This window comes from Zonotrichia leucophrys, chromosome W, assembly GCF_028769735.1.
Source record: "Zonotrichia leucophrys gambelii isolate GWCS_2022_RI chromosome W, RI_Zleu_2.0, whole genome shotgun sequence".
In the NCBI taxonomy this organism is placed as follows: Eukaryota; Metazoa; Chordata; class Aves; order Passeriformes; family Passerellidae; genus Zonotrichia; species Zonotrichia leucophrys.
Genome location: NC_088199.1, coordinates 69208 through 141296, shown reverse-complemented (window position 1 = coordinate 141296; position 72089 = coordinate 69208). Strand labels below are relative to the sequence as shown.

At 46.4% G+C, this 72089-nt stretch overlaps 1 protein-coding gene across 1 annotated transcript; it reads left to right on the top strand.

Annotated features, from left to right (window-relative positions):
- Positions 1–41374: 41374 nt before the first annotated feature.
- LOC135459263 (uncharacterized) lies at positions 41375–67960 on the top strand (the record flags this gene model as incomplete). Its single annotated transcript, XM_064735036.1, is given in 7 exon segments — positions 41375–41699; positions 43523–44233; positions 44560–44714; positions 44868–45112; positions 46457–46654; positions 66160–67325; positions 67328–67960. Coding segments are annotated over 7 exon segments (3433 nt in total), but the record flags the coding sequence as incomplete, so codon positions are not given.
- Between the last annotated feature and the right edge of the window lie 4129 nt (positions 67961–72089).

Sequence of the window (72089 nt, the reverse complement as noted above, 5' to 3'; positions counted from 1 at the left end):
TCTTTAAGTCTGTAGCTTGCAAACATAGCTGTTTGGTCTGACTGCCTGTTCTCGCAAAAAAACCTATGCTCTAAGAAACTGCTTTGGCCAAAGGACAGAGATAAGGAAGGGCTCCTTGAACTCTGAAACAGACAGGCTGTAGGAGACAGGGCAGGATGACCCAGGAGTTCTTTCTGTACTTTCTGATTAAAAAAACCAAACAACTATCTGCAAGTGTAACGCAAAATCAGTAAACTGAATATTTATGAACCTGTTGCGAAATTCCATGCATATGGATTAGTAAGGAAGATAAAAAGAGACCTGAAGTTCCCAGAGGTATGCATATCATTTTAAGGAGAATGATCCTCACATGCGTCCAGTGCTGTAATAAACATACCGGCTTTACAACTTTCACAAAAGTTGTGAAGTTTGGGGTTTTTTCCGCAATTCAATAGCTGGAACTTGCAGGATGTCCTGGCTAGGCAGGGGAATGCGGGGCTCAGCAGCAGAAGAAAGGTTCCCTGCTGGGTTATGGTGGTGGCAGCAAATTCCTTTCCCCAAGCTACAGGTCTGACTGTCCTCCTCCGAAGCCCAGCTGAGAGAGAGTCTCCCCAGTTCCCCAGCCCTCGTCTTTTTACTTGCCTGTATTCTTGTGGTATCTCTGTCCCCCTGAAAGAAACTCCCAAAAAACCAGAGTTCCCCCTCCCTGCTGTCTCAAGCACACAACCATGAGCGCTTCTTAGCAACTCAATGGGAAAAAATTCCACAAGTAACAAGGAAAGAAAAAACCCAACCCCCCAACACAGCCCCACTTGAAATTGGTTTTTTTCCTTTCATGTCATGAGGTAGAGAGGACTTAAGATTGGGCTCTACTCTGGATGCGCATCCTCCAAAAACCCACGGTGCCAAGGAAAGATTGCATTTCCATCTTGCAGATCACTGGGGACATAGCAGCTATCTCTTTGTTATGGTTTAGGCCTGTGACAAAGCCAGTGCCCCCATGAGAATACCCTCTCCCTGGTGTCTGCTGTGAGATGCAACCAGGAATAAGCAAAGCAGGCTCCAGCTTAGAAATAAAGAAAACTTTATTAACTAAACTACAAGAAAAGAAGGAAAAAAAACTATAAGGGAAAAAATTGAAAACCTTACAAAAAGCACTTTCCTCCTCCCCCCATCAAATTTCCCAATGCAATACATTCCCCCAAATCACCAACTCCCAGTCCGGCACCACCCTTTAGAATGCTCAAACTTCAGTTCATGAAGAGGAGAGGAGTCCTTCTTGCACCACAGACTTCCCCTGGAAACATGTTGAAACCTTGTGTGCTCCCATGTCACTCAGCACCGCCCGGAAAGTCCTTTTGCCATGGTGACATCTTCCTTCCATGCCCAGCGCTCTCACCACTGTGCATGGACCAGAGCTGCTTCTAGGGTTGTCTTTTAAGGATGCCTTGTCTCACTCCAAAAGGCACAGTCTCTCCTTCAGGACATCTGTCCCCTCCCCCAATTTTTCATCCCCTGGGGCCGAGGGGTACTCACACTGAACCCTCCTGGTTCTGAGGCACTGTCTCCCCCTAAATGCAGTCTCTGTGTCACAGGAAAAAAATGGTTCCGTCTATGGCCACACAAGAAAAGTCCAGCCAAAAGGCCACTCCATCATCTCTCCCCCACTCAAGAGTCTTCTGCACTTCCCTTGTGGCCCATTCCCTCTTATCTCTTATCTCTCTTCTCATTCAGCTCCCGGGAGGATCAGCATTTTTCAAGGTCTTAATCATGCAAGAAAAGGGTTAAAAATTTCAGTCTCTGCCTGTCCCAGAGCTCTGGAACTCCTACCCTGCCCTCGCACTCCTCCCCTTCTCCTCCTGGGCCAGCGCCGCTATCGAATTCAGACACTGGCTCTCTCTCTCTCTCTTCCCTAGGGGGAATGCCTGATGTCTCTTGGTCTCTTCCACCCTTCCATCCTTGGGCTGGGCCTACCTCATGGCCGCGTGGCTTTTCCCCTCCCCCCGCCCAGCCGGCAGCTGGGACAGGGGGAGAGATCCAAAGCCTTTCCCAACGGAAGTCCCAAAGAGAAACTCTCAGGGGCGCAGCTCTGCTTTTAACCCCTGTGTGTTCTCAGAGGTGTGTCCAAATCCCACTGGCCACATCAGGTGCCAATATCAAAATCTGAGCACCCATTGGTTTGACCACAGCATCCCAGAATTCCCACTTCCTGGTCAAACCAGCACACTCTTATTGATCACCTCAGTTGTGTAATATATGTTATAAAGTAATTCATGCTTAAGGAGAAAATGTATATTATAAAAACGGTAAAATCCAATGAGTCTCTCACCACAAGCAGCCCAAGGACAGTAACTCCTTTGGAATTTCAAAATTCCTGAAGGCTGCAGGAGAACAATGCCCTGTTTACCCATGAATAGATGCGGCCAGTGTAATGATTGGCTTCCTCCGGGGCCATCAGGAGACACCCAAGGGTGATCATCGTTTGATAGATACTATCAATCAAGATAACCGAAGTCACCAAGAAAGATACATCTGAATAAGTGACTTCCCCTGACATGATCCACGCGTGCTACTACTCAGGAAACAGCAATTGTCCAGCCCTGCACAGTGAAAGAAACTTTCGTACATATGCGGGGTTACAAAAGAAATCGGGGCACCTCTGCCTCAGGCATAAAAAACTGTATAAAACAGCCCCACTGGAAACGGCATTCGTGAGCAGAGGGAGGTCCGATGCGATAGAGGTCAGATCTATGTACACCCAGAGCCAATCCCGGGCTTGACACTGTCTCTTTGGCTGTGGGTTTTTGAGGACTGTATTTTGGTTGAGAAAATAAAATCTTTTGCATTTATTAATTTGGATTTCTGGCTGATCATTTCTAACAATTCTGGTGACCCTGACGTGACCTGAATTTGGGATCCAGGGACCCCCTCTCCGGTCAGGAGGCACCCCACTGATTTCAGTGGCCTGACAGGATTGGGAACCGGCAGAACCAATCAGACACCGAACCAAAGCCAGAACCACAGCCAAAGAGAGGATCAAAATGGGCCCAGAGCTCTCGGGAACTTGGAGCAATCCAGAGAGGGATCTCTGGGGCCATGGTGCTTTTCACTCGAAAAATTTACATGCACGAAGAATCCACATAGGAAAAGGAACCGTGAGTACCGTGTGGTTGAGTGGGATGCGATCAAGAGTGTGTGAGTGAGACAGGATTCTATCATGAAGGGAGAGTGGACCCCAAGATCGCAGTTTCACTCTCCCGCGAGGGAAGTGGTCATTCACGGGGGAAGCGGACGCTTTTGCTTAACACACACGTGAAGCCTGAAACTCGAGGAGTTCAGGGGTTCAATCACAGGTTTGGATCAGGAGGGAAGGGACGTTCCCAAAGGGTTTGGGAGCTGGTAAACCTTCTGATCCAGAGAACCAGGTTAGAGAGCTCGTTACCAGTTGAAAAGCCCATGGGACAGATATCCGTGAGGCTAAGTAAGCTGGTAGTTTTCTCATAGATGTAAAAACCGGTACCAAACAGAGACTTGGGATTCACGTCGAGAATCCCTGACAAAAGGACTTAAGGTAAGAAAGATCAAGGAGAGGGGTTTCTGAAAGATGGGACAGAAAAAAAGCAAGTGTCAGAGAAAATCCCAAGAAAAACCCTCACAGGTTCCCGAAAAGGTTTTGCCTGAAATCCCGAGGGAAATCCGTGGGGATGGATGCTAGAACATTGGTAGGACAACCCCAGGAGGGTGGGGAGATCTAAGGAAAAGATGGTCCATTTTTGCATTGAAAAACTGGGAGGAAAAGAGATCAGGAAATACGTGGTCTGGCCAGTTTTCAGCGCCTTCGAGATGTGGACATGCCAAATTCTATACAACCATGTGGTCAACCAGTACCCACAAGACTTAGAAGAAATAGAGTATGCTGGAATGTGGAAAAATGCTTGTTCAGGATTGTACCCGATAAGAGCCCACAGATGTTCCGCAACTCGGGGCAGGGAATGGGAGCCGCTGGAGAACCTTCCACCTCCCTATTTGGTTCCTCCACCCCAGCCCGCACAAGCCCAGGTACCTCCAGTGCCCGTGCTGCTTCCAGAAGCGTCGCTGCCGCAGGGGCAGGTTTTGGTACCTTCGTTCCCACAGGAGCAGGCTTCGGCGCCTCCACTCCCACAGGAGCAGGCTTCGGTGCCTCCGCTCCCATGTGAGCCACTGCAGTCCCTGCCACCGTCCAAATCGTAAGAGAAACAAGTCCTCCCCACGAGCAGAGTCAACTCTCCCCCAGTCGGTCAAACAAGGCGAAGGACGAGGACAATGACCATGGATGATAGTGAGGATGAGGAGGAAAAGCCCAACCTCTTCTCTTTATGGGAGGTGCCAACAGCTCCAGGGATTATCGGCTTCATAAATGTGCCGATCAATGTGGGAAAGACATTCTTTGCTGTCCCTGTGAGCTAGCAAAGGCCTCCTGGAGATAAGGAGAAGCCCTATATCTCTCCTGAAGGAACGCCAAGGTCATTACCAGGGAGACCAGAGGAAGGAAAGAAAGTTGGGAGATATGGACTCTCAATGGCTCGCCGAGTGACATGGCTCTCCAGTTGTCTACTGAGAACTTTGTTTCTCTTTTATGGCCAATGGGCACTGTATATGTGTAAGATGGGTGTCAATATCTGGAAGAACTATAAAAGCTATGTTGGTTTAATAAAATCTCTCTTTCGTCCTTCTGATGGAGTTGTGTATTATTGTACTGTGTCGTGCTCTATAGTGACATCTGGTGGCCGTCCTCTGTGATTATCAATGGACTGTAAAGGAAAAAAAAATAAATTGAAGGGTACCCTAAAAAATGAGTGAAGGCAGCAGGGACGCTGCAAATGTCCGGACCTAATTTAGACGTCTGATTTAAAGTGAGTGATTAAGAAAAAAAAAATTATTTATCAAAGGAGGAAATGAATGTTTTGTCCACATGGAAAACTTTACTGAAAAGAAAAGGTGTTCAAACTTCAGATTATGCACTTCGCGGTTTACTGATATGGCGCAAATCACAGGACTTTGAAACTGATGCAGACACTGCCTTCAGTGTCCGGGCATGGAAAAAAGTTGGGAAGAGACTATGGGAAGTGATATCTAAGGGGGATAAGATTTGTTGATTTGGCTGCTACTTGGAGGCTGTTGTATGAGGCATTGAAGGAATGGAAAGTAGAACAAGATAGAGAGGAGGAATTGGAGGAGCAGGAATTGGATCAAGAAACTGAAGTAGAGGAACAGGAGGAAGATGAGGCTGAGCCTGTCGATGTATCTCCCCCTGAGGAGGCTGTTGCAGCTGCTGTGGAGCTCCCCCTCTGCTTGGTCGGCTGTTCTCCCCTTCCCCTCCCCTCGGTCAGCTGCTCCCCCCGTACCTTCCCGCGGCTCAACTGCCCCTCCCATGCCTGTCCCTCAGTCAGCTGTTCCTCCCCCACTCTCCTGTGGTTTGGCTGCCCTCCCCCTGCTTTCCCTTGAGCCATTCGTCCTGCCTCTGCCCTCCTTCGAGTCATCTGCCTCCTCATCATGTTCCCTTGAGCCAGCCACCCCCTCTCTGCCCCCCTTCGAGCAGTCTGCCTCCGCTCCAACCCCCATTGAGCTGTCTGCCTCCCTCCTTCCTAAACCAGTTGAACAAATGCAATCTTTAACATTGTGTCCTGCCCTGTCTAGTGACAGCTCTGACGATGAACTGCCGGTTATGAGTACATCTAAAAAGACACAGGAGTCTGTTTCTGTTAAACCTCATAGCAGATCCAGGTCTGCTGTTTCTTGGACTCTGCCTCCCTTCCAGGTGGCTGTGACTCCTTGTCATGGTTTGAGCCTGGCACAGAGCCAGTGCCCCCATGAAAATGCCTCACCCTGGTGTCTGCTGTGAGATGTGACCAGGAATAAGCAAAACAGGCTCCAACTTAAACATAAATAACACTTTATTACCTAAAACTACAGGAAAAAATAGGAAAGACTATAAGGAAAAGAAAAAAAAATTGAAAACCTTACAAAAACCACTTTTCCTCCTCCCCACTCCCTAACTTTCCCAATCCAATACATTCTCTCAAAACAACTGCTCAGCCTTGGCCCCACACGTTAGTATACCCAAACTGCAGTTCATGGAGAGGAAAAGGAGTCCTTCTTGTTCCATAGGCTTTTCCTGGAAACAGTGAAATCCCGGATGCTTCTTTGTCACTTTGGCACCGCCCGGAAAGTCCATTTGCCGCTTGTGACATGTTCCTTCCATGCTCAGTGCTCTCACCACCGAGACATGGCCAGAGCTGCTTTTAGGGTGGTCTTTCAAGGATGCCTTGTCTCACTCCAAAAAGGCACAGTCTCTGCTTTTGGGACAACTGTCCCCCCCATATATTTCCAACCCCCTGGGGCCGGGGGGTCCTCACAAATGAACCCTCCTGGTTTTGAGGCACTGCCTCCCCCTAAATGCAGTCTGTGTCACAGGAACAACTGAGTCCATGGCTACAAGAAAACGTCCAGCCCAAAGGCCACTCCAAATCATCTCTCCCCATCCAATCATCTCCACAAACTCCGGGCCAAGGTCCTTATCTCATATCATCTCTCATCTCCCTTCTTATTCAGCTTCGAGGAGGATTAGCATTTTCGCAAGGCCCCAATCATGCAGGAAAGGGTTAAAAGTTTTCAGTCTCTGTCTGTCCTGGGAGGAGATGATACTCCCACACTCCCACACGTGCTGCTGCTGCGGCCGGCCGGGCTCTCTCTCTCTCCCTCCCCCCTTCTCCTCCTGGCTGGCTGCCATCACATTCGGTGCCGCCGGCTCTCTCTCTCCGGGGGGGGGGGAGGGGGGGCGGGGGCTGGCTGCCCGAGGGCTCGATGTCTCTTGGGGCTCTGCCACCCTTCCATCCTTGGAGCCCCCCCCCGAAGTTCCCTCTGTTCAGGCCCCAGGCCTTACCGCATGGCTGGCCCCTCCCCCGCCCAGCAGCAGCGGGCCGGGCGGGGGAGAGAGATCTGACCTCCTCGCCCGCCGAAGTCCAAAGAGAGGAAATGCCAGGGCAGTGCCCTGCTTTTAACCCCTGTGTATTCTCGGAGGTGTGTCCAAACCCCACTGGCTACACCAGGTGTCAGTATGAAACTCAAAACCTTCATTGGTTTGACCACAGCTTCCCAGAATTCCCAACTTCTTCCTGGTCAAACCATGACACCCTGTGAATTCAAAAGCCCCCTTTCTTTCCATAACGCCCCATGTACATGGACCACACCAAAGGCATGTTTAGAATCTGTCCAGATATTAACCCTTTTGTCCTTGCTCAAGTACAGAGCTCTGGTGAGTCCAATCACCTCTGCCTTCTGGGCCGAAGTTCCAGGTAACAAAGCCTTTGCTTCTATTACCTGATCCAATGTTACCACTGCATACCCTGCATAGCGAGTCCCATTCTCGACAAAACTGGATCCATCAGTGTATAGTTCCCATTCAGGTTCTTCCAATGGTTCATCCTTTAGGTCGGGTCTGCTGGCAGACACTTGTTCAATTACCTCCACGCAATCGTGCACCAGTCCCCCAGCCTCCTGGTCACTGCGTAAAAACTCTGCTGGATTAACATGGTTAGTAGCCTTTATTTCAATATCATCCTGTTCTCTCAGGATAGCCTGGTATTGCAACATTCGACCTGATGATAGCCAGTGACCCCCCTTTTGCTCCAAAACAGCCATGACCATATGGGGAACAAACACTTTCATTTTTGCCCCCAAAGTCAATTTCCGGGCCTCTTGAATAAGGATTATTGTTGCCACCACGGCTTGTAAACACGAGGGCCACCCGGAACTTACCGAATCCAGTTGTTTAGAGAATTATCCTACTGGCCTCTTCCATGATCCCACTTTCTGGGTGAGGACCCCCAATGCCAGTTTTTGCCTCTCATTTACATACAACTGGAATTCTTTGGTCAGGTCAGGGACTCCTAGGGCTGGGGCCTCTTTTAGTGCCTGCTTCAATTCCTGGAAGGCCTTCTTTTGCTGTGTCAGCCATTCCAACCGATGCTGCTTCAAGGCCTCATACAGTGGCTTGGCTAGGAGACTGAAATTCATGATCCACAGTTGACACCATCCCACCATTCCTAGAAAAGATCTCAATTCCCGATGGTTACGAGGCAAAGGAATAGCACATATTGCCTCTATTCGGGTTACTCCCAAACGTCTCTGCCCTTGTGTGATCTCACAACCGAGATAAATAATGCTATTTTTGATTAACTGAGCCTTTTCCTTAGAGACCCTATACCCTGCTTGGCCAAGCATGTTGAGTAATTTAATTGTTAATTCCACACACATGTCCCTTTCCTTAGTGGCCAGAAAAATGTCTTCCACGTACTGCAGGACTACATACAAGGATCGGGATATTGTTACCTGGGCTGTCTTCCATTCCTCCAGCTCCTTGGCCAGCTGATTTCCAAAAATAGTAGGGCTGAGTTTAAATCCCTGTGGGAGTCTTGTCCACATAAGCTGCCTCTTTCTCCCAAAATCAGGACTCTCCCACTCAAAGGCAAAATATTTCCTACTCTCTACTGCCAGTGGGATGCAGAAGAAGGCATGTTTAAGATCAATCACTGAGAACCATTTAAACTCCTCCGATACAGATGTTAACAATGTGTAAGGATTAGCAACAACTGGATGTATGTCTTTTGTTATTTCATTAATAGCTCACAAGTCCTGTACCAAACGATATTTACCATTAGGCTTCCTCACTGGAAAAATTGGAGTAGTATACTCCGTTTCACATTCCTGTAATATTCATTGAACCAAAAATTGTTTAATTAACGGGGCTACTCCCCTCCTTGCCTCAAGTTTCAAGGGGTATTGCTTTACCCTCACTGGTTGGGCCCCTTCCTTTAGTTCCACCTTTACTGGCTGGGCAGCTTTAGATTTTCCGGGGACCCCTGACTCCCACACCCACGGTAATACAGCCTGCTCAATTTTTTCTGGAATAGGAGAGGCATCCACTTCCTTGATCACAAAAATGCCCGCTATTTGTTCCTCAGGTATCTCCCATTTCACCCTTCCCCCTTCAAATACTATTTTCACATTAAGTCAGGACAATAGGTCTCTTCCAAGAAGGGGTGTGGGGCAATTTGGCATATACAAAAATTGATGATCTAACTCCTTTAAAGTTTGTAAAAATGGTTGTTCCTCTAGCTTCCCTGTTGCCCCCACCACCTGTACCGTTGTGTCACTCAAAGGTCCCAATCGTCTATTAAGTACAGAATATGTAGCTCCAGTGTCTACCATAAATTCCTGACCTTTCCCATTTATCTCTAAAACTACCCTCAGATCCCTGTCTAGTCAGCTCTCATATTGATAGTTTCCCAAAACTAGTGCTTGAGCGGCCTCTGCTGGTCCTCCCGTAAATCCTCCCACAGGAGTATTCCCTATTAATCCCATGTTACCCCCTCTAACCGGGCATTCATTTTTCCAGCGTCCCAATTGTCGGCAAAATGCACACTGGTTTGGATCCAACCTCCCCGTGTTAGGTGCAAACCCAAATCCTCGCCGACCTCTCACCATCCTTCTCTGTCCGCGATTAGCTCCTCCCCGACCTCGACCCCTAAAGGATCTTCCTCCCGCCCCTGTCTGTTGCATTACAGCCAGAATACTAGCTTGTTGTCTTTTTGCAGTTTCTTTTTCCCTGTTGTTGTATACCTTCCACGCTACCTCCAACATCTTATCCAAATTCCGAGTGTCCTCCCCTTCTAGCTTTTGTAACTTTTTCCTAATATCCTCTTGTGATTGCCCCAAAAACAATAATGCCAATTGAAATTTCTCTGATTGATCTTCTTCATCTAAATTAGTAAACTTCCGAGCCTTGTCTTTTAGTTGTTCCAAAAAGGCAGATGGAGATTCATTCTTGTCCTGCTTGACCGAATACAACTTAGACCAATTCATAGTCTTAGGTATTGCTGTTCTAATTCCTTCCACCAACAATTCCTGATATCGTTTTACAGCCCTTATTCCTCCCGTAGAGTTTGGATCCCACCTGGGTTCCTCACTCGGTACCAACTCATCAACTGTTTCATTTAGTTGTCGCAACCGAATCTCCTCACGAGCCTTTTCTCTAGTGGCTCTAATAACCACTTCCTTTTCCGTGGAATCCATTATAGTATCTAGTAATACCTGTAAATCATTCCAGTCCGGATTCTGAGTTTTTATCACCATTTTAACCACCCTTGCTACTCTTTCAGGATCCTCCCGATAACTCCCAGCCGATTGATTCCATATTACCAAGTCCCCTGGAGAGAAAGGTACCTTTAGAAGTATCCTTTCTCCCTGTGGTCCCACAACTTCCTTTAACGGCGCAATTAACTGTGGCCCCTTCTGCCCCGCTAATGGAGTTCTTTGAACACTCTCATTCTTTTCACCATCACTATCACTCTCACTAGATCCCATTTTTATAGTTATATCAGCAGGGGGAGCAAGACGTACATTAGGAGCAACCAGAACCCTCGGGGGTGCTATACAATAGGACAAATCTTCCTCAATCGGGGGATACAAATCACGCCCCTTTCTTTCTTTTCATCCAACACACTCTGTCTCCTCATTCACCTCAAAAACCAAAATACCACACTCCTTTTGCCATTCTTCTTTCCGATATAAAACGAAAAACAAATCTAAATATGGTATTTCATCCCATTTCTCATTTCTCCTTAAAAATTGCATCAAAGATTCCATTATCCCCAATTCCAGTGTACCATTCACAGGCCATCCCGCTTCCCCAATCTCATATTCAGGCCACCAACGATTACAATAATCTATCATTTTGCTTTTATCTAATTCTTGACAATATCCTTCACCTTTCCATCATTTCAATATACAACCTAATGGCGTATTTCCAGGTATTTTACCATTGGCCTGCACTAAGGTTTTAAAAGACATCATATTACAGCCTTTAATTTTAATATCACCTTTAGTCCCAATAAACCAATATACCTTCTCGCCGTCCTTCCCCAAGAAAAACAATAGGAGGCGAGTTCCGGTCCTGCGTACTTAGACGTCTTATGGCCGGAGCCTAGGCTTTCCCATTAACCACCAAATTCAAATCCAATTGTCACCTTTTTCCAATATAAAGCACCTTTGGTCTTACCTTATGCAGTCGTCCGACAGGCGCGGGGGGTCGGGCACAACCCGATGACTCCTCCGAGAAATGCTCGGTGCCGGCTTGGAGTAGATTGAGACTTGAACCGCCCCGGCTACCCTCGGAGTCCTGCCGTGGTCGCCAGAAAAATGTTGCCCGATTGATAAAGGACACAAAACTCGGATAAGTTTTGTGCGGTGCTTTACTAAAGGGCCCGGGAGCCTGCGGACTAGCGTCCCCAAATCAGAGCCCCAAAATTCACATACAGGTGTTTTCCTTTTATATACATGCAATTCATAACAAAGTCTCCAAGAAACAGTTGCCCTTGCCAAGCGACATACTCCTTGTAATACATTCCTTAGTTCACAAGCAAAGTCATAAATCTTCTGCTTGTCTTATTGTATGCTGCCCCCAAACTGGTTAGGCTTCTTACTCTCCTACCCTGGTTTAAATGTTTATTAAGTTCCTAAGACTACCTGCTAAGTTACACACAGAACTCAACACATAATATCAATGGCTACAAAACTGTTTTTAACAAACCAATTCACACACACAACTCATAACTAAACTGTAATAAAACATTTTGCTAAATTTCATTTTTTTTTCCAACAGCCTCGTCCCCGTGTAAGTAAAGGTTTGAAGTTTTGCTGGCAGCCATCAGCTGAGTGTGGCTGGTGGCAGAGGGGGGTCCCCTGGTTGATAGGGCGACCAGGGAGGGGTTCACTGTTGATTGCACTACCGCTAGTGGCCCTGGGGGTGGTCCAAGTGAATCTCATTGCTATTTTTCCACCTACTGCTATATTGTGCTTGTAATGTCCAGACATTGCTAGTGTGCTAGTGTGTTTGTGATTGTGTGAATGAGTAGCTTAGTGGGCTCAATTATATGAAAGGGGGAGCAAGTGAGTGAGTGTACCCATGGGGGGGGGGGGGAAGAGTTCTACCTGCGTCTGAAACGGATGAGCAGGCCCGGAGAGGCAGCTAGGGTGGTCTGGCTGTTAGGCTGTGGGGGCAGATTGCCCCCTGCGGGGAGGTGGCTGGTGAGAAGTGGAGAAGTGTGGGTGAGGACACTTATTGTGTTTAGATGTGGTGATTTTTACTTTCAGTTGTGGCTAGATGAACTGAGGGGATTCCACTGCCTCAGTGGTTTAAGCTTGACCCCTGGGAGTTTGTGAATCCAGTTAATCACTGGATCCAGTTAATAATTTTACTGTGTGCTGTTATTTTGATTGTGTCAAGAGTGTGTAAAGACCAGAGGAAGCTGATGTGGGTAGATGCTGAAGTGTTGTATGCTGTGTTGTGTTGAGAAAATGGGCACTTCAAGAGAAACCCCCTTTCCCGGTGAATTTGTGTGTGAACTTTCTGGTTGCAGGGAATGGCATTCCCTGTGAGACCTGGTGTTTGAGTATAATCAGTTTCTCGTCAACGCTTTGTGTTCAGGTATTAACTGATCCTTTGCCTGCGAGACATGGGAAGCAAAGGACGGATGCTGTAACACAGTGCCTTTGTGATCCTTCTTGTGGAGTTTGCAAAGTTGCTCTGTTAGAGCTGTAATAGAGACAGCTTGCTATAGTTGACTCTCGTGAATTTGAGGTTCGGAGGGTTTGTGTGATTCTTCCTCTGCATTGTGGTAATTTGATTCTTAGGATTGTATGGTTGTGTTTGTGGAAATTTTGGATTTTGTTTGCAACAAGTACAGTATTTTACACAGAAAAACTACAGTATGGTAATTTATGTTTAACTGTGGAAAAATGAATTAAAACAATTCCAGGAATTCCCCTCCCACAGCAACTTAAGCCTTGACTCTCGTGAATTTGAGATGGGGGGGATGGGGCGGGGTTGTGTGTGTTTGTGGACATATCAGAGTTTTTGCCGTAACATTTTGCAAGGCAGCAACGTGAGTGTCAGTGGAAACAATGCTTTAATTGAAGATTGGATTGTGTGGGAAGAGACCTGGGAAAGACTGAGATTTTGTAAAGCAGAGTTTAGGTGGAAGAGACCAAGACAGGCACTTTGTAATTTCTGTTATTCTAAGGAAACAAAGGCTACTCAGAGAACTATAAGGATTTTAGTAGCAACCAGTCGTGAGAAGCAAAGAAGTAACAGGGTGTTTGAATTATTACAAAAGAGAGTGTTATAAATGATCAAATCGGTAGTCGAATTTATGAAAAATTTAACAAAGATTTATTAGATCGATAACAAAAAAATAGAAGTTTCGAAAAAAAAAAGAAAAACTACCACAGCCAAGACAGCATCAGCCCCAGGTACAGGCGCTGGGTGACCTAGGGTTCGGGCTGACAGAGAGACAGCGTTTCCCCAGAGGTACCCCCGAGTGATTCCAGTGGCCAGCTTATATACAGTTTATTCTGCCTGGGGCAGAGATGACCGCATATTTCTTTGTGTCTCTTCACATGTAGAGTTGGATCCATACAGATGTAGGAACAGATAAAGACGAATCCGGAGATGCAGAGGAATGTCTGAGTATCCAGGCAGAAGCTGCATTCACACGTAATAGAATGATACCAGTTCCTGAGTACTGCCGATGAAATAATGTCCAGGTGCAGGTCGTGTGAGCTCCTCCAGACATTCCATTCGAGGAAGGTCCAGATGCTATCTCCCAGGTGGAGGTGCCAGAGGAAATCTTCTGTAATAGCCCGGGACTCGTCCCATTCATACAGTAACAGACCTGATATTATCTTAACGCTGTCTGGGAACTGATTACAATAAGAATAGAACTCTGTTCCCAGCCAGAGTGGTCAGAGGCATAACTTTGGATCTTCATAATATTTTATACACATATATATCTACTTCTATAGCATGAATTATCTCTACCATATATTACAGTAGTTTCAAATAATTTAAGAAACCTAGCAGAAATAATTAAAGCTGAGTGTGCTCAGCCTATTTTTATACCCCAAGACTTTGAATTAAGGCAAAGAGTTGGGATGACGTAGAAAGATGGCAACTAAGAAAATGGAATTTTTAGTAGACATGGGAGCAACATACTCATTGTAAAATAAAGCCTCAATGCCTATAACAGATGATTATGTTATGGTAAGGGGGCAACTGGCCAATCTGAAAAAGCATAATTTGCAAACCATCAAAATATTCATAGGTTTTTGTATATGCCCAACTCTCCAAAGGCCCTGTTGGGTAGGGATTTGTTGGACCAGCTGGAATGCAAAGATCACATTTAAAGATGGGGACATTATTTTGGAGGTAAAGTGTTATGAACAAAAATTCAGTTAATATTTTTTTTGTGAGAGGGAGTTGCAGGGACGCCATCAGGTCGGTCTCTGCCAGGATACTTAGTGCTTTGTTATTGTAATACCGGGTCGTTGAGGCTTATCTCTTCTTTTGTATTAGTAAAAAGCCTGGCTGGGTGCGGTGGACCCTTCCCCCGAGGCTGTGCTCTCTTACAACATAGGGAAGACACCTGAGAGGGTGGGAGGAGGTTATGCAAAGTGACTCCAAAGTCCAGAATGCTTTGTGGGACCCCGACTCGAAATGCAATGAGAAAACCCCAAAAACAACGAGCCAATTACGAATTGAGAGACTAAGGTGATGTCTGGATGTGAGGAGCCAAGTGCTGAGCCTGCAGAGATGCGGAGCCCCTCTCGCCCTGACCATGGGAGTCGTCCCCAGCGGCGAGACTGAGGGGGACCGCACTGACAACGCAACATCTGAAGGGAACATCAAGCCCTAAAAAGCTCCCACGAGGACTGGATCCCCCGGCTCTGCCCCTAGTGGACGGAGCTGCGCATATCCTCCTCCTCTGAGTCGCCCTGGGAGACGCGACGGGGACTGCAGCCCTGCCGAGCCGCGCAATCCTGAGCTGATCACTTTTAATAAAGGCATTACAAAGGAGAAGAAGTCTCCTGGCCCTGTTTATTTCAAAAGGATCAAAAATATGTAGACATACTAAGCTCAATTTTAACAATTAGTGAAACCGAAATTGAAAATAAGGATGAAATTAACAAGAAAATAATGGATCAGGTGTCTCCTGGGGTACAGGCCTCTAAAATACTAGGGAGGGCAAAGAATACACCTCCTGTGCAAGTTAAGTGTGAAAAGTGCATATTATATGGCTCTACGCAGATATTTACTATATGTATTATGTTGTACTGATTAGTAGTGCTGTATTAACATTTTAATAGTATGATAAATGTAGTCTTGTAGTTAAAAGGTAACTTTTGTAGTTAAAATAGGACCTATGTATATGGGATATTTTTTTAAGAAAGGAATGAGGTACTTGCACCAGATAGCAGCCACAGGACACCTAAATCTTTCAGAGAAAAAGAATTTATTGTTCTCTTATCGGAAGAAACTTACTTCTTCCTGCCTGGCTAAGGATCGAAGGCACCTTAGGATTAGGAGGAAGAAGGTGACGATGACCAGAATGAATCCTTTGTTTGAATGGAATTTATGCATCATGTATGAGATGTATGAATATTCAACGAGCTATTGCTTTTGAGGGTTAATCCTTTGTTAATGGGTGTCCTTTTCCAGGCTTGTGGTGCCCAGAAAAAGGTACCCGAACATCCATAACTCTTTGTTTCTATTGTCTCATATTGTTCTAATTCAAATTGTCTCATATTGTCCTAATTCAAATTGTCCAAATTATTATTGCTCTAATTATATTACTATTTTTATAACCATTTTATTACTATTAAACTTTTAGAATTTTAAAAGCAAGTGATTGGCATTTTTCACATTAAGGAAAACAACGAGTTAGGGTCAGGCAGTAAAAGCGTGATCTGCACCCAGTGGTGGCAAACCCATACACCTTGCTAACATGTTTGACACCTGAATTAACCTGGTTTACCATTTTAGATTTGAAGGATGCCTTCTTTTGCCTCCCTCTCCATGAAGCCAGACAGAAATTTTTTGCCTTCTAATGGGAGAATCCTAAGAGTGGTGTAAGACTCAGCTCACATAGATAGTATTGCCCCAAGGTTTAACAACAGCCCCAGAATATTCAGAGAACAACAACCTGCAAAAGATCTAGAGTCCTGGGAAGCTCCATCAGAGGAAGGACAGCTGCTGCAGTATGTAGACAACCTCCTGATAGCTACCCAAACCCAAGAGGCATGTGTGGATCAGACAGTAAGCCTCCTGAACTTTTTTTTAGGTTTACAAGGGTGTAGAATACTTCAGAAAAGGCTCAAATAGTGGAGCCAACAGTCACCTACCTGGATTATGAGGTCAATGCTGGGCAAAGGACTCTAAGGCAAGACTGAAAAGAAGTACGCAAAGTTCACCCTAGGCCAGAAGATTACTCTGGTAGGGTCCCATAGAGTGTCTGCAGTGCTGGGAGTAAAAGGAGGACACTGTCTGTCCCCACTAAGGTTCCTGAAGTACCAAGACATAATGGTAGAACAAGATGATGTAGACATTGTAGTCACTAAACTTGTGAACCCAGCTTCTTTTCTCAGTGGGATACAGGAGAACCAGTGATTCATGATTGCCTGGAAGCTATCAAGGCCACCTACTCCAGTTGTCCAGATTAGAAGGATACCCTCCCTTGATAATGCAGAGACCTGGTTCACCAATGGGAGCAGTTATGTCATCAGCGGAAAGAGACATGCTGGGTATGCTGTCACCACTTGCAGAGAGCTCATAGAGTCTGGACTGCTACCAACAAATGCCTCTGCACAAAAAACTGAGAACTGGCAAACTCAAGGTATGCATGCACATGGAGTGATTTGGATGCACAAGAAGGAATGAAACTGTTAGAAGCTGTTCAGTTACCTGAGAATGCATATCAAGGCATACCAGAAAGTGAGCTCAGAATTGGAGGAAGGAAATGGTCTGGTGGACAGAGAGGCAAAAGAAGCGCCAAAAGGTGAGATTCCCACTGGGGGAGCCCTAATTCCAAAAGTCCCTTGAAGGTAAAACAGAATAAAGACAGAAAGTTAATCCAAGATCAGGAAGGGATATATGGCAAAGAGGGGTAGGCTACTATTAAAAAGAAGCTCATAATCCCTTCCCATTTGTTATGGTCACTAGTAAGGGAGGAACACCAGAAAACACACTGGGGAGTTGATGTCCTGAATACCTTTTTGATAGAATCGTTGCCAGGAATTTATATGCCACTATTACTCAAGTGACACGTCAGTGTGATCTTTGCCTCCAGACTAACCCCAAAAATACCCCCAGGTGAAAACTTGGTCAGACTGGGAGGGGCCATGGGCCTGCGCAGCAGTAGCAAATTGACTTTTCAGAACTCCCAAGAAAAGGGCAGTGTTGGCATTTATTGGTATTGATAGATACATTTTCAGGGTGGCCAGAAGCATTTCCCACCAGGACTGTCAAGGCTCGGGAGGTGACCAGGGTATCATTACAAGAAATATTACCATGCTTCAAAGTTGCAGCCACAATGTCCTCAGATAGAGGATCACATTTCATTTCCAGGATAGTGCAACAAATTAGCAGCCATCTAGGCATAGAGTGGGAACATCATATTCCATACCACCCCCAGTTGAGTAGCCAGGTGGAGAAATTTTAAGACTGGGGCAGGAAGTTAATTTACCCTGGCCCCAAGCTCTTCCACTGGCATTAGTGGGAATTCGAACTAAACCTAGAGCCAAAGAAAAGTTGAGCCCCTTTGAAATGCTTCATGGAAAACCATATGGAATACAAAAGGGAATGTCCACCCACATCAGAGAGGTGACATTGGCCACATACATGGTGGCTTTAAGCAAACAGCTCAGAGAAATTGAGAAACACGTGACTGGAACTCGGAGCAGGGAGTTAGATGGACCGGTACATGAAATACAGCCTGCCGAATCTGTATATGTTAACTCTCTTACAGAAAAGACTTTGAAACCACAGTAGGAAGGACCGTTCCAGGTGCTTCTCACCACCTTCACCGCAATCAAGATAAAGGAGCAGAATGCCTGGATCCACCACTCTTGAGTGAGGAAGGCCCCAGAAGCCCCTTAGAAAGTGACACCAGGAGACAATGAACTGAAACTAAAACTTACTCGGGCAAAATGAGTAAATTGCGGTTGGGAGTAGTTATTAATTTCATTTGCAGAATTATTTTGTATGTAATGACAATTGAAGTCAGAATTAGAGGGTATCTCTAGCCAAAACTATGTTGGAGTGGCCTTGGTCCCAAGCTTTTATTTGGTACACTGGATCCATGGGAAAACATTCTGATATCAGAAATATTAATGAACAAGTTGGCTTCTGTAGCAAGTGAACTAATAAAACTAAAATCTTTATTGGCATTAGGAACTAGCCAGTGGAAAATTTCAGAAGTGCTACCTAAATGGAAAAGGCCGGGGACCAAGACCACAAGTTAATAGTAGAGGCACTTAGTATAGTTCAAGATAATGTGTCTTTAACTTTCAGTTGTATACAAGCACAGTTATGGATTCAGGCAACAGCAGCTCTGATCATACGGGAAGGGGGTGAAGGTGATTTTCTAGTTGAGATCCGAAAGATTGTTTGGGATCATGTGATTGATTTTCAAATAAAGTTTCAATCTTTATGGACTATGGTAAATTTTACCTATGATCCTGCTTCTAATTTGGTCACTGCCTTTGTGCTTTCTATAAGTAAAGCCACTGTTTATGTTATTCACCCCATCATTGCACCAGGACTAAACCGTGACAAAACGGTGCTTTATCCTTTGGAACATAGAGTGTGGGCACAAAAGCAGAATAAGAAGTGGCAAACAGTAAACTTAGAATCTTGTGTTACGCGGGAACAACTAGGATTCATCTGTGAAAGCAACACTCTTGATGCTCAAGATGTGTGCCTTGACACTTGTGCTGGTTTAGGACAAATTAGGGGAAATCTCCAAAAGGGAGCCCCCCAAAACAAAACAAACCTCCAACCACCCCTCCCCCAACACCGGGTCGGGAAGGAATTTCTCAGAGGAGCAAAGTGGAAAACAAAACCTATTTATTTACAAGTAACAAAAAGAACACTCCCCAACACAAGAAAAGAAAAGGGACCAGACTGTGTTGTGAGGGCGCCGAGCTTCTCTAGCAGGCTCCGGGTGTCCTGGAGCTCTCAGGTCAGGTCCGGAGCCGGTCCAGTATCTTCAGGGGAGGGTAAGAAAGAGAGAACAAAAGAAAAGGGAAAAAAAACAGCGCAAAAAGCAGAAAGCAAGCAAACAAGCAAGCAAGCAAGCGGCTAGCCAAGCCAAGCAGCAAAAGCCAAAAGCAAAAGTGCCTGGGCACACCCCCCCCCCCTCTTCCCCATCCCGCCGCAGCAAGACGGCCGGGGCGGGGGGGGGGGGAAAGGCACAGCTGCCAGACACAACACACGATATTGGGATAAAGGCTGTCACCCCACGACAACACTGAACAAAGTATTTGCCACTTCGAGATTTATCCAGTCACTTATCAGAAAACTGTGCTTGTGTATATTGGTGAAGGTGGTGTATGCTTAAGAACTGCTTGTACTTTTGTAGAAATCGATAACTACAGTGTGGTTTTGCCTAGTAGAAATCATTCTAATTTTTGTATTTATAATTTTGTTAAGATTATTGGGTGTGATTTTTCATATTTGGCACCAGTGACATCCCACCAGCTGATCAGAAACAATTACACAATGTATCACAGACTATCACCTACTCCTATTGGAATGGACCTTACATTGTTAAGACAATTAATTAGACACCAAGACCTAATTGAAATTTTGAAGAAGATCCAGAAAAGCAGAGAAAATTCCTAATTACGGTCCATCATGATACAAAAGAAATAAGCAGAATTCTGCAAAGAATAAAACAAGATGCAGATCATCACTGATGGGATGTAGTCTTTGGATGGTCACCAACTGCAACTGGTGTTTTCAATATATTGTGCCACCATGTTTTAATTTTTTTATATTAATTAGGATGAGTTTAGGGTGATCTTTTATAGTGCCAGTTTGGAATTGGAGAATACTATAGTGAATAGTGGAGTTGACCTCCTTATCAAATGTACATGGCAAAGCATTAAGGGACACCTATTATTGTAGAAATTTGTGCTAAATAAAAGAATTGACTCATTTTCTAGAAAAGGGGGGAATGTGTCCTGGTTCAGGGCAAATTTCGGAGAGACTCCCCCAAAGGAGCTCCTCTAGGAAAGCAGATTCAATCTGCCCCTCCCCACAACCACTCTGTGAGAAAATACCTCCTTGGAGAAAAATGGAAAAAACTGTTTATTAAACAATAAAACCAAAACAATATTAAACAATAAAACCCCTTGCTGGTCCAAAAGAGATGACAAACACAGAAAGTCCCCTCCCCGGGTTGCAGTTCAGCTCACTCAGTCTCTTATCAGTCCCTCCGGTGCTGGAAATGTCGTGGCCCAGGCCCAGCCTGGTAGGCCACAGGTGCGAGCTGCCGGTGCTCTTCCGGGTGTTCAGCCCAGAGCAGGTTTAAACAGGTCCAAAGAAAAGGAAAAAAAAACACAGTCCATGGAACTTCTTTGCCTCAATTAGCTAAACTAACTAAAAGCAAAGGAGAGATCTGTCTCGCTGTCTGTCCATCCGCAGACAACACAGTCTAGGAGCTGGAATGTGGAGGAGTGAGTGCAGTGTCTCAAAACAAACTGCATGCTTCTTCTCTCCCCCCTTCACTCTCTGGAACAAGCCTTAAAGGTGCAAAAATTATTATTCAACATAAACAGAACACGACAATTGGGGATAAAAACATCATATAGTCAACCTAGGACAGAATGAAACAGGGGTTTGGAAATTTAACTCGGGGTAGAAACCAATTTTGGATTTAGCTGGAGTCTGCTTGTTTAGTCTGTTTACTTGTATGCTCACAAAAAGGCCTGCAGAGAGAACAGAGGAGATTCAAGGCTACTTAGAAAGAAATGCAAGCATCCAAACTGAAGAGAGATAAGAAGAGGTCCCACTGACCTTGAGGCTGAAACAGACTGAAAACTAAATCTGGGTTATGTGACTGAAGAACTTTGCAGGCTCAGAATTTGATAAGACAGTTTAATACATATGCATATGTCTTTTATGCATATGCAACAGGTTAGGGGATAAAGTAGACTTGGGAATTTTCAGGGGTGCACATGTCCTTGGGGAGCATGCATCCAGCACTGAAATAAATCATACCAGCTTTACAACTTTTACAAGTTGTAGAGGTTTTTTTTCTGCAAATCAGTGACATTGTCAGTTCTTGTGCTGACTGTCATGGACTTGCTGTGCCTTTACCAGCGGGGTTGAATCCCAGAGGCCTTAAAGCCTTGCAGCTTTGGCAAACAGATATCACTCATATTGCCTAATTTGGCCAACTTAAGTATGTGCATGTGTCTATTGACACCTTCTCCTCTGCTATGTGGGCATCTGCTCATACTGGAGAAAAGGGTCATGACATGATTGCCCATTGAATGATGACTTTTGCGATTTTGGGTATACTGTCTGTGAATACTGATAATGGCCCCGCCTATCGCTGTGCTGTGGGCCCTGACGAAGGAGGAATGATAATAAAAAGAAAAGGAGACTGTAATTCTTCTGCTGAGCCCTTGCAGAAGAGAGAACAAACATATCTCAAGAGGTTTATCCGTTGTCAATCAAAACCTCAATAAAGTGCTGACATAGAATGATCAAGGAGATTCTTCACCTGTAAAATATCTATTTCTATTATATCACTAAAACAAAGTTTACAATATCAGAAACCCAAACCACCATGCAAAGAATGTTCATTGTTTCAAGTCCAAACAGCTGAGCTTCAGGAGAAGGTCCAGTCACTGGAGATGTTATTCTTTGACATGCCTGAAGGTCTTTCCTGGTTCTGAAACAGACCTGCAGAATCCTGAAACAGAGAACTGCTAAAGAAAATCACTAATAACTATTAGAAATCCAAAGGTATCAAAAAATCTCTGGATACCATGGCCACAGCCTATAATTCAACCACTTGGGCCAAGGCTGACTCCTGGCTTTCCAGCACTCTTGTTATAAATGATCAAATCGATAGCCAAATTTATAAAAAATTTAACAACAATTTATTGGGTCAACTACAAAAAAAAATAGAATTTCAAGCAACCACCACAATCATGACAGCATCAGTCCTGGAAATGGGCGCTGGGTGAAACCAGAGATTCGTCCGACAGTGACAGTGTCCCCTCAAAGGTTGACACTGAGTGTTTCCAGCATCCAGTTTATATATAGTTTATTCTGCCTGAGGCAAAGATGACCACATGTTTCTATTCACTTCTTCGAATGTAAATCCATATCCATACATATGTTGAAATAGACAAAGATGGGTCCTGGTCTGCAGACAGAAGTCTAGGTACACAGGGGAGGTTTGATTTCACATGTAATAAGTTGGTATTGGTCCCTGAGTACCCAGATGCAATCAGGACCTGTCTGAATCTAGTGAAATTCTTGGGACACTGCAATTAATCATGGGCCAGGAAGGCCCCAATGTTATCTCCCAGGTGCAGGAGACAAGGAAGTGATCGTTGATTGAAATAAACAGGGCAAGGAGACTTCTTCTCCTTTTTAATGCCTTTATTAAAAAGTGATCAGCTCAGGATTGGGCAGCTCGACGGGTCTGCAGCCTCCCGTCGTCTCTCCCAGGGCGACGAGGAGGAGGAGGAGGATATGCGCAGCTTTGTCCATTAGGGGCAGGGCTGGGGGTCCAGTCCTCGTGGGAGCCTTTAGGGCCGCCTCGCTCTGTCTGCTGCCGGTTTCGGGACGACTCCCTGCTCAGGGTGAGAGGGACTCCAAAGGTGTTCAGCATCTCTGCAGGCTCAGCACTCCATTCCTGACGTCCAGACATCACTCCAATCTCTCAACTCTTAGGTGGCTTGTTGGTTTTGGGGTTCTTCCCGCATGTTTGGAGTAGGGGTCCCACACAGCATGCTGGTCCTTGGAGTTATTTTGCATATCCCCCCCCCAAGTCTCTTCTCCTTGCTGTTCGGGGTGTACCCCACCCTTCACTGTCTCAAGAGAAGGGCCATTAACTCGCCCCAGCCAGGGCTTCTACTGATACAAAAGCAACTATTAACAACAACGACCCGTAATTACCATAACACAAGCAGCAGCCCAGCAGCAACAGTGGTAACCTTTTTCTCACAGAAAAAAATTGGCAGAATTTTTGTTCATAACATTGATGGTCCAGGAAGGTCCCATTCAGACGTTAAACAGGCCTGATGCTATCTTGAGCTGTCAGGTATTAGTTACAATCTGAATAGAACTGCCCTCCTGGCTGGGGAGGTTAAAACATTATTTCTACAATATTTTATACCCACACATATCTGCTTATACAGCATGAATTAACTACATTACATATCACACTCTGAACTGACAATGAGAGGTCAGCCTTTTCCACCTGTCTTGGGGGGGAGCCAAAGCTCCCAAACCCAGCGGTGGGCCAGGAGGGGGCCCTGGGCCAGGAGGACCGGCCAAACCGACCAGACCCGGCCCGTGGGGTCTTTGTTCTCACAACCTGCCCCCATCATGCTGCGAGTTCCTTGGCAACAGGAGTGGCCAGATGCCTTCTCCCTCCTCCCCCAGAACCATCCGTGCATGCCGACGGCTGAGAAGGAGAAGCTTTCCTGGGGATGAGGCGCCCAGATCTCAGGGTCCTGTCTGCCCTGAGCAAACAAGTGCCGTCCGACCCCTGATGCGCCGTTCTCTCCCACAGAACAAATGAGTGTTGCCCAGCCCTCTGATCAGTGGCACTATCTCCATCCCCTCGGGGCTCGGGACCAGAGGCAGCACCTCCGGAAACCACTCCCCCCATGCTGCTGGTGTACGCGGGGGGAGCCAGGCTGCCCAAATCCCATTGAGAACTCCCCGACCAACCCAGACCCGGCCCGCGAAAAATGCTGTGTCCCGGAAAAACACTGATTTTCAAAGTGTTCAGCCGAAAGGGGCTGGCTGTGAGCACACGAGCTGTGCCTCCCCTGGGGGACAGGCCGGAGTCCCCTTCCTCTGTCCCAGCTCCCATCACAGGGGCAGCCTCGGGACAGCCCTAAAAACTCGGGGGGGGGGAGGGGACACTGGACTGGGACTGGTCGCAGATGCCAAGGCAGCTGCTGCCGGAGGTGGCGGGTAAAATAAACAGGGCAAGGAGACTACTTCTCCTTTTTAATGCCTTTATTATAAGTGATCAGCTCAGGATTGGGCAGCTCGACGGGGCTGCAGCTTTCTGTCGTCTCTCCCAGGGCGACCCAGAGGAGGAGGATATGCACTGCTGGGGATCCGATCCTCGTAGGAGCCTTTAGGACTTCAAGACCCTCCGATGTTGAATTGGTCTCAGTCTCGCCTCCTCCCAGACCCGGCCCAGGGGCTCTCGAAGACAGGGTGAGGAACAACGAAGGTTTTCAGCATCTCTGCAGGCCCAGCACTCCGCTCCTCACGTCCAGACATCACTCCAATCTCTCAACTCTTAGGTGGCTTGTTGTTTTTGGGGTTCTTCCCGCACGTTTGGAGTAGGCGTCCCACACAGCATGCTGGTCCTTGGAGTTATTTGCATATCCCTCCCCTCCAAAGTCTCTTCTCCTCACTGTTCGGGAGGTTACCCACCCTTCACTGTCTCAGGGAAGGGCCATTAACTCGCCCCAGCCAGGGCTTTTACTGATACAAAAGCAACTATTAACAACAACGACCCGTAATTACCATAACACAAGCAGCAGCCCAGCAGCAACAGTGGTAACCTTTTTCTCACAGAAAAAACTGGTAGAATTTTTGTTCATAATAGTCCCCCCTCTTTTTCTTTGATCGAGCTTAAATTTTAAGCTCGCATCAACTTACAATTTTTGATTCCTGGGTTTCATATTTAATTTTTTGAATTGACTATAAATTTCTTGTGCACTTTGGTAATCACGGTTACTTAACTTTGTTAATTTCCTTGGTTTCTTTAGGTTGGTCTGCACGTCAAATACTGTTTTAATGAAACAGATAAATAAGCATAGTAAAAAGAGCAATCCTGCAAGTACCCACACAGCGAGAAAAACTACCTTTTCCCATACATCCTTTTTGAAAATCTCCAGGTTCTCCCACCAGCTGGAATCAAGTGTACAAGTTTGTTCTTGATTATTTACACATGCTAATTTTTTTATTTCATTTGAAATGTTTCTAATAATTGCATTCTTTATTTTTAATACTGCCTGGAGCCGGATGACTTTGTTTAACATAGATATTGGGATCCGAACTTGGCTTTTACAATTTTGGATTTTCTCAATCTCTATTTCACTTTGCCTGTTCTGTTTAATTTCTCCCAAATCATTATATATAGGAACTCCTAAACTTGATCCAGTTTCTTTGGGCAACAAGAAGAAAATTGGTTTTATCACTCTAGCGGTACAGCTTCCAGACCAGTCTCCTAACAATTTGGTGTGTGCTGTGGTATCAGAGATCAACCCTAGAGGTTTAGAGCTCCCCTGAAATGTGTTTTCAGCTTCTGTTGGGCATTCCAAACATTTACACAGTTCTTTAATTTTCCAAAAGGGGTTCATCTCTTTTTCAGTACACTCATAACATTCATAAACTTCATGGTGAGTACACTTGTCTCATTTATTTTCAACAGACTCTAATTTGTTTGGATCTCTTGGGATCCACTGGGTGGCTGAATACTCCACTGCTAAATACTTGTTACAAAAAATTTTTCTTACCATTTTCACCATTTCCTTTCTTTTTACTAGGTCTGCTGAGCTTGTTTCAGCAGCATCACATTCAAAGCACAACCAGGCTTCCCCTATAGGGCACTCTCCTAGGAATGGCTGCTTAAAAGTGGCGGTATTGTATGCTATCCAATACACTCTCTTATTTTTCTGATAAAAGACCAATTGGGAGAGGTTAAAACAATTAGGGTTAGAATTGGTGTGGACTCTCCACAAGGAACTTACTTCTTCCTCCTCATAGAGGAATTGGTAGCACTCACTGCACGGCTCTCCTGGGCTCCCCAGAGCACAACCAGCAATTTGAGCCATCATTACTACCCTTCCCAAGAGTCAGGTATGGGTCATCTTGCACAGCCTGCCCACCCGGCCTTGCATCTTGGGGAATTTTACTGAGAAGAAGCTTCCAAGCTCTTTAGAGTCCCTTCTACCTGCTTCTCTGGTTAAACTTCTCTTGGTCTGTTCCCTACCAATTGTGGTTTCTCCTAGGGGAGTGCTCTGTAGAGGATTAACCTGGAGTCTTTAGAATTAAATTGGAGAACTTAAGCAGAATTACTTATTTACAGTCTTAAACTTTTTACCGACATAGTTTACACAGAACTGTCTTGAAACATTTTAAGCAATGTTAGAACTCTGATACCAATTTTCCCATACAGTTCAGTCTTTTTGACTCTTCCTTCTGAGAGTCAACTTTAAATCACAGTATACTCAGGTGAATTAACTTGTGATGTGGATGAATCCTTATCCAGTGCCCGGAGGTGAGTGGTGTGGACCTGGCCCAGTGCCAGAGGGAAAAACTGGGAGTCTGGCCTAATGCCAGAAGGAGAATGGGGTGGAGTCCTGTCCAATGCCAGAATGCCAGAGGGAAAAAGCTGATGTTGAATCCTGGTCCAATGCCAGGGGATGAGAGTGATTGGGTCCAAGCTTTTTCCTTTGGTCTGCACCGTTGAATTAGTAAGGAAGAGTACCTGAAACGGGCTTTCAAACACAGGCATTAATGGTCTGCTATTTTATGATTTTATCAAAACTCAGTTTAATGTTATTGGTTAATTTCTCTTTTTCCATAGCTTGCATGTTTCTCTCATCAACTTCTGCATACACTGTATTTTGCAAGGAGTTGTATTTCTGTTAGCTAACTTAACTCTCAGAGTGCTTTTATTCTCCTATTTTTTCAGTGTATTTAATTCACTGGTTTTCTGTTTTATTTTTCAACATCTTATCTACTTAACTCTTGCTTCTGTTTCTTACTTTCACTTACAGCTTAACTACTACTTTTCTTTCAACCCCTTACACTTTTTCTCACGCTATTCTTCTACACAATACACTTCCCTCTAAGGAGATGTGGTAAAACTTGTAATGCACAATCTACATTACCTCTATTCTAACTCGTCTATATTCACTCTCAAACATTCCTTCACACCCGCAAGACACAAACTGGATCATTATTGCTAGTAAATCACGGGTCCCTGTGGCTCCCCTCAACTTGGGGTTGGCCCACAGGTCTCAGCATCTCTGGGCCTCTTGGAAGGGCCCTGACTCTGGTTGCCTCTGGTGCACATTCACCTGTGAGGCTGTCTGCGTGTCACTCACGCTCTTACAGCTACGGCTCCCTCACACATCTGGGGAGCACTAGTTTCATTTGCAGGTCACACACACGCACTTCAGCCGCAGCCCCCACCCTCCCGGGGGACACAAGCCTGGTTTGCAGGTCACACGCACACACACACACACACACACACACACACACACACTTCCACTGCCCCCTTCCCAGCTGCCTGGGAAGTTGGGGCGGACTTTGCTTGTGACTCACTCTCACACGCACAACAAGACAACAATACGGTACCTTTTACTTTCACATCACTTATTACAAGTTTAGTGTTACTGGCCAGTTTTGGTGGTATTGGATATCCTTTCTACCTAGCTGTCTTTGTCTAACTTCAGATGTTTTTTTCACTATACTATACTTCTTTAATACTTTGTTGAGACAGGACTTATCTGCTCCTGTATCTACTCAAAAATTCTAATTCTTCATTTAGGGGTCCCACCTCAAAGTTTACAAAGGGGTCTTCTAGATGTTGCACCGGGTCCCCTGAAGTGTAAAGCCCCTGACCCTCTAATCTTCACCTCTAAGGATCTTCCCTAAATTATCTTGTTCCCTGGCTATTGCCACATTGAGACTGAGCTTTCTACACAACCTCCTGACATGGCCTGCCTCTCCACAGTAATAGCAATGTCATTCTCTCAAAGGGACTGGATGTCTTTCCATCCCTCTTGCACCTGACAGTACAAGAGGCCTATCCTTGCCTCCTCCTGGTGGTGGACCCGCCCACCCTGCACTTTCTCTAGCTACAGCAACCATGATCTTAGCCTTGGCCTTTGCTTTTTCTTCCTCCCGCCTTAAATACACCTTCACTGCCTCCCTTAATAACTCATTTATGTCCTTCTCTTGCCAATCTTCCATCTTTTCCAATTTCCTCCTTATATCAGGCCAAGATTTGGTAACAAATTGGACTTGTAGTAGCATTTGACCTTCTAGGGTGTCTGGGTCTATTCTTGAGTACAACTGGAAGCTCCGCTTTAGGCGGTTAAGCAAGGCAGCAGGAGCTTCATCCTTCTCTTGTGTACCCCCAAATGCCAATTGGGTATTAGTTCCTTTGGGAACTGACTCTTTAATCCCCCGTATTATCAAAGACCTATATTCCCTCATGGCCTTCCTCCCCTCCTCCTGGTTAGGGTTCCAGCTGGGATCCGTTAGTGGCAATTTATGTTCACCTGTTGGCACCTGGGGTCCTGGATGGTTCTCTTTCTCCCAAATTCTTATGCCAGCCACCCTAATCATCAGGACCTCTTCTGGGGAAAATAATATACTCAGGATGGAATTCATCTCCCCCCAAGTGTAGATATTTGGACCTAGAAATTGATCCACTTGGTTGGCTATGCCCACTGGGTCCTCAACTAAATGCTCCAACTCTTTCTTGAATCCTCTCACCTCAGAAGCAGTTAGGGGAGCATTCACAAAGCCAACACCTCCCGCTACTCCTCCCATAGGAACCTCTCTGAGGGGAAAGAGTGTCTCTGCCTTGGAGGTCTTGGATCTGGTGCTACAGTACGGCCCATCTTCAGATGCCAAACTACTTTGAGGGATATCTGGGTTACCCTGAACTTTCTGCCCATCAGCAGGTGTATTTGGTGATAGCTGTTTACTGGGCAAGGAGGCATTTGTGTCCCAACTAGGAGGAGGTAAAGGGACAGCAATTGGAGGGGGAGAAGAGCCTGAGTGGATATTAAGTGGAGCTGGAGAAGGGGTGGAGAATGCAGCAGGTGGAGTAGGCACTTGTGGTGATGCAGAAGGAACTGGAGGAGCTGAAGGTGGTGAGGGAGTGGTTACTGGAGGAGATACTGGGTTTATCATAGGGGAAGCTGAAGAGGTAGAAGGAGGAATTTGAGCAGGTGGTAATGAGATGGCAGCCAGGGGAAGAACCAGACCTGCCATTTGAGGTGCTTGAAGAAGAGGATTATAAGGTGGAGGGGCAGAAGGAGGTAAATAATCCAGGGGGTCCCATCTTTTACTAGTCCTATCATCCCCTCTTTCATTCCCCTCTTTCTTCTTCTGTACCTTACAAATTCGCACCCCTTCATCCCCAATAGCGTTCTTTAACCAGCAAGCTACATACACTAATTGCTCAGGATCAGTATCCCCTCGAGCTGTCAGATAATTATTTAGTTGTTGGCACATCCACTTGTCCTTTGTCCCACACCAAGGCCATCCTCCTTGCAACTCTAATTCTGGCCAGACTTCTACACAATAATGGATCATTTTCACTTTATCTAATCCCTCTGTGGCCTCTATAGAATCCCATTTTACTAACAGTTCTCCTAAGGGACTATTGGGATGTATATCCCTCAGTCTCTTGCCGGTCTTTTTACTATTACACCCTCCCATTTTTCAGGTCTCAACAGTAAAAAATCCCAAAGGTGCCTCTACTGACCAGTAATTTCAAAAAAACCCCCTCCTTTGAGGAGCTTCAGCCTCCTCCACTGAACTTCAAATTTCTGCCTGATGCTCAGGACTTTATACTGAAACAACTGCCCGATCTCTTGATTGCCCAACTTTCCCAATGTCAGGTCTTACATCTATCGGGACTTGAACACACGAAGCCTCGGCCTAAGAATCCGGGTCGTGCCTGACTCCCTCAGTCAGGAAAAACAACTGCCTGATTTTTAGTTTGCCTAACCTGCCAAATTTTAGGCTTCACTGTATCAGGACTTAAAAGCAAACCGCAGCCTCCTTTGCTGGGGTTTGTGCCTGACTCCTTTGTCAGGACTTACTTTGCCTGCAGGGCTTGTGAGCTTACCTGAATCCTTCTCGGGACTTACTAATCCTACCCGAATCCTTCTCGGGACTTACAAATCTGCCTGACGTCCCTCTGTCACGACTTACTTTGGGTGCGTGCCACTCATACAACTATTCCCTCCGCACGCCCGGAGGGGGTGGGGGGGCCCTTTTTTGTTTCCCCTTTAGGAGACGACTCACTCACACTAATTCCAAGCACTTTCCCCTGTTCCCGGCCGGCTTTCTCGCGAAAGGCCGAAAACGCGGTACTTAGGGGTCCGCTCTCGGGTCGAGGGTCCGGCTGCAGGCCTTGTCTCACTCACACAGACACACGCTCGTCTCCCACTCCTGCCACCGGATTTCTCACCAGTCCGGTGCTCCAGTGCTCCTCTGCGTCGCTGGTCCTGAGCCGATCCCTCTGGTCCTGGTAGCCAGCTGTCCTGGAGGTCTAAGATGGCCAGTCTTGGTGTCCTCTTTCGGCGTAGCTATCCTGGATGAGTCCCCAGCTGAAATAAACAGGGCAAGGAGACTTCTTCTCCTTTTTAATGCCTTTATTATAAGTGATCAGCTCAGGATTGGGCAGCTCGACGGGGCTGCAGCTTTCCATCGTCTCTCCCAGGGCGACCCAGAGGAGGAGGAGGACATGCACAGCTTTGTCCACTAGGGGCAGAGCTGGGGGTCCGATCCTCGTGGGAGCCTTTAGGGCTTCAAGACCCTCCAATGTTGAATTGGTCTCAGTCTCGCCTCCTCCCAGACCCTGCCCGGGGGCTCTCGAAGACAGGGTGAGGAACAACGAAGGTTTTCAGCATCTCTGCAGGCCCAGCACTCCGCTCCTCACGTCCAGACATCACTCCAATCTCTCAACTCTTAGGTGGCTTGTTGTTTTTGGGGTTCTTCCCGCACGTTTGGAGTAGGCGTCCCACACAGCATGCTGGTCCTTGGAGTTATTTGCATATCCCTCCCCTCCAAAGTCTCTTCTCCTCACTGTTCGGGAGGTTACCCACCCTTCACTGTCTCAGAGAAGGGCCATTAACTCGCCCCAGCCAGGGCTTTTACTGATACAAAAGCAACTATTAACAACAACGACCCGTAATTACCATAACACAAGCAGCAGCCCAGCAGCAACAGTGGTAACCTTTTTCTCACAGAAAAAATTGGCAGAATTTTTGTTCATAACAGCGGGGGTGGCAGGATCGACTGCGGGGGCGGCAGAAGTGCTTGTCTCTCTTGGTTCCAGACGAGGCGGTTCTGGCATGGGCTCTGCTGCTGTGGGACTGGGTGGTGGGCTGACTGTGGGTTCTGTGTCAGCCACCACCAGAGGCGGGGCGGGTCCGCAAGCTGGTCGCCGTCATCAGCATCTTCCTGAACAGGAGCCAGGCCGGCGGGAGGTGGCGGGGGTGGTTCCGCTGGCTAGTCCCTGTTCTCAGCATCACAGCAGGCATGCTGAACAGGAGCCGGGGCAGCAAGAGGCTGTGGGAATTGTTGGGGATTTTCAACAGCTTCAACATTTCCACCTGATGCGGCAGGCAAGGGCAGGGCCACCGCGATTAGACCGATGATGGGCTGTGCTGGAGGCGGTAGCGCCTGCAGGGCTGGCGGGGCATCTTCAGACTGGCAGGCAGCGTTGCAGGCACGCCCCTTCTTGAAGACAGGCTCTCGTTGATCACAGCTGCTGTCAATCACGTGTCCTGGCAACCTGGGCGACGCAGTGACAGGTGGTGCCAGAGGTGGCACTGCTGTCAGAGCTGCTGACGGCTCCTTTTGCACATGCTCCAGAGGGGCAGAAAAAAAATCTCTGCTGGCACCTTGGGCAAAGCCTGCACCCCTACTCTGCATGGGGGGGCAAGCCAGCGGCGGGGACTGTCCTTGAATAGTCTCTTCTCCCTCTGGCCGCAGCAGAGGGTCTGGTGGCCGTCCGCATGGGGGGACACTTCCCCCTACAACTCTGATGGAGGCCCCCACCGAGTCAGAAACGCCCTTCAAAAGAATGTGGTCCCCTCTCACAAATGTGAAAAGCAGCTCCCAGGTCGGCAGCTGCCGATGGACCCTCCCAGTCTGTTGGAAATGCCTTAGAAAATATGCACCCAGGGCATTCCACACTCGGGGGTCCTAGGAAGAAATTCATGCACATGGGAAGCCCATGGCATTTGGCCCAGTCAAAAAACTCGTAAAGTTCTTGCCGGGAAATGAGAACTCCAAGGTCACAAATCATGAGTTCCCAGAATTCAAAAGTGAGTCTCTCTCCCCATGAAAATTGAGTGCTCACTTCAACAGACATCTCTTTCCAAAGTCAAAGCCCACCCAATCAGGCAGTGCCTTTCAGAAGAGCTTCCCCCACTCCTGCTTCTAAGGCTTGGGGATCAAATACGGCCAGAAAAGACCAGGTCTCTACCTAGGGAGACTAAGGAAAGGGTTAATGAAATAAACGCTGGCAGGAGACTTTTCTCCTTTTTAATGCCTTTATTAAAAGTGATCAGCTCAGGGGGAGGAGAACCGAAGGGTGCACACTTACTCTGCCACTGCTCTCACTCTGCCACTGCTCCCGGAGTGACGAGGAGGAGGAGGAGGAGGAAGAGTGCAGCTTTGTCCACTGGTCTGTGGGCAGAGCTGGGGATTCTGTCCTCTCGAGAGCATGGGGAAAATCCCTTGTTCGCTTTTTCAATTTGACTCCCAGGGTCCTGCCTCTAGCTGAGGTCCTTCCTTGGCTAGGGCGAGGGGCAAAAAAGGGTCTCAGCATCTATGCAGGCTCTGGGCTTTGTTCCTCACATCCAGACATCACTTTGATCTCTTAATTCTGTGTTGACTCATTGTTTTTGGGATGTTTTGTAAAGTTTGGTGGGATGGCTTTCCCGTGGCATGCTGGCTCCGAGGTCATTTGCATGCCCTCCAATGTCCCCTCCTTTCACACTTGGAGAATGGTCATCCACGTGGCAGCAGGCAGGGTGGTACTGACAAAAGGAGGGATTCTTAACCACCAATGACCGGTAGTTAACGAAAATGACTGGTGATTACAATAACAAACAGTTAGAACTCCACCCTGGCAGCAACTGGTCCAACCTGTTCACTCTGCAACCTCTTAAAAAACATGGGTAACCTTTTTTTACTCATAACAGTTAATACCTTTCTCTCTGGAGAAAGCAGGTGGCAGCGTCCAGGATCAGGATCCCGCAGGGTCCTAGAGGCTTTTCCCATCTGTCCCATGAAGATCTCTGGACACTTTTCCTGGGAAGATCCAGCAGATTCTTCTGTGCTCAACCTTGCTGCGAACTCTGCCCAAATTCAGGGTCTTGGTTCTACAGTCCAGGCCACAGCACACGTCAGGTCACCACTTACAGCAATGCAGGGAGGTCCCCGACGAAGGAGGAATGATCAGGAGGACTCTATCTTATCAGAAAGCTAATAAATTACTTTATTATACTATATTATTTTATACTATATTACAGTATATTACATTACATTTAAACTGAATCTGCCAAGCACTCAACCCTGCACACAACTGCACTGCACTGCACTGAATCCCGTGACTGTCACCCAACAGTCCTTGCACACACACACACTTGACCCTAATAGGCCAAGGAAACAAAACACCATGACTTTGGATAAACAATCTCCATGTGGCATTCTACTTTTGCACAAACACAGGCACAGCAAATGATAAGAATTGTGTTTTCTTTCTCTGAGGTTCAGAGAATGTGAATCCCAGAAATATTCTTGGGAAGAATGGTGCCTTGCTTTTCTTTGTGAAGAGAAATGTGGGGCTACACCCGCCTACGTCTCGCAGAAGACACGGCAGTTTTTGCGCTTTTGGGGAGTATCACGTAAACTTGGTATTCCGCATTCTCCAATGGGTCAAGCCATTGTTGAATGCGCTCATGGTACTTTAAAGCATGTTCTGGAAAAACAAAAAAGGGGAATGCCTGGAGAAACCCTGCACAGTCGATTGGAAAATGTTCTATATACAATCAATCATCTTACAGTTCCACAAAATTCAAACAGTCCTATCATTCTAAACCACTTTGTCTCATTGCAATCTTCCAGTGGGACGCACCTGCCTCGAGCAAAAGTCTGGATACGGGACCTAGCCACTAATAAGTGGGAGCACCCTTGTGACCTTATCACTTGGGGTCGTGGGTATGCATGCATTTCCACAGATACTGGGGTATGGTGGATACCTGCAAGGTGTGTTTGCCCTGATTTGTGACAGCAAAAACAGGATGTAGCCAACAGGCAACCTTTGAACGATGATCAAGATGCCGACCATCAATCAGTTGGCCCCTCTACAAGTAGAGAATGAACATTCTATCTTTTTCTCTGTTTCTGGAAAAGGGTTGTTGACAAGTTAGACTGCCAGTTCTTTGAGCAGAGTAATGATATTTTGTTACTGTCTTAGAATTAGTAAGGATTTCTTGTAAGAAGGAACAAGACTTGATGTTGGTAAAAGGATGGGATTGCAGAGAATTTAATGGTATATGTTGGAGAATCTCCCTGACCATTCTAAGTCAGCGTCCGATTGAGGTTCTAATTGATAACTGGCAAATTGCTAAAGGAACCTCTGGAGCTGTGTTTGTTCTCCTTTCTGCAAGGGGCCCCAAGGAGGATTACAAACACCACCTCCTCCTTTAAACAAAAAGGGGGAATTGTGAACACTCTCAGAGAGAAACAGATAGTTTCCCAGGCATCGTTCATGGAATGCTGTGAGAAACTGAGAGAAAAGAATTAAAACAATTCTTATCTTAATCTCTGCACCTGGTGTTTGTGAACATGTGGAACGTGTCCTAAGTGATGTTTATGGAAAGATGGTGTTGTTCCTAATTAACCAATTGGGTGACAGGTGTTACTAAGAACCAATCAGGTTCTGGGTGAACGATGTTGCTTATAAAAACATGAAGTTGTAATAAAGTGAGTTTTTATGCCTTCTGAAAATGCATGGAGTTGTGTCGCCTTCAATCCCGTTTCTGACTCAACGGTGACAGCCTCCAATACTGCCACTTCTCTCAGTTGTTGGGTCCCTTCCTCAAGGGTCTTCCAGTGCATTCTATGATGGTGCTTCTGCATTCTCTCTCTGTGGACAAACCTCTCTCTTAGACTCATTAAAAGCCACTCCCAGAGGGAAAGGGGCCCTGGGTCCCTTACAAATACCTGATTCACACTGGAGTCCTGGGTCAAAGGTCCCGTTCCCTTGGTAATGACAGCTCCTGCTGTTCAAGAAAACTTTCTCCCTGAAAAAGAAACACAAGAAGCTCAGTTAAAAGACAGCCCTCCCCTGATCTTTCCTCAAAACACAGGAGAAAGGTTATAAAGGATAAAGAAGAAAAAGAGTGGGATGAAGAGATTGGTTTATTCCCACTACGAGAGGTTCCAATGGGAGAGGGAGGGACGGGGTTTATAAACGCACCTTTGGCTTCTTCTGAAGTCAGAAATTTTAAAAAATAAATAAAAGGAATATTAGATGATCCCATAGGCACAGCTGGGCAATTAGACCAATTTTTATGTCTGAACATTTCTACTTGGGAAGAGATGCAATCTATAATGAAAATAGTTTTTTCTCAGGAGGAGAGGCAAACAATCAGGGCTGCTGGAATAAAAATTTGGGAAAGGGAAAACCAGCAGGGCCCCCCAGGAGATCAGAAAATGCCAATAGCACCTCCTAATTGGGGTCAAAATGATGAGGAGGGGAGGAAACACATTAATGATTATCATAATTTGATAATCAAGGGAATAAAAGAGGCAGCACCTCGAAGGCAAAATGATAAAAAGGCTTTTGAGGCACATCAGGGGACAGAAGAAACTCCAACTGAATGATTAGACAGACTTAGAAGAAATATGAAACAATATTCTGGAATAGACCCTAAGAGTATTGTGGGACACCCTCTGTTAAGGATTAATTTTGTCACTAATGCCTGGCCAGATAGTAGGAAAAAAACTAGAAAAAAAATGGAAGACTGGCATGATAGATCACTAGATGGATTATTAAAGGAGACTCAAAAGATTTATGTCCAGAAAGATGAAGAAAAAGCTAAAGAGAAAGCAAAATTTATGGTAATCACTATGCAAGAAAGTAATTTCCAGAGGAATCTAAAACCCCCGGGCACCATTCCTAGACATGAAGGTCATAGAGACAGGGGAAAGGAAAAGAACAGAACTCCAGGACAAACCAAATCTCAGGACAATTCTCAAAATATCTGTTTTTACTGTGGAGTTGAAGGACATTATAAAAGAAATTGCCCTGATTGGATAAAAGATCTGAAAATTTTCTGAGAGATGGGCCCAGAGGAGGAATAGGGAGGTCATAGGCTCTATTTTCTGGGGGACAAATACCATCTGGAGCCTGTGATAACTTTAAAAGTGGGTTCCCAAGAAGAAAAAATAGAACTAAAAGTTAGAGTGTAAGCAAAGACACTGTAAAAGGTAACAGGAGGAAAAGGAGAGAGTTTTAGAGTTCCTGTCATTAAAGAAGTGGTAATTGAGGGAGAAACTAGAATTTGGATGGGGAACGTCTTATTGGTCCCTGGGGCAGATAGCAACTTATTAGGAAGAGACTTACAGATGTTATAAAGTGGACCAAGGAAGATTATGTTAAATTAGAAGAGCTGAATTTAAAACTAGCCTCAGTACCAGCTTTAAGCTTACCCTCATTAGAAAAAACCCCTTTGTCTGTACGTAAATATGGAAAATGGGGTATCTCATGGAGTTCTGGTTCAGGAGTGGAGAGGAGCACAAAGACCAGTAGCTTATTTATCAAAGATTTTGCACCCAGTCAGCCATGTCTGGCCACTATGTATTCAAGCTATAGCAGCTACTGCAATCCTAATAGAAGAAAGTCGTAAGCTTACTTTTGGAAGTAAACTAGTTGTGTGTGCACCTCGTGCGGTCTGAGGTGTGTTGAATCTGATAAAAGAGGAAAAGATAGGGAAAAGAAAAAAAAGTGAGAAGGGTGTTGGAGAATTTTGCTCAGACATGGCTTGAAGAAAAAAAAGGGCCATGAAAATATACAGCAGATGGAAAAGTAAGAGGCAGCTGTAAGCAGCAAATTCTCAAGCCTGATCCTGTAAACAACAAAATTCTCAGGCACGTTTCTGTAAACAGCAGAATTCTCAGGCTTGTTTTTTAATAACAAGTAAATTACCTTGTCCTTGGATAGATATGGGAAAGCAGAGTGACAAACATGGAGGTCTTGAGAACCGTTCATAACAGGATGAGAAAAACAAGTCTTGGTCTCAATAACAAACCACAGGTATTGAAAACAAAAGGAGGGGTTGGTGTATAATCTGTCACCAATGATGAGCTCGGGTTTTGCAATATGTATGAACTTAATTAACACGGTTATAAAATGTGCATGTTGGATTAATGAATCAGAGTTCGATGCTGATCAAAGGATGGGTCGTCTCTCTTCGCTTCTACAGAAGGGAAGGAAGAGAGAAGTTGTAGAAGGGGGAGGGATGGTTGGCAGACTCTGGGATGTTGGAATGTGGAGTGTTATAGGTTGTGGTGAGGAATCAATCACCAACTAGTAAGTCCAAATAAAATGTAATTTATTAATTGTTAGAGCAAGCGATAGTAGGCAAAGTCAGCGCTGGGTGAAACCAACAAAAGGCTTGCACCCACCCGGAAGCGCTGGGTGTGGCCGCGGAGTCACCGCTCCACCAACGGTTCACACCCTTGTGGTGTTTCGCGGGGTTTATATATAGTCCTGTTTTTGGTTGACGTGTCTTCAAGGTAGTACTCTGCATATGCTCCTCCTGTTGCTAGGTGGTCGTAGTCCGCCTCCCGGTGGTCTGAAGATGAAGGCCAGTATTTTTCCTTATTTGGTAGGTTTGTCTGATTCCTGGAATTTTTAGGCTCAATCTACTGAGTTCCTGGAATCTTAAGTTTACTGAGCGGATAAGCTAATACTGTGCTATCAATCATAGCAAGCCCACCACCCATGTCAACAGTTTACTAAGCAGATAAACAAATGTTGTGAAACCCATTGTCTTTGGTTTCACCTTCCTTATCTTTTTAAGTCTGGAAATTTACTAGGCAAACAAATGGATGTGGTGCAACAGTCTTACTGGAATAACTTTGTCAGCTTTGATGAACAAACTTAAAGTTTTAACCCATTACAATCCCCCCCTTTTTCTTTTATCCATTTCGTTCATCAAATCGTTTCAGTTCTTGTTTTGCTAGCTCCTTAACAGCATGAAATGTGCAGCTTCTAAGTGTCTCTTTACTATGGCAATTAATCTATGAAATGCATGGCCCAAAAGTGAGCCCGAGTAGTGTGTCTACTGCTCCCTTTTCCTCTGGGAGTTGGTTGTATTTGGTTCCTAGTAGCAAAAGATTAGTATGTCAAGGTTCTTCTATCATTCAACTGTCCCTGTTCTAAACACAATTAAAACGCAAGGCAAAATAAACAAAAGCAGTAAAAATCACATCCAATATTCTTATAACATATGTCACAAAAGTACAGGCAAGCCCACCAAGCATGTCCAAAAAGGGCTAATAACTCTTCCTAAACTCAGGCAAAACGATGATTGTTTACTTGTTTACTTTGATTAGCAAACGTTACACATATATATTTTCTTTTTGGCTGGTTAAAGCGTGTTATTCCTGTTATACCAGCTGTTACAGCGCTAAGTAATACAATAAAAATAAGTTTTATTTTTCTTTTCCCTTTTTCTTTCCCTTCCTTTTTGTATCAACCTTTAGCTTTACTCCTGGTTGTTGTAGTCTAAACTCCTGTAATTCTTTTATACATTGATCTAATACTTTATCAGGATCTCCTTTAATGGGCCCTACGATAGAACGCTGCGTTAAAGGGACCAATCTCCTACACCTTGCGGAAGCTATGTAAGACCTACTTTGAGCTTTAACCCTTTTTATAGTATGCTTTATCTCCCACCAATAGTAAGCCAAAATCTTCTGTTCAGGAGATTCGTAAAGATCTAAAGCCGAAGCTGTATCCAGCCCAGTCTGCCTCCTCAGGTCCCTTTTCTAGCTATCAAATATGTGCTTGTGCTGGCATGTGTTCCACCATAAGTGCCAGAGCAAAGACTGCTCCCCCCAAAAGGTTTTACCACAACCCCCACACTACAGTGCTACCCAAGCGGCACAATACGGGCTATAACACTCAAGGCAGTTTTTCCCCGCTGGTCCCCTTATGTAAAAAGGCGATAATGATTCAACAGTGTCAATCAATTCCTTTGCCGTTTGGTGGCGTGTCACGGCCCTGTCGACCGCTTTCGAGTGTCCCTTCAGTTGTATCAGTAGTGGCCGCAGGGTCAGGGGCAGCTTCTCCTCTAGTCGCTCTTTGTCTTTATCTGCCAGATTGTCCACCAGCCGTTGCATTGAAAGCAGACTTGGTCCACTTCACAGGTGGTTATACAGCTCCTGTAGGGGTAGAGACACAGGGATATCCCCTTCCCCAATATAAAACTCCGGCAGAATCTATCCACTCAGGTTACAAAATTTAGAAGAGAAAAACCAGAACCTGCTTGGTCAGACGGTAGATGTTGCCTCTGAATTGAAATGTTTGCCAATTCATTGCCAATTTAGTGACTATTCCCCTTTTCTTTTTAGGAGTTCATGCTCCGCCTGTTCCATAATCTTTCTCTTTGTTAGGTTAGAATCTATTCCTCCACAGGTACTTACCAGTCTGCCTTTGCTCATCAACTCGGTTGCCTCAAGCTACGAGAGAGGTATAGTCTTCTCGGCAGCAGGGGTATTTCTTCAGGAGGGTCTAACCTATCACTGTTATGCTGTTTCAGAGAGAGAGCTCATTATCAAAGGGTACGAGGGATCGGATTACAGGGGCACCGTCTATGATTTTTCCCAGAACTTGACTGCCCCCTTTTTCTCTTGTAGCTGATTCCACCGTCTATCCTGACAAATTTTACATCTACACCCTCTACTGTGGGGTTAATGAAGTCTTTTTCCATTATTTAATTGTACTGGTTTAGGGCAAATTTGTTAAAGAATCTGCAAAGGAGGGCCCCTCCAGAAAGCGAAACCCACACGGCCCCTCCCCCCAACCGGTTCGGGAAAAAATTCCTCGGAGAGAGGTGGAAAGAACCTGTTTATTTGACTGGCCCCGCACCCCCCAGCACACAAAATGAACAATACCCGATGACACCGCTCTGAGAAAGATGGCAAAATCAGAAAGTCTCTTTCGGGGGTGGTTGCTCTGTTCTCAGTCCCTCCGGCGCTGGGCCAGCCGCTGCAGCCGAACCCTTGGTGTTCCCGGGTCCCAGTCCGGAGCAGGTTCGAGATGGTCACAGGAACAGGAGAGGAGAAACAGTCCAGGAAGCAATGTGGACTGTTTAGCTAGAACTAGATAATAAGCAGAGGCAGAAAGCAGAGCAGAAGCAAGTGCAGAAAAAGAGAGCAAGCAAAAGCAGCAAGCAAAAGCAGCAAGCCCAAAGCTGGAAGTAAAAAAAAACAGCTCTGTGTACTGCTTGTCTCTGTGTCCTGATAAGAGAAACCCAAACAAAACTTCCACTCTTCAGTGCCGGTCTTAAAGGCACAGAACAGATGAATGGGGATATACAAGCATCATAACGTCACCCCAGGACAAATTAATATCCAATCACCCGGTTTAAATGTGAGAGTCCATTTTTCAGGTTTCTTCACAAGTCTTTTGATTCTGCTGGCATGAGATTCACCTTCTTTCTGTGGTGGTGTGGAGAGTCAGGGACAAGCGTGCGGAAGAATCTCGGGCTGTACGGTTAGATAGGACACCCCCCACCCTGCAGTCAGACCCGTGCTCCATGCCCGGCCGCACCCAGCCGGACGTGAGCAGAAGGAAATGACGCTGACTGCCCAAGCCATAAAAACCCTTGCGACCCCTCAATAAACGCCATTTGCTGTTCACCACATTGGTGTCAGGTGCATATGGACCGTGTGACCCTGGGCTTTGGGCCACCGTGCGGGACTTAGAACCAGGTCGCCACGCCTTGAAGGCAACATCTGGTGCCAAAAACCCGGGAGCCGATCAGCGCCTGGGGTTAGGGGATTTCGCCTGGACAGGGGACCGGCGGCTGCACAGCTGGCCTCGTGCAGTGGGGGGGGGCCGCCCCAGGACCGACGTGGACCATGGAAGCCATAGCGAAGGTCGTAAGTCAGATGCATGCACAATGGGGTATTGAGTGTAAGCTTAAAGACCTATGTCTTGCATTACCGAGACTGATTAGGCTTGGGGCTATAGAAAGCCCAGTGGATATCCTCCATCCGGGGGTTTGGGATAATTGTACAAAAGCTCTGGCCGAGGAAACTATGTCCTCAGGCTCAGGGAAAGCACTAAACTCGTGGGGCAGAGTTATCCAGGCTCTGCAAAAAGCTCGGCAAGAGCAAGAAACCTGGAAAGCCGCGCAGACTTGTTTATTAGTCACGCCGCAGTTGGGGGTGGGCGCAGCAATGCAGACCGCGGAGGACTTTGATCAGATCGGCGGCACGGAACCGCGAACGCCGGATTCCCCCGAGCAGACCGACTTACCATCAGACGGGGGGGAACACGGGCTGGCATTTTGGCAGGGGCTCGCGGAGGAGGCGACAGAAGCAGCCGGATTGTCGGACGCCATAGGGATCGATGAAAACGCCCCCCCACCGTATGCGTTTGAAAATAGCCCCGAACCGCGTGTGCAGGGTGGAAAGGAGGAGGCGGGGGGCGGAAATGCCGACGGCTTGCTTAACAACGCATGCACGGGCGAGCGGGGAGAATGGGCCGCCCCCGCAGAGGAGCGTAAGACCAATCAGAGCGCTCAGTTCATATTAGGTCCTTATAGGGCAAGGATCTCCCCCAGCAGGAGGCGGGGGGAGCCCAGGGGGAGGGAACGGCCTGACCCCTGCAAGAAGGGGCGGGGTGGGAGCCCGAGAAAACAGCAGAGCAGCCTGGAAACGTCCGGCCAGTCAACTTCCGGCTCGGACTCTGACTCGAGCTCCGAGCTCGAGGGGGGATCGGGGGGTTCCGACTCGGATTCTAGTTTTAACAGAAAGAGAGCAGTGGCATATAAGGTCACTAGCCACAGCGCTCCTGCGTGGGTGAAGGGGTTATCAGAGAAAGATCGAACCCCGCTTACACACTGGCGGAAAATAAAAATAGCATGCGCGGAGTGGGCTCCGTCTGCCACTCTGGTGTTCCCGGTCCGTGTGGGGGGGTCAGGCGGAAACCAAAGGACCTATTCCCCTGTAAACCCGAAAGACGTACAGGCAATTATTAAAGCGATTGCAGACAGGGGGATTAATTCTGCCATGGTTTCCACACTCATTGACAGCATTTTTGGAGGGGATGACATGCTACCTTTTGATATTAAGCAGACTTGCAGGATGATTTTCGATGGGGCAGGGATGATCATTTTTAAACAGGAATGGGAGGACAATTGTGTAAAGCAGCTAGCTTTGGTAACAGGAGCAGATCATCCACTACACGGCTCCGGCATACAGAGGCTAATGGGCACAGACCCTACAATGATTACCCCTCAGGCGCAGGCTGAGGGCTTGCGGGCCCATGAGGTTATGACAACAACCCGTGCTGCCCGAGAAGCCATCCGTGTTGCTTCCAAAGTAATAGCCAAACCCTCCCCATGGTCCAGTATAAAACAGAGTGAGAGTGAGAGCTTCACTCAGTTTGTGGACCGTCTTCAGGCAGCATTAGATTCCTCTGCATTACCCTCAGAGGCGAAGGGTTCTGTGCTGGCAGAGTGCCTACGCCAGCAATGCAACTCAGCAACCAAGGACATCTTAATATCACTGCCACCTGGGTCTAATATAGCTGCCATGATCAGACACGTTGCAAAGGAAGAACACCGAGCCCCCATCCAAGCAGCAGTTCATACTGCAATAACCAGTGTGATGGCATGCCTTAAGTGTGGCCAGGCAGGCCACGTGGCAGTAAACTGCCCCCAGCCAGGACGCCCGCCAGCAGCTGCTCCACCACGCCAGGGGAGACTTAGGGGACCATGCTGGGCATGTGGAAGAAATGCAGATCCAGACCTCAGGGAAACGGGAGAGGGAGGGGGCAGCCGGGCCGTATCCAGCCTCCTCCCACCTGGAACATGCAGCAGCCCAGCTAAAGCAATCCTCAATGGGGCACAGGGCTCTCATGCCCACCACCACCCCCTCAGGGAATGACCAAATTTGTCGCCCAGCCAATGGCTCAATCAAGCCCATCTGCACCTCAGGAATACCAAGAACAGCCCCCTGGGGGCGAGGCCCCTGGGTGGCTTTGGCCATGAAAGCATGGGAACGAGACCCGTGGGTGGCCTTCCCCGTGAAGGTGGGCAAGCACCCACTGATCGACCCTTGTTGGGGAGGGATGCCCTAGCCCTGCTGGACGTTAGAGTGACAAATTTATTCTAAGGGCCACTGTCGCATACCTGCCATTGCCCATCAAGCTGACTTGGAAATCAGTCGATCTAGTGTGGATCAAGCAGTGGCCCTTGTCAACGCCTCGAATGACTGCTCTCCTTGAGTTAGTTAGCCATGAATTACACAAGAATCATATAGAACTCTCCACCAGCCCATGGAATACCCCCATCTTCGTAATACCTAAACGGTCTGGTGAAGGCTTTGGTCTCCTGCACGACTTGCTGGAAGTGAACAAAAGAATCCAGCCTATGGTCCCCGTGCAAACTTCACTGCCCATGAACTCGATGATACCAAGAGGACAACCCTGTGCAGTGCTCGACATCAAAGGCTGCTTCTTTTCTATTCCCCTGCAAGAAGACGACAAGGAGCATTTTGCCTTCTCCATCGTCTTCCCAAATAGCCAGCGGCCCAACCTACGTTTCCAATGGAGGATGCTTCCACAAGGGATGGTCAACTCTGCCACCATCTGCCAGATCACAGTTGACCGAGCGCTCGCACCAGTCCAGCAGAGCAATCCGACTGTGACCATCATGCAGTACATGAACGACATCCTGATCGCCGCGCCATCAACAAGACAAGTGGACCAGTTGGTATCAACCATCTCCGAGACCTTAAAGACAAATGGCTTTGAGGTAGCGAGTGCGAAAATAAAAAAGGGACTGTGCGTGACCTTTCTAGGAGTGGGAATCACAAGCTCCTACATAACTCCTCCCCAGATGAAAATCCGCCGGGACATCAAGATGCTCCACAACGTGCAACAGCTGGTAGGGTCCGTACAGTGGCTCCGCAACATCGTCCTGATTCCTCCCAAGGTCATGGACCCTCTAAATGACCTCTTGAAAGGGAAGAACCCATGGGAGCAGAAAACCCTGATACCGGGAGCGATAAGCTCCCTCAACTTCATCGAACGTCAGATGTCAGAGAGCGTGCTCACCAGATGGGACTCAAGCGCTCCAGTCGATCTGTATGTCCACTTTACAAAAAAGGGGGGAGTGGGAGCCTTAGCCCAAGGACCCCCCCCGACAAGGCCCAACCAATACTATGGGTGGTCTTGGGGAAACCATCACGTGCCTTTTCCCTGGGAGTCGAGTGCCTCAGCAGCCTCATTATGAAAGGCAGGAAACTCGCCCTAAGACATCTGGGCATCGAACCTTCCAAGATATACCTGCCTTTCTGCAAACAGCTCTCTGCGCAGTCAACAACAACATCTGAATATCTAGCCATGGCCCTTGCAGGCTTTGGAGGAGAGATTCACTATGCAGGAAAACCCCCTTGGACTCGGCTGCTCACGGTCATCGATATCGACCTCCCACCAAAAGTAATCAACCGACCGCAGGCGGGACCAACCATCTTCACGGACGCATCATCGCAGACCTCCACCGTGGCGGCAGTATGGCAGTCAGGAGAACAGTGGCAATATGTCAAGGCAACCGACCCCACGCTTTCAGTCCAACAGCTTGAAGCAGCAGCCGTAGTGCTAGCGTGCGGACTGTTCCCAGAAGAACACCTTAACATTGTGACTGACTCCATATTTGTGGCCAAGCTCTGCCTAGCCATGTCCGGACCAGGTGTGTCAGTCTCCACAGTGGCAACGATGCTGGAGGAAGCACTCTATTCACGGAAAGGCACCATATCAGTCATCCACGTCAACAGCCATGACCCGATCAAAGGATTCTACCAAATAGGCAACGACATGGCTGACGCCGCAGCAAAGGGCATATGGACACTGAAAGAAGCTCGTCAGTTGCACGAATCCCTTCACATCGGAGCTAAAGCGCTTGCGAAAAGGTGCTGGATTTCTACGGCGGACGCAAAGCACGTCGTCGCCACGTGCCCCCACTGCCAGAAGTCGCCACTGTGGTCGAGTGGCGTCAACCCCAGAGGCCTCAAAGCCTCAGAAATATGGCAGACAGACTTTACACAATGCCAGCTGTTGTAGCTGTTGAGACCACTAGCGTGGCTCGCAGTTACCGTAGATACGTACAGCGGCATGATTGTGGCCACACAGCATCTCAAGACCGATTCCAAAGCGACCATCCAACATTGGCTAACAGCCGTGGCATGGCTTGGAGTGCCAAAACAAATCAAAACAGACAACAGCTCAAACTTCATTTCAAAGGTGGTCCAAGCATTCGTGTCGAAATGGAACATTGCCTTGGTACATGGCATCCCATACAACAGCACCGGACAAGTCATCGTTGAAAGAGCAAACCAGACTCTGAAAACTAAGCTGGAAGTACTAGCAAAGACAGAAGGCTTCACCAATGCCATTCCCCCGGGTGACCAGGCTCGCATACTGGCAACTGCGCTGCTAGCGTTAAATAAATTCCCTAGGGGGGATGAAACAAACAGTCCAGCCCAGAGACACTGGGTCACTCGAGCACTAGAGGAAGGCCCAAGGCTTGTGATCAAAAACAAACTAGGGGAGTGGGAACAGGTTTGGAGACTAGTGCTCACGGGGCGGGGGTATGCGGCCGTTAAAAAAGATGGGGACATTAAATGGTGTCCGCTCAAATCTATTAAACCAGACCTTCAAAGAGAAACTCATGAGAATTGTGAGACTTTGTTTGCAGGACTGGATCTTTGGATGCCCCCGCAACCCATATGCCCCACTACCGGGAAAGAGAGAGAGGCCATCGAGCGACCAGACATCCCCTGAGAAGCTCGCACCATCAAAATCAAAGCAGTAACGGTATCTCTGTGTGATCTTGTTTCTAGGGTTAGTAGGCGGAGGAGAGGCAGACACAAAATATTACCCTCACCAGCCATTCAGGTGGGTTCTACGCCATCTCTCAGGTGAGGGGGCCATCAAAGAAACGGTTACAGCCTACAGGGAACCCCAGATTTCAGGTCAGACAATCCACGCCAATGCAGATGGGACACCCTCCGGAGAGGCATTACCCTAAGTCAGGTTATGGGCCAAGGCAAATGCTTTGGCAATGCAACCTTGGCAAAGCAGATGGGCAACATCTGCCGGGAATTCATCAGACTTAAGGGAGGGAAGTTCCAGCGGGTGATCCCAGCTGCATCGGGAATGTGGGTCTGTCAACGATCTGGGGTAAGCCCATGTGTACTCCTTGACAAATTCGATCATTCTACTGACTTTTGTGTCCAAGTTTTAATTGTCCCCAGAGTCCTGTATCACCAGGAAGAAGAGGTGTACCGCTTGTTCGAGGAACCCAACCGGCTCCACAAACGAGAAGTGATAACAGGCGTCACCATCGCAATGCTCCTCGGTTTAGGAGCTACCGGCGCTGCCACAGGCATCTCGGCCCTTGCAACACAACATCAGGGACTGGCACAACTAAAGATGACAGTCGACGAGGACTTGTAAAGGATCGAGAAATCCATCTCTTCCCTAGAAAAATCCCTTTCCTCACTCTCAGAGGTTGTCCTCCAAAACAGGAGAGGACTGGACCTCTTGTACATGCAGCAAAGGGGCCTGTGTGCCGCCTTGAAAGAGGAATGCTGCTTTTATGCAGACCACACCGGAGTCATCAGAGACTCCATGGCCAAACTGAGAAATCGGCTAAACCTAAGAAAAGTGGATAGAGAAGCTCAACAGGGCCGGTTCGAGTTGTGGTTCAACTGGTCCCCATGGCTCACCACCTTGATTTCTACCCTAATAGGCCCAGTCACTATAATCTTACTAACTCTAATCTTTGGGCCTTGCATATTAAACAAACTGGTGCTATTCGTTAAAAGGCGTTTAGAAACGGCTAACATTTTGTTTCTCGAGTGCCGACAATTACTTCAAGGCGTGCCAGTTACTAACACACTTGGAATTGTACACTAATTCTACTAAGCCATGAAATTTTGTAACCTCTACATTTTATAGCTTTGTAAGATTTTTACTTATCATGGGGGGGGGGGGGGGGAATGTGGAGAGTCAGGGACAAGTGCGCGGAAGAATCTCGGGCTGTACGGTTAGATAGGACACCCCCCACCCTGCAATCAGACCCGTGCTCCGTGCCCGGCCGCACCCAGCCGGACGTGAGCAGAAGGAAATGACGCTGACTGCCCAAGCCATAAAAACCCTTGTGACCCCTCAATAAATGCCATTTGCTGTTCACCACATTGGTGTCAGGAGCATATGGACCGAGTGACCCTGGGCTTTGGGCCACCGTGTGGGGCTTAGAACCAGGTCGCCACGCCTTGAAGGCAACAGGTGGTCTTTGGGCTATCATGCTCTTTTCCACAGTTCTTCTCTGTATCGCATTAGGGTGGTCAAGTATGTGTTAATCTGCTGGTCCCTGAAGCTGGGGTGGTATTGGAGTGTATTTAAGTGGTAAGGCATCCCGTACAACATTTTGAAGAAGGAGACCCCCACATCCATCCTAGGCTTAGTTCTAATGTTTAATAGTGTCAATGGTAAACACTTGACCCATGACCCCATTTATCCTTTTAACTTTTTCTGAGCTTTGAGGGTGTCATGGAGTATGATGATATTTTCATTACCTCCAGAATAACTTTAGACACAAAGTGTGGTCCCCTTATCAGAGTCAATGACTTTCGTAACCCTATATCTTGGTATAATATTTTCAAACAAAATTTTAACTACTGTTTGTGCAGTTATCCTGGTAGTTGGAAAGGCTTCCACAAACCAGGACTAGCAGGTATCGATGTCTCCCTACTTTAGCCAGTTTAGTAAAATCAATCTAAATGATTTTACTGAGCGGATAAGCTAATACTGTGCTATCAATCATAGCAAGCCCACCACCCATGTCAACAGTTTACTAAGCAGATAAACAAATGTTGTGAAACCCATTGTCTTTGGTTTCACCTTCCTTATCTTTTTAAGTCTGGAAATTTACTAGGCAAACAAATGGATGTGGTGCAACAGTCTTACTGGAATAACTTTGTCAGCTTTGATGAACAAACTTAAAGTTTTAACCCATTACATGGAGTGATGATATCTTAGTGCTGGAGGACAGGAGTTTGAATGCAATTTCTGCATGAAGGGCAGGGAAGTGTCTTAACACATGGTTGTTTGGAGGTTGTTCAATACCAAACTGGAGTCCAGGAAGGTTTAGCAGAAGGGAGTCTCCTTGAAGGGAAAAGTGGATATGTTGACTAAGGAAAAAGAATGTCAGGAGCACCTGGGGAAGCCAGGTTTGGGGTTGTCAAGGTTGGGAGATGTTTTGTTGCTCTTATGCAAGTGGCGGGGTCTCAGGGGCTGCGTCAGGGGCTGATTCATGGGGGTGACCTGGAGCGGGAACTTCCAGCCTTCGTCCACCCAGTGGAGGCGGCGCGGGGTGTGGTGTGCGTGGGGTGCCACTGGGGTTTTGGGGCTGGCTTGGTTGTGCCAGGGTTTTGGAGGGTGAGGGGTTGCCGACCTGGCAGCAGTGCTGGGCACAGATTGCACGATTTTGAGGCTGAGGAGCGGGCTGGCCCAGGGGCAGAGCCGCCGGGGGTGGCTCCCAGCCTGCCGGGGTCCCGAGTCCGGGATGGCAAGGGGGTCAAGGGAGAGAGAAGAAAAAAGAGAGAGAGAGAGAAAGAGAGTGAGTGAAAGGGAACCGAAGCGTGGCCCCAGGATCCCTGTGCTGGTGGCTGTCTGTGAATACCTCCCCCTGCTCCCGCTAGGGCAGGGTCCACCCTGTCCCGGACTGCTCTTGTGCAGAGGCGGTAATGGGGGAAGGGCAAGAGGCAGCTTTGAATGCACTGCTGTGAAAAGAGGGAGAGGGGCCAGTGCTAGAAATAAGATCAAGGCAGAGATAGCCTAATCTCTCAATGACGCTCCAAACCCCACAAAGTTAGTTTATTTTTAAAGCAAGATTTCTTTTTTCTTTCTATTTGTTTCTTTTCTTTCCTTTTTTCTTGCTGTTAGATGAGGGGGCTTTTGTTCTGAGGGATAGGTTTGTCATACTAAAACAGTTAAATGTTGCCCAAAGGGTAAAAAGCAATAGATGTGATTCATCTCCTGTTAAAATTGGCCCAACCTTGTTGGGAATTTAGCTGCTAGAAAATGGAAAAGTACAAAACCATGGCTAATTCCAAGTCCTGCACCTGTGTAGATAGTGTGTCCTTGGGACTAGCTGTGGTATAATAACAAACAGTGAAAAAGACATGAGAAAAGAGAGATGTAACCCCTAAGGAATGAAGAAGAGTTCATGGTATAGTTTAACCAATAGATTGCTTAGCTTACAGAATATTCATAAGCTTATTATTTGCTGTATAGGTGTCTAATGCTCTCTTCAATAAACAGAATTTGCTTATCACTCATATTGAGTGTCTGAGTCTCCCCTCACCGACAAATGGCTTGACCCCAGCAAAGGCCTCATTCTGCGACACAACCTTTCTTGTTTAACTATTTGAGGCTCACAAAAAGAAGAATTTGCCTCTGCAGCTGTTAGCACAGCTGGATACAAGAAGAAGAGGCAGCTGTGGAAAAAAAGCTTTTTGCTGAAACCAGAAAGTTTTGGAAGAAAGCTGAAGTGGTACTGTCGTCCTTTGGTCACTGTCTCTATGCTCTTAAGAAGTCCTTTTCAGGTACTACTGAAGCAGCAATCCGAACCAGGAAAGAGGGTGAATTCATGCCAGCAAAATCAAAGGACTTGTGAAGGAACCTGAGGAATGGACTATCACGTCTAAACCGGGTGATACCAAATTGACTTTCAAACAGGGACTGGGTGATAATAGTTTGGGAAGACCCAAATGATCCAAGGAATGTACAAAGAATCACACCTAACTGAGACATAAGCCCAGGCTTACATCACTGGTTTCAAGTACTGCCTGAATAAGCCCAGAGATGCCTCCGACACCTCCTTGGAGAGGAATACTTCCACTTCAGAGAGGAGGATCGGGACTGTTTTGGACAAAGAGTTCTTATATTCTTGCCTTAGCCTGTGACTTGCACAGGGAAGAGGGGTAATTACAATTTCCATCAGTGCCATACTGTATACTTTATTTGAGTCATACAAATACTGGACACACTAGTTGGATTATAAGTAAATGTTTAAATTGTGGGAATAATTGGTATTGTAGATTACAAAGTCTATGCTCTTATTGCAAGAAGTGTTGAGTACTAAATCTATCCCCTATCCAGATAGAACTCAAACCAACTGAAATAATAACTTTGTTTTGTGGATGGAAATTATTAGTGCCTGTTCAGGTTTACCTCTGGCAGAGAAGCTTTAAGGCGAGGCAAAGGAAAAGGAGTTGGGTTCTGCTAGAGGGTTTCAATCCAGAGCTTTATTCCTGGCCCACAGGCCTCCGAATGCAGCAACAGCTCTAACAGAACTCCACAAACCGCCTGGTTGCGGTTCCTTTTAACCCCGGGGAGAGGGGGAGGGAAGGGGTAGGGATCCCACCAACCAGGTAGGGGAGGAAATCTCAGGGGACAAATGACACCTGGATGCCCAAATATCCCCCAGGACTGAAAAGCATCTTTTGAACCCTGCCAATCACTGGATGCCCTTCTTGAAATAAACAGAGCCAGGAGACTTCTTCTCTTTTTTAATGCCTTTATTAAAAGTGATCAGCTCAGGATTGGGCGGCTCGGCAGGGCTGCAGTCCCCGTCTGTCTCCCAGGGCGACTCAGAGGAGGAGGATATGCGCAGCTCTGTCCACTAGGGGCAGAGCTCGCGGATCCGGTCCTCATGGGAGCCTTTAGGGAGTGGTGTCTCCGTCAGATGTTGATTTAATCTCAGTCTCGCTTCCTCCCAGACCTGGCCCGGGGGCTCTCGAACACAGGGTGAGGATCAACGAAGGTTTCTAGTGTCTCTGCAGGCTCGGCACTCGGCTCCTCACATCCAGACATCACTCTAGTCTCTCAACTCTTATTTGGCTCGTTGTTTTTGGGGTTTTCTCTGTGCGTTTGGAGTCGGGGTCCCAAAAAGCATGCTGGTCCTGGAGTCACTTTGCATAACCCCCCCCACCCTCTCAGGTGTCTTCACTATTCTGGGAAAGGTACAACTTAGCCTCGGGCAAGGCTCTGCTAATACAAAAGGAGCGATTAACCACAACGACCCATGATTACCATGACAAAACATGCAGAACCCTGGCAGGGACAGTGATCTGGCTGCCTTTTCCGTAACTTTTTCTCACAAAAAAAATATTAACCGAATTTTTGTTCATAACACTTCTGGAATGCCAAGATTGACAGACAGCACTCAGCAGGGGGCAAGGGAGGGGGAGGGAGAGGTGGCTGGCAGACTTGGGGAAGGAACCAGGATAACTGAGACAAGCTATGACATCATATCTCAACACTACCAAAAGCATCACATAGAAAGAAACCAAAGTTCCTCTTTTCTTGGCTGAAGAAGACGGTATTTGTGGAAAGTTTAATATATCAGATTCTTGAAAATAGATGACAACGGGGATGGCATCCTGGAAAAAGCAAAAGGTATCAGAAAAGTAACCCGGGTACCCATCCAAAATAGGAAAACAATGTTAAAAACTAGCTGGTGAAGTAATGTATTTGGGATAGAATAGTGGATGAAATTAGGTTTCTTTCTTTTATATGTTACAACTGTTTTGATATTTCTTCCTTGTTTAATCCCCTGTTTTATTTGATTACCAGCATAGTCCAAAGAATGCAAATGGACAAGAAATATTGCTCAAGCCAAATGATTTATAAAACGAACGAGGGAGGATTTTGAAAAATGCATATTTTATGATTGTCTCTTTGCAAATATTAAAATGAATACTATATGTATTGAAATAAACAGGGCCAGGAGACTTCTTCTCCTTTTTAATGCCTTTATTAAAAGTGATCAGCTCAGGATTGGGCGGCTCGGCAGGGCTGCAGTCTCCCGTCGCGTCTCCCAGGGTGACTCAGAGGAGGAGGATATGCGCAGCTCTGTCCACTAGGGGCAGACCCGGGGGATCCAGTCCTCATGGGAGCTTTTAGGGCGTGATGTCCCCGTCAGATCTTACTTTTTCAGCATTCGGTCCTGCTTGGTCCCGGCGTTGGGAGGACTCTCTGCTCAGGGCGAGAGGGACTCCGCATCTCTGCAGGCTCAGCACTTGGCTCCTCATGTCCAGACATCACTTTAGTCTCTCAATTCTTATTTGGCTCGTTGTTTTTGGGGTTTTCTCTGTGCATTTTGGAGTCGAGGTCTCAAAGCATGCTGGTCTTTGGAGTCACTTTGCATAACCCCCCCCACCCTCTCAAGTGTCTTCCCTATGCTGTAAGAGAGCACTGCCTCAGGGAAGGGCCATTACCTCGCCCTAGCCAGGGCTTTTACTAATACAAAAGAGGAGATAAGCTACAAGGACCCGTGATTACAATAACAAAGCACGAAGAACCCTGGCAGAAACAGAGATCCGGCTGCCTCCCTATAACTCTTTCTCACAAAAAAAATATTAACCGAATTTTTGTTCATAACGTATTATGTTGGAAAGTTATGCTGTATTAATTTCTTTTAAGTAGTGTGGTAAATATACTTTTTGGGCTATGGCATAATATTGAAATAGAGACTATGTGATGTAGGATTCTTTTTGTAACTAGCTCAAGGAATGGATAAGATAATCAAGAAATTTTTTGCATAGAGATTACAGCAACAAGACACCAAGATCTTAAGAGAAAAATTATTGCCTCCTTATTGGGAAGGTCCAGACTTCGAGGTACCAAGAAGATTGATTTACAAGATGGGGGGGGGGAAGCTAAAAGTAAGCAGAAACACCCTAGTGTGAAAGGAATGTTTGAATCATGTATGAGATATATGAATATGCAACAGGCTACTGCTTTTAAGGGGTATTCCTTTGTTAGCAAAGGGTGCTGTGTGGCAGAGAACAAAGCACCCTGACATCCGTAATTCTTTGCTTTTTACTGTCTTTTACTGTGCTAACTTTGATTGTCCAAATTCTTATTTTCCTTATTTTTATTACTATTTTCATTACTATTAAACTTCTAAAATTTTAACACAAGTGAATGGTGTTTTTCACAGAGGGGATAATTGGTTTACAAGGGATGATAAGCTGTAGATACCAGAAGCTCTGGCCTTACAATTGTTAAAACAACTTAATGGAGGGAGTCATTGGGGCTCCTGAGGACTGGCAGAAGCCTTCCTCAAAAGGTATGCTGCTGTGGTGTGGCAGTGGGAGTTTGAAGTTGTCTCTCCCTGATTGTGGCAGTGGGGGTTTGAAGATTATATGTTTAGTCTCTGTCTAAAGTTGTTTACTACCTGTCTTCCCACCTTTTCTCCGTGGCAGTTATGATAATTCCAAATTCTTCCCTGTCTATCCTCAAAAATCCTGTCCCTGCAGGTTGTCTGTCATAATTTGTCTCACTCATTTATCCAGATGACTCGCTGTCAGTTATGAGATTTCCTTTCTGCCATTGGTATGCGACTTTCCCGCTCCTTGTTATGTTTACATTTGTCCCCCAAGATCCCTCCTATCTAGTCACTGATTCGTTAGATGATGTCCTCCCAGGAATCCACCCCTCTTTCATAAAAGCCGCTGTTTTTCTCTGTTTCCCGCTCTTTTCCATTGCCCCCTCTTTGAGCCGTGCGGCTTCCGTGCCCCGCCCACTCATGCACGGCACTGCAGTTTGCAGCCTCGGCGCAGCTCTCTGCCGCAAGAAAGAACACCCACACACTTCAGCATCAGCTGCCCCGCTTTGGCATTGCTCCTGCTGCAGGAAAGAACACCCACGCGGTGCTGCCACTGCCCGCGCAGGGCTGTAGCCTCTGCACATTGTTGCATCACCTGCTGCACTTCGGCGCCGCTCCTGCGCGGGAAAGAAATAAAGCAGCTTGGAGAAGCAAGCAAAGAGTCCTTCCTTTTCCTTTACTCTGATCCTTCAACAAGGGTCTGCATTTATCGGCCACTCCCTGGTGGTCCAGGACCCCAGCCAGTGGCCAAACCATGATCCTGCCAGTCAGCGGCTAAGGCGGGGCACGGCCACTCCTGGAGCGCATGCCAATCGTCCCTCCTGAGATCGGGATGAAACGTCGCTGTGGGTCTTTTTATTCTGGCAAAGGAGGCTATTGAGGGTTGTTTGATTTGTCCTAAAACCAATAACAGAGTTACAAAGAAACTTGCGTGGGGGGAGGCCTTGGGCTGCACATCCCTTCCAGAGATGCCAGGTGGATTTTACTGAAATGCCTCAAATGGCAAGATTCAAATATCTTCTGGTAAGAGTATGTCAGTTAACAGGGTGGCCAGAAGCATTTCCAGCCCTTTCAGCAACTACAGGATCTGTTATTAAAGTATTTTTTTAACAAATAATTCCAAGATATGAGATTGTGGAAGCAATAAACTCAGATGGGGGAATTCATTTTACAGGAAAAATTCTTCAAGGAGTTATGACTGCCTTAGGGATACAATGGAATCTCCATACCCTCTGGCACCCCCAGAGTTCAGGCTGGGTTGAGAGGATGAATGGAAAAATAAAGAAACACCTCCTAAAGCTGGTGATAAAAAAAGAAACTAAGATGCCCTGGGTTCAGCTCTTGCCACTGTCTTTGGCAAGAATAAGGGCCAAACCCAGGGGAGATACTCAATTATCTCCCTTTGAATTGATGTTTGGAATTCCTTACCCTTGTAAATCTCAGCCTAGTGGGGGGGGGGGGTGGAGATAAGTGATGTATGTTTGAAACAACATATGGCCAGGATACTGTCTCTTGTGAAATCTCTTTGAAAGGAAGCTCAGCTGGCACAGACCCTGCTTTTGGACTTTGCTGTTCACAACATCCAGCAAGGAGATTGGGTCCTAGTTAAGGAGTGGAAAGAAGCACCCCTGGTGGCAAAGCGGCAGGGACCTTTCCATGTGTTGCTGACCACAGAAACAGCCATCATGACACCTGAACACGGGTGGACCCACCACACTCGGGTCAAGGTCTCTGAGTCCCCGGAGATTTGGATGTCTCAGCTGGAGAAAAAGGATGGGAAGCCACGAGTGACACTCCTCAGGAGTGGACTGGAGCAGTAGCCAGTAGGTCGACACTGGGGGAAGCCTCATGTGCCTACCCACAGACTGCCTGTTTAAATAGTCTGTGTGGGCATCCCTCCTCTCAGATCTCCAGTCATTGGAGGCCAGTCCTTGCTGTCATTATTTTCTTTATGTTAAGCTGTTTCTGTGCCTTCTCTTGCCACAGGCGATGTGGAAGACAACGTGAAAGTGAAAATTAGGTTAGGAGATTAGATTACACTGTTAGAATGTTTCTCTTAATGATCTTACCCTTATATTGTCAGTTAGGTTGGGGCCAAAAGTGGGAAAATAGTTTTCTAAACTTTGGAGAAGTAGTAGCAAAAACCTTTAACCTTAGCAATTGTTGGGTCTGTGGAGGGCCAGGAGGATCTGAAAGCTGGCCATGGGTGGCCAGCCAAGTCAAGCCTAAATGGTGGGTTAGCAGCCTGAATGAGATCCATAAGGGAACAGGATTGTGGGATGAAGAAGGAAGTCCATGGCAGCTTCATTCTTCTGAAAGAGATATTTATTTCCTAAATAGAACAAGAAACATATATGTGGAAAAAAGCATTTGTGACTAGACTTTATCTTTGGGTTTAGATTGTTGGACCCCCAGCTGCTCTCCTTATGATTGTTCCAGGCATCAAGGTAGATGGAATCAAACATATGTTAAGCTTACTAATGGTAGCTGGGTAAGGTGCTCCTTCCATAATTACTGAAAGGATTTTGAAGGCTGTAAAGCAGTGGGGAAGGATAAGTTCTTTTGACCCCTTATTTTTAAGCTGCTCCCGAGATAATTCCACAAGTAGGACACATATTGTCCATGATTATCAGTGGAAGTGGCAACACCGGAACGGAACTCGAACCCTTTTTAATAGGTTCTGGTCTGGATCTAATAAGACAGGCCTGGGATGTATCTGCAGGTGGAAACCACAGGTGGAAGCTTGGAAATGCAAATACTGTGATTCTTATGGTGGGGCAACCATTGTCGGGGGACCACTAGGCTCAGGAAGCAAGCTGTATTTTGACCCACCCATTGATGATGAAAATTAGAAAGGTCCCTTTGCCAGCGGGACCTGGGCTTTAAAAGGGCATTACTGGATTTGAGGCCAATATGCTTACCACAGGTTACTCCCGAACTGGTCATGTTGGAAAAATAAATGAAATTTAGTGAAATGTTTAATTACAGTTTAGTTATGAGTTGTGTGCGAATTGGTTTGTTAAAAACAGTTTTGTAGCTGTTGATGATATGTGTTGGGTTTTGTGTGTAACTTAGCAGGTAGTCTTAAGAACTTAATAAATATTTAAACCAGTGTAGGAAAGTAAGAATGCTAACCTGTCTGGAGGCAGCATACAATAAGATAAGCAGAAGATTTATGATTTTGTTTGTGAACTAAGGAATGTATCACAAGGGGTCTGTCGCTAGGCAAGGGGAACTGTTTCTTGGAGACCTTGTTATGAATCGCATGTATGCAAATCATAAAAAAGGGAAGCATCTGTACGTAAAGTTGGGGCTCTGACTTGGGACGCTAGTCCACAGGCTCCCGGGCCCTTAATAAAGCACCGCACAAAACTTATCTGAGTTTGGTGTCCTTTATCAATCGGGCAACAGTTTTCTGGCGACCGCGGCAGGACTCCGAGGGTAGCCGGGGCGGTTCACGTCTCGATCCACTCCAAGCCGGCACAGAGCACTTCTCGGGGAGTCATCGGTTCGTGCCCGACCCCCGCGCCTGTCGGACAACTGCATAAGGTAAGCCCGAAGGTGCTTTATATTGGAAAAAGGTGACAATTGGATTTGGATTTGGTGGTTGATGGAAAAGCCTAGGCTCCGGCCATAAGACGTCTAAGTACGCAGGACCGGAACTCGCCTTCTGTTTTTTTTTTGGGAAGGACGGCGAGAAGGTATATTGGTTTATTGGGACTAAAGGTGGAATTAAAGGCTGTAATATGATGTCTTTTAAAACTTTTAAAACCTTAGTGCAAGCCAATGGTAAAATACCTGGAAATACGTCATTAGGTTGTATATTGAAATGATGGAAAAGTGAGAGGTACAATCAAGAATTGGATAAAAGTAAAATGATAGATTATTGTAATCATTGGTGGCCTAAATATGAGATGGGGGAAGCGGGATGGCTGGTGAATGGTACACTGGAATTGGGGATAATGGAATCTTTGATGCAATTTTTAAGGAGAAATGAGAAATGGGATGAAATACAGTATTTAGATTTGTTTTTCGTTTTATACCGGAAAGAAGAATGGCAAAAGGAGTGTGGTATTTTGGTTTTAGAAGTAAATGATGAGAGGGAGTGTGTTGGATGTAAAGAAAGAAAGGAGCGTGATTTGTATCCTCCGATCGAGGAAGATTTGCCCTATTGTATAGCACCCCCAAGGGTTCCGGTTGCTCCGAATGTGTCCCCTGCTCCGCCTGCTGATATATCTATAAAAATGGGATCTAGTGAGAGTGATAGTGATGGTGATGGTGAAAGGAATGAGAGTGTTAAAAGAACTCCATTAGCGGGGTGGACTCGCCAAGGAAGGAAGGGGCAGAAGGGGCCACAGTTAATTGCGCCGTTAAGGGAAGCTGTGGGACCACAGGGAGAAAGGATACTTAAAAAGGTGTTTTTGTCCCCAGGGGATTTGGTAATATGGAAGCAATCAGCGGGGAGTTATCGGGAGGATCTGGAAAGGGTAGAAAGGGTGGTTAAAATGGTAATAAAGACTCAGAATCTGGACTGGAATGATTTACAGGTATTACTAGATACTATAATGGATTCCACGGAAAAGGAAGTGGTTATTAGAGCCACTAGAGAAAAGGCTCGTGAGGAGATTCGGTTGCGACAACTAAATGAAACAGTTGATGAGTTAGTACCGAGTGAGGAACCCAGGTGGGATCCAAACTCTACGGGAGGAATAAGGGCTGTAAAACGATATCAGGAATTGTTGGTGGAAGGAATTAGAACAGCAATACCTAAGACTATGAATTGGTCTAAGTTGTGTTAGGTCAAGCAGGACAAGAATGAGTCTCCGTCTGCCTTTTTGGAACGATTAAAAGACATGGCTCGGAAGTTTACTAATTTAGATGTAGAGGATCAATCAGGAAAACTTCAATTGGCATTATTGTTTTTAGGGTAATCACAAGAGGATATTAGGAAAAAGTTACAAAAGCTGGAAGGGGAGGATACTCAGAGTTTGGATAAAATGTTGGAGGTAGCATGGAAGGTATACAACAACAGGGAAAAAGAAACTGCAAAAAGACAACAAGCTAGTATTTTGGCTATAATGCAGCACACAGGGGCAGGAGGAAGATCCATTAGGGGTCGAGGTTGGGGAGGAACTAATCGCGGACAGAGAAGGATGGCGAGAGGTCAGGGAGGATTTGGGTTTGCACCTAACACGGGGAGGTTGGATCCAAACCAGTGTGCGTTTTGCCAACAATAGGGACACTGGAAAAATGAATGCCCGGTTAGAGGAGGTATGGGCATGGGAAACATGGGATTAAGGACGAGTCCAATGGGGAATGCTCCTGTGGGAGGATTTACGGGAGGACCAGCAGAGGCCGCTCAAGCACTATTTTTGGGAAACTATCAGAATCAAAGCTGACTAGACCGGGATTTGAAGGTAGTTTTCAAGATAAATGGAAAGGATCAAGAATTTATGGTAGATACTGGAGCCACATATTCTGTACTTAATAGACGATTGGGACCTTTGAGTGACACAACGGTACAGGTGGTGGGGGCAACAGGGAAGCTAGAGGAACAACCATTTTTACAACCTTTAAATCTTAGGTTTGGGGGGAAGGAATTAGGTCGCCAATTTTTGTATATGCCAAACTGCCCCGCACCCCTTCTTGGCAGAGACCTGTTGTCCCGACTTAACGTGAAAATAATATTTGTGGGGGGAAGGGTGAAATTGGAAATTCCTGAGGAACAAATAGCGGGCATTTTTGTGATCAAGGAAGTGGATGCCTCTCCTATTCCAGAAAAAATTGAGCAGTCTGTAGTACCCTGGGTATGGGAGTCAGGGGTCCCCGGAAAATCTAAAGCTGCCCAGCCAGTAAAGGTGGAACTAAAGGAAGGGGCCCAACCAGTGAGGGTAAAGCAATACCCTTTGAAGCTTGAGGCAAGGAGGGGAGTAGCCCCGTTAATTAAACAATTTTTGGTTCAATGAATATTACAGGAATGTGAAACGGAGTATACTACTCCAATTTTTCCAGTGAGGAAACCTAATGGTAAGTACCGTTTGGTACAGGACTTGAGGGCTATTAATGAAATAACAAAAGACATACATCCAGTTGTTGCTAATCCTTACACATTGTTAACATCTGTATCGGAGGAGTTTAAATGGTTCTCAGTGATTGATCTTAAACATGCCTTCTTCTGCATCCCACTGGCAGTAGAGAGTAGGAAATATTTTGCCTTTGAGTGGGAGAGTCCTGATTTTGGGAGAAAGAGGCAGCTTATGTGGACAAGACTCCCACAGGGATTTAAACTCAGCCCTACTATTTTTGGAAATCAGCTGGCCAAGGAGCTGGAGGAATGGAAGACAGCCCAGGTAACAATATCCCGATCCTTGTATGTAGTCCTGCAGTACGTGGAAGACATTTTTCTGGCCACTAAGGAAAGGGACATGTGTGTGGAATTAACAATTAAATTACTCAACATGCTTGGCCAAGCAGGGTATCGGGTTTCTAAGGAAAAAGCTCAATTGATCAAAAATAGCGTTATCTTGGTTATGAGATCGCACAAGGGCAGAGACGTTTGGGAGTAAACGGAATAGAGGCAATATGTGCTATTCCTTTGCCTCGTAACCATCAGGAATTGTGATCTTTTCTAGGAATGGTGGGATGGTGTCAACTGTGGATCATGAATTTCAGTCTCCTAGCCAAGCCACTGTATGAGGCCTTGAAGCAGCATCGGTTGGAATGGCTGACACAGCAAAAGAAGGCCTTCCAGGAATTGAAGCAGGCACTAAAAGAGGCCCCAGCCCTAGGAGTCCCTGACCTGACCAAAGAATTCCAGTTGTATGTAAATGAGAGGCAAAAACTGGCATTGAGGGTCCTCACCCAGAAAGTGGGATCATGGAAGAGGCCAGTAGGATAATTCTCTAAACAACTGGATTCGGTAAGTTCCGGGTGGCCCTCGTGTTTACGAGCCGTGGCGGCAACAATAATCCTTATTCAAGAGGCCCGGAAATTGACTTTGGGGGCAAAAATGAAAGTGTTTGTTCCCCATATGGTCATGGCTGTTTTGAAGCAAAAGGGGGGTCACTGGCTATCATCAGGTCGAATGTTGCAATACCAGGCTATCCTGAGAGAACAGGATGATATTGAAATAAAGGCTACTAACCATGTTAATCCAGCAGAGTTTTTACGCAGTGACCAGGAGGCTGGGGGACTGGTGCACGATTGCGTGGAGGTAATTGAACAAGTGTCTGCCAGCAGACCCGACCTAAAGGATGAACCATTGGAAGAACCTGAATGGGAACTATACACTGATGGATCCAGTTTTGTCGAGAATGGGACTCGCTATGCAGGGTATGCAGTGGTAACATTGGATCAGGTAATAGAAGCAAAGGCTTTGTTACCTGGAACTTCGGCCCAGAAGGCAGAGGTGATTGGACTCACCAGAGCTCTGTACTTGAGCAAGGACAAAAGGGTTAATATCTGGACAGATTCTAAACATGCCTTTGGTGTGGTCCATGTACATGGGGCGTTATGGAAAGAAAGGGGGCTTTTGAATTCACAGGGAACCAACATCAAGCACCGGGAAGAAGTGTTACAGCTACTGGATGCGGTACATAGTCCTAAAGCAGTTGCAGTAATGCATGTTAAAGGACATCAGACTGCGGAAGGAGAAGTTTACAGAGCAAATCAATTTGCTGATGTTACAGCACGGCAAGTGGCACGGGAAGTATGGACTCAAATGGCATTGGTACCGGTAAGAACAAATCTGGCTACCCCATACCTGAATCAGGAGCCCAAATATTCAATAGAAGATGGAAAACTAATAAACTTGCAAGGGGCACAGAGGAATCAGCTCGGGTGGTATGTTACACCAATGGGACAAATAGTGGTACCTACTCGCATAATGAAATTTATTTTGGAATCAGAACATAATAAATGTCATTGGGGGGCAGAAGCATTGGTAAAATTTTTGAAGAATGAGATAATCTCTAATCAGATGTTAGCAATGGCAAAAAGAGTTAATGCAATGTGCCCGGTATGTTTGAAAAATAATCCAGTAGTTAGGAGACAAATACAAATGGGAAAGTTGCAAATCGGGCCACAACTGGGAGATTACTGGCAAGTTGATTTTTCTGAATTGCCCAGGGCACAGGGATACAGATACTTGTTAGTGAAGCCCCAAACTGCCTTTCCAATCAGCATTTTGCAACCTATGTATCTTGCTACTGCACAAAACATAATTTTGTTTCCAGTGGTACTTATAGGGCATTATTGATCAAAATGCTTAGGCAGAGCCACAGACTGAAAATCAACCCTGAACAGTCCTATCCCATTCCCATCCCATTAGCTACTCACGCGACCCCAAACGCTGGAGCCGTTGCCCATATCACCGGCGGGTGGTCTCACGGGGGGGGTTCGCCCCATCCACATTCAGGAATTGCTGATGATGCTGTGCACCAGGTTACTTATTAATCCAAAAGCAATCCTGGTGGATTCTTCTGTTTGAAGTTTGGTAAGCAGGGCAAACAGTAAGGAGAGATAGGGTTAGGGGAATTGACGAGGTAAGCATGATCAGAGCCAACAATGTCAAACTGACCCTAAGAGCCTTGCCAAGCCATGGGGACCAAGCCAAGTACACCAGGAATTGACCATATTAGGATAGGAGTTCAAATGTTTAAAGAGGAAGGCTCATCGGAAGACCCTTGCCCGCAATGAAGGCACCGGAAGGACCACCAAGAATAATCCTCAAAATAGATGCCTCCGCCCACGCTCCGCCCACACCACGCCTCTTATGAATATGCATACAAAGACATGATTATGTATATGATATGATGTAACCCTGCACCCAAAACTGTATAAAAAGCCTGCTTCTGTTAAGAGATATTCAGAAATCCCTTTTGTGATTTCTCCGACGCGTCGTAATAAAATACCTCCTGTCTATGCTGACTTACTTGAGTCTCTTAGGCAGTTATTCTTGCCTTTTGGGGCAAAATTCGGCATCATTTCTGGCGACCCAGATGGGACAAATGGGACCAGACGGGAGAGGAGTGGAGCCTTAGGAGTCCTCTGGAGCCGGGTCCGGGGCCGGGACCCTCGGGCGCCCCTGACAGATTTTTGTCAGAAGAGACTTCCTCCCCCGGACCAGCGCTCTTTGGTGGACGAGGGGTTTCCTGCATCTCCTGCTCCAATTAAGAGGTATTTTAATTGTTTATTGCATATTGATTTTGGAACAAAGCGCTTTAATTGGGAAACGGAGGCCAGACGTGGTCGTCCGACGGGAGCCATAGGGACGCCTTGGCATAATCCCATTTGGTATTGGGGTTTGAGTCCCCATTTGGTATTGGATTTTGTATCGGGGTTTGAGTCCCCATTTGGTATTGAGGTATTAGTCCCCATTTGGTATCGGGGTTAAAGTCCCCATTTGGAATCGGAGTATTTGTTAAAAGAGTGTATGTTTTTCTTTCATCTTAATGCTGTTGCTTTGTTGAATCTTTAAATGTTGTTGCTTTGTCCGGATCTTTAAACTACGCCTGGGAACGTGTCCAGCCTGGGACCCTGTCCAATTTTTCCCTTTCCCTGATAAGGTTTTGAGGAGATACATTTGTGTTATACTTTTGTTTAACATTGTTATGTTGTTTGCAAGAATCTCGTAATTTGGTAAGACGTAAGTTCGAATTTCGGACAAGGACTCAGTATTTTGTGTTAACTGTGACCTCTTTTGTGTGTAAGAATTTATTGTGATATCATCTGCAAACTGTACCTTGGTTTACAGCTGTTTTACGGGTGTGTAATAGCCCGAAGCTGACCGGTACCATACGGTTTGCCAGCAACATCTTGTGGTAAAGCGGTGTACTCTGATAAACCGGAAAGGTAGGACGTTTGAATAAAAGAGTGTGGGAATGAGTGAGAGGGAATGAGACGCAGCATCGCTGGGAAGCGAGCGGGGAGTCCCGCTCCGCATTTCCTGTTCTTCACGAGAAGCCAGGTCGGAAAAGGACGAATCGATTGGAAATTGTGTGTATGAAGTGTTAAAATAAACTGATATATAGTGCCTGCGAGAAAGAGACTAAACCGAAAACACAGACGCAGGGAATAGCCATGGGAGGCCAACAGAGTAAGGACGTAAACATGAAAACCCCCTTAGGATGTATCCTAAAACACTGGAAGGACTTGGGAGGGATTCCGGGGGGAAACATAAGTAAAAAGACACTCCTCAAATATTGTACACAGTGGTGGCCATTGTACAAGTTAGATGACAATGAGAAATGGCCGCCGGAGGGAACCACTAATTATAACACCATTTTACAACTGATGCTTTTCCTCCGCCGGCTTAATAAATGGGACGAGGTGATGTATGCTGACATGTTCTTTACCCTAAGAAATAAACCAGAGTGGCAAAAAGAGTGTGGGGTAAACGTAGCACCTCAGGACCCTCTAGTGTTGGCCCTGGAAAAAGATAAGAAAGGTTCAAAGCCTAAAGAACGTTGCTGTGATGCATGTAGCATTGGGCAACAATGTCTTAAGTTAACAAGAAGGGACAGTGGAAAGGAGAGCGAAATAAGCCTGTGGGAATACCATCCCTTCGCTCCAGGGCGGGAAGGGCCTCTTCCCAGGCCAAAGGAGGAACAAGGGGATCCTAGCCCATTAAAGGAACTGGATCGATGGTGGAAGTCTAAGTTTGGGCGCAGCCCCCAGAAACTGGACAACAGTTGGGAGGAGAGTACCCCATTAAAATTGGGGATCGATGAGAGGAAAAGCAGCCCCCAGGGACTATATAGTCCACAGGGGTCGGGGACCTACATGGATGCTGACAGCCCACCCAGACTAGAAGTCGAAGGGGAGGAAGGCAGTCCGTCAGGAGCAGAGAGCCGAAGGGAGACACGTAGCCTGCCCGAACTCAGTCCATATGGGAATAACAACACATCCAGAAATGGAAGCATCTGTAGAATGGAAACCAGCACACCAAGGACTGGGGACAAAAGTAACTCACTGGGAAGTGACCACTCTCAATTGAGGGGCGACGTCTCTGAATTGAGATATAGTGAAAAGAATGACGAGACATGTGAAAGGGAGACAGAGAACAGCTCACAGAAACTGAATATAGTAATACAGATAGAGGATAAGAGAGATGGGAGAGAAGCAGAGGACGAGGGGGACAGCAGCCCGGGACAGGAAAGGAGCCGACAGATACAAAAAGGGCAACAGATCCAGGACGAGAATCGAATGGATTGTGTAATAAAGATAGGAGGTGAAGAAGGGGAAAAGAGGAAAGAGAAGAGAAAGAATAGGGAAGGCATTGAGGCACAGGAAGAGGATCCCGGAGAAGGGACCAGTCACTCATATTATACCAGATCTGTGGCACGGGGGGAAGCAAAGCAAAGGGAGGAAGGGAACCATACGATAGCTCCTGTCCGACAGCTTATGCCAATGGTGGGAGAGAGGACTAGAGTAAAGGTGCCGTTCTCGACAAGTGATCTGAATAATTGGAGGGACGAGGCAAAGAATTTCAGGAGGAATCCAGAGGGAGTAGCAAAGAGGTTTGAGTTAATGGCAAAGAACTTAGATATTGATTGGGAGGATATAGAGGTGATGTTGTCGGAGTTGACGGATACAGAAAGGGAAGTCGGAAACAGGAAGACGACATGCTCAAGTATTATCAGGAAGACTAGAAGATAATTTTCCCAGTAGTAAACCAGAGTGGGACCCGGGCAATGCAGAGCACTATCAGCGGTTAGTGCAGTATAGGAAACTGATAGCGATGGGCTTGCGTAATGCGATTCCTAAGGCTATCAATTGGTCAATGCTATATGACATCAGACAGGGAAAAGATGAGACCCCATCGGAGTTCCTGGATAGGCTTAGGGCAGCAATGAGACAATACACACCCCTGGACCCAGCAACAGAAGAAGGGAAACAGCACTTGCTAGGGTTAATGATGGGACAAAGTAACCCAGACATCAGAAAGAAATTACAAAAGCTTGAGCATCCAGCAAATAAGAACCTAGAGACACTGCTGAATGAGGCATGGAAGGTATACAATAATAGAGAAGTTGAGGAGAAGAAAAAGGAGGACAGGAGGATAGCTCGAGTAGTGGCTGTAGCAGTGGCAGCTCAGAGGACAGGTTACTCGGAACCTGGAACTAGGGGAAGAGGTAGAGGCAACCCAAAAGGAGGGAGGGGGAGGTTCCAACCCCACTCAACTAGAGTAGGGCCAAATCAGTGTGCTTACTGCCTAGAGATGGGACACTGGAAGCAAGAATGCCCCCGACTAAGGGAAAGGCTGATGGCCACCACTACTACCACATATCAGGATAGTGAATGAGGGGGACCGGTGGGCCGTACCCTAGCAGACCCACTGGTTAAAATGGAGCTAGGGGAAGGTAAAAAGGAATTGAACTTTTTGATTGACACGGGAGCAACCTTTTCGGTTTTAAATCAGGAATTGGTACCTAAAAGTGATGAATTTGTACAAGTTGTGGGAGCAACAGGCCAACCAGAAAAGGCTTACTTTTTGAAACCTATTAAATACAAAATTGGGAAACAAATGGGAATTCACCAGTTCCTGTATTTACCAAATTCGCCAAAGCCCTTATTGGGAAGAGACCTATTGGAAAACTTGGGAGCCGTAATAAAGTTCAATAAAGACAAATTGGAATTTCAAGTAAATGAGGAACAACTGATTACAGCTTTAAGCCTAACAATCAGTTGTGTGGAACCCAAACCTGAGAGTCACAATTTCGAGCGAATCCTGAGCGAGACATACCCATTAGTTTGGGCTACTGATATACCGGGAAGGTCAAAACAAGCAGCACCGATTGTTGTTGAACTTAAAGTTGGAGCAAAACCGGTGAAAAGAAAACAATACCCTTTGAGGATAGAAGACAAGAAGGGGATTGAGCCCATAATCGAAAGGTTTTTGGAACTAGGATTATTGGTAGAATGCGAATCGGATTTTAACACACCAATCCTGCCAGTAAAGAAACCTAATGGGGCTTATAGGCTAGTTCAGGATCTGAGAGCAGTAAACGAAATAACTAAGACATTACATCCGGTGGTTGCTAACCCATACACACTTCTAACTAGACTAAAGGATAATTTGGCCTGGTTCACCATATTAGATTTGAAAGATGCATTTTTCTGCCTTCCCCTAGCCCCTGAGAGTCAAAAGATCTTTGCTTTTGAGTGGGAGTCTGTAGATAGAGGGAGAAAGACCCAACTCACCTGGAAGGTATTACCCCAAGGATGGACCAATTCCCCCACGATTTTTGGGAACCAGCTAGCCAAAGAATTAGAACAGTGGGAAAGGCCGCTGGGAGATGGTACCCTTTTGCAGTACGTAGACGACCTCCTAATAGCAACGGTGACAGAGGAAGAATGCATTGAATGGACCATTTCCTTGCTAAATTTCCTGGGTTTAAGCGGATATCGAGTCTCTCAACAGAAAGCACAGCTGGTGCAAAAGGAAGTGATATACATGGGATACAAAGTCTCCAGAGGACAGCGATCCCTGGGAGCAGCTAGGAAAGAGGCCATCTGCCAGATGCCTAAACCAGAGACGGTGAGAGATCTGCGAGCCTTTCTGGGGATGACAGGTTGGTGTCGGCTATGGATCTACCAGTACGGGATACTCGCTAAACCACTGTATGATTTGTTGAAGGGATCCAAGAATGTCCTAGTGTGGACTCCTGAAGCAGAAGGGGCCTTCAAGAAGTTAAAGCTGGAACTAATGAGAGCACCAGCCTTAGGTCTCCCAGATGTATCAAAACCATTCTGGCTGTTCTCCCATGAGCGACAAGGGATGGCCCTAGGAGTCCTAGCACAGCAGTTGGGACCACATAAGAGAGCTGTGGCCTACTTCTCCAAGCAGCTAGATGAAGTAAGTAAAGGATGGCCAGGCTGTCTGAGGGCAGTAGCCGCAGTGATAATTAACATAGAAGAGGCCAGGAAGCTCACGTTGGGTCAAAAGTGACTGTGCTAGTATCTCACACTGTGTCGGCTGTGCTGGAACAGAAAGGCAATCATTGGTTGTCGCCCTCCAGATTCCTAAAATACCAGGCCATCCTGGCTGAATCAGATGACGTAACTATTCAGGTAACTAACATTGTGAACCCAGCTTCATTTCTAGAAGGGAGAGCCCCAGCAGAATCCATCGAACACCACTGCCTAGAAACAATTGAAGCCGTCTACTCCAGTCGTCCGGATCTCAAAGAGGAGCCGTTCGAAGATGCAGACAACTGGTTCTCGGATGGCAGCAGCTTCATGAAGCAGGGAATAAGAATGGCTGGCTATGCAGTCACTACCACAGAAAGAGTAATTGAGTCAAACCCTTTGCCTGCAGGGACCTCAGCCCAAAAGGCAGAGCTGATAGCTCTGACTCGAGCTCTGGAATTGGCAGAGAACATGCAAATTAATATATGGACAGACTCTAAATATGCCTTTTCCGTTGTACATGCCCATGGGGCCATCTGGAAAGAAAGAGGACTGTTGACTACGCAAGGGAAAACAGTCAAGCATGCAGAGGAGGTTCTACGATTGCTAAAGGCGGTCCAACTCCCAGCACAAGTGGCCATAATGCATTGTAAGGGACACCTGAAAGGTAATACTATTCCAGAAATAGGGAACAGGAAGGCAGATACAGAAGCTAAATTGGCTGCCACAAGGGCTAGGGAAGTGAAGGTAATGGCCCTAATACCAGGAGAGCTGGATACCAACATCCAGCCAGATTACCAGGAATCAGATCATAGATGGATTCAAAGGAATAAGGGCAAAATACTAGAAAATGGTTGGGGTAGATTGGAAACGGGACAGTTAGTAATACCAGGAAACGTGATGTGGCAGTTTGTAAAAGCAGAACATGAAAAAGCCCACTGGGGCTTGGATCCGCTCTATCAGTACCTGCAAGCTAGGATAGCAGGGCCAAAATTATTTACCACCATAAAACATGTCACATCCCAGTGTGAGCGATGCCTGAAGAACAACCCGAATACAGGGACTAGGATACACCAGGGAGCAATAAATCGAGCTAAATTTCCAGGTGAAGTATGGCAAATTGATTTTTCTGAACTCCCAAGAAAAGGGGGGTTTCGGTACTTGTTGGTATTAACTGATAAATTTTCTGGGTGGCCTGAAGCATTCCCTTGCAGGACAAATAAGGAAAGAGAAGTAACTAAAGTGTTATTGAATGAAATTATTCCACGATTTGGAGTACCGAAGAGCATTTCTTCGGATAGGGGTACACATTTCTGTGCAAAAGTAGTAAGAGCAATAAGCAAAGCATTACAAATCAAATGGCAATTACACACGCCTTACTGTCCACAGGCCAGTGGGCAAGTAGAAAAGATGAATCATCTTATCAAACAGCAGATTGCCAAAATATGCCAGGAGACTAATTTGCAGTGGTATCAAGCTTTGCCTATTGCTCTGCTGAGGCTGAGAGTCAAACCAAGGTCAAAAGAAAGGTTAAGCCCATTTGAAATTCTGTATGGTAGACCTTATGCTATGCAAGTTGTAAATGGGGACGCTATAGACCAAATTGGTAATCAGTACATTTACGATTATGTAATTACGGTGGGGAAACAGTTTGATAAGAATGCTACTGTAATGATAGAGCACCAACCTAAACAACCTGATTGCAAATTGCATCCGTTTAATCCCGGTGATTGGGTGTATGTTAAGAATCTTTTAGGAAAACCCCTACAAGAGAAGTGAGAGGGACCCTTCCAAGTGCTGCTGACTACCTTCACCGCGGTTCGGATCAAGGAGCGACCTGCGTGGATCCATTACTCACGGGTCAAGAAAGCTCCGGAGAACAAACAGGAGCAGACATCATGATCCTGACTCCACCTCAAACCTTTACAACTTTGATCGTTGGACTCTCGATAAGTATAGCTCTTCCCCAAGACTCTGCCCCAACAGACCCATGGTCTTATGCACACCAGTGTATCCACCCGGAGTTGGAAACGAAGGGACCCTATTTCGAGGTTTATGCTCTGCGTAACAATCAGCCATACCCGAGTAAAGTATGGGATCAGTCCTCCATGGTAGCATACAAGGGAGACCAAATCCAAATTGGGTGTCGAGAACTTGACCCGGTAGAAGGAAGAACAAGGCGGCTAGTATTAACAATTAAACCCTTGATGCTAGCCCCTGAACATAACTTAATTACCTTTAGTCCAGTGAAGATGGGCCAGCCCACTGTCTGGACCCAGCAAAAGAGCCCAATTTCATGTCAGTGGAGCGACTTCCGAGAAGATCCACCCGGATCACAACCGCGAAACTCGGTAATCTATACGGAAGATTCGCTTGGGGAACTACATCCTCGAAACATAACCCTTGACCTCCACCCTCTTCTCTCTCCTGCGGGAAAGATCGTAGTATCTAGTGGTCCTGAGGAAGGGAGGGCACAGTGTGAGATGGCATTTAGATTAGATAAGTCGATGATGTTCACATGCGAAAGGGAATTGAAAACGCTGGAGCGGGGTTTTAGCTTCCCTAGGCGTGCTGTCCAATATGAGGTGGCATTATCGGAAGGCATGATCCCATTGTATCCAGATCTAGACTTACCCCAAGAAATCACTCCACCGGTGGAATGTAAAATAGTGCATAACCTGACCTTTATAGGGCCTCAGGTGATAAGAAAATCTAATGAACTAAAATTATTATTAGACCCCACTTATTCTCTGAAGAAGGTGCAGATGAACATCCATACCGATGTTACACATTTGCAGAAGGATTGCCGCCCATTTATACAGCAAAGCCTCAAGGGATGGAATGCATGGCTAGCGACAAGGACTTATCACAGGAGGGCACAAAGAGATCTTAGTGGGTGGGTCGGCACCGGATTTGGTATATTAAACACGATAGATCAAGAGGTATTAGTGAACAAATTAAGCACCGTCACGACGAACCTGGGAAAGCTTAAGATGCCCCTCAGTTCATCCATGCTTACATTAGCAGAAACACAATCGCTAGTAGTAAAATTGCTAACCATGGTAGCAAACCATACTGCAGAGGATTTTGTGAAGCTTGTTGATTATACAGGGGAATTTAGCAAAGACATTGCGCTCGCTATCCAATGTCCTCAGACACAACAATGGGTACAATCAGTAGCGGCAGGAATAATAAGAGAAGGAACGTCAGGTATATTACCTCAAGAAATAAGGGAAACAATATTAAAGGACAATCACACCACACAATTCGAGAAAGACCACCAAGCCTGGTGGCAATTAGTAAATTTCACTTATGAACCCCAACAAGAACACATTGAAGCCTATGTCCTCACCATTAGTGCGGCAGAGGAAAGAGCTATCTTTTCCATCCTCACTCTAGGGACAATACATCAGGATGTCATTGTCAAGCCAATAGACCATAATGTCTGGGCCAGTTATGATTATACCAAAAAGAGGTGGCAATCGATTAGCACAGAAGCATGTATTCCTAGGGGACAGTTAGGCTATGTTTGCGAAAACGCCGTGGTAGAAGCAGAAGATTTATGCTTAGATGCCGAGAACAGTGTATGTACCTTTGAAATGCTTCCGCATAATAGAACACAATCACAAGTTTACTATATAGGGAATGGGTGTGCTTGCGTGAGGACAGCTTGTGACAACGTCACTATAGATGGTTGCCAAGAAGAGACTAACAATACTAACTTTTGTGTATGCAACTTTACCAAGATAATAGGTTGTGATTTTCATTATACTGTCACAATAACTACTCAACAGCTAATTAACGCAGATTTTAACCTATATCAAGAGATACCGATATTACAAATAGGGATGGACGTTAAAATTCTTAAAGCAATGCTCGCACATCCTAAAGTGAAGGAATTGGTGCAAAAGGTGAATCAAACGACTAAACGAATGGTATGGCAGGTAGAACATAATTCAGAGAAAATAAAGAATGTCCTGACCGAAGTAGAACAAGTAGGCCAGCATCATTGGTGGGATATCTTTACAGGATACTCCCCAACAGCTACACAGGTCTTCAACTACCTGGTGCACCCAATGCTAATAGTAATTGTAGCTCTGTTACTGTTAACTCTCACAAATATTTGCATGTGGTGGAGACTAAGGATTATAATGAAAAGGACTCAAATGGTTTGGGCTATGGTACGAGCGTATCAGCACCCTATAGGATTAGAATTAGACGAAAGAATTGGTAAGTTATGAGAAAAGGGGGGAAATGAAGCCCCAAACTGCCTTTCCAATCAGCATTTTGCAACCTATGTATCTTGCTACTGCACAAAACATAATTTTGTTTCCAGTGGTACTTATAGGGCATTATTGATCAAAATGCTTAGGCAGAGCCACAGACTGAAAATCAACCCTGAACAGTCCTATCCCATTCCCATCCCATTAGCTACTCACGCGACCCCAAACGCTGGAGCCATTGGCCATATCACCGGCGGGTGGTCTCACGGGGGGGGTTCGCCCCATCCACATTCAGGAATTGCTGATGATGCTGTGCACCAGGTTACTCATTAATCCAAAAGCAATCCTGGTGGATTCTTCTGTTTGAAGTTTGGTAAGCAGGGCAAACAGTAAGGAGAGATAGGGATAGGGGAATTGACGAGGTAAGCATGATCAGAGCCAACAATGTCAAACTGACCCTAAGAGCCTTGCCAAGCCATGGGGACCAAGCCAAGTACACCAGGAATTGACCATATTAGGATAGGAGTTCAAATGTTTAAAGAGGATGACTCATCGGAAGACCCTTGCCCGCAA